Source organism: Eschscholzia californica, unplaced genomic scaffold, assembly GCF_041429995.1.
Source record: "Eschscholzia californica isolate CP2 unplaced genomic scaffold, dmEscCali1.0.p SCAF_4, whole genome shotgun sequence".
NCBI lineage: Eukaryota > Viridiplantae > Streptophyta > Magnoliopsida > Ranunculales > Papaveraceae > Eschscholzia > Eschscholzia californica.
In genome coordinates, this window is record NW_028238461.1 from 45623081 (window position 1) to 45694603 (window position 71523).

The following is a 71523-nucleotide window of genomic DNA, read 5'->3' on the forward strand; positions in this document are numbered from 1 at the left end:
GTGATTCTTGGCTCTAAATTGAAGAGCTCGACAAGACGAACGCAATGGCGCGTTCCATTTCTGAGTTTGACGAGTCGGCTCGAGCCAAAATAGGCTCCGATTCCAACAGTTATCAGTACACATGCACACTACATACACGAAATCATGGAAATAATACAACGAAAAAATGAGAATTAATTCTTGTGACGATCTTTTTGTCGTACCTAATTTAGCCCCGTGCTTTGAAACAATAACAAAACATAAATCAAAATAAAACTCAAGTGTATTCGAGGAAACGAAAGGCATTTTTTTTCCCCAAGTTTAAGCTACATCTATATTTAATAAGAATTAAAAGTAGATAAATGTCAACCAAACCATGTCCAAACATGAAAAGTAGTAACACATGGAAAGAGAGGTCAATAAGAATCTCATCTAGACTTCAGTAGTCACATGCTCAAGTGATGATTTTGTTCACCCAGACTATAAAGGCACCATTAAATATCCCACATTTGGGCTTACCCATGTTGAGGTCAGGGGGGCCATGGCCCCTCCTGGCCTCAACATAGATACGTCCCTGTCATTGTTGGAACACAACGAAAACACAGAAAAGGTTGCTGCAGTGGAAGTATGGTTTAGTTAGAATGCCAGTCCAGAGAGGATATAACAGAGAGAGAGAGAGAGAGTACCTGTAAGAACCAGTGGCAACACGTTGACCATCGCCACTTAAAAAACACTGAAACTTGTTAAAGATTGAATCATTTTCATCTAGATCACAACGCTACAAAGGCGCATCAAACAAATAATGACTGTCCACATAGGAAAGACACTAGTGGATTCAAGGGCTTAAATAAAGTGAAAATCACACCTTGGGTCTTAGATGTCCGAGGCTTGAAATGTTGCAACCGGGCTAGCTTCCATATTTAAATCCCATAGCTACATATTATATAGAACTGCACCATTAAATTTCATCCAGTAGCACTTAGGTACAAAAAGGTTGAGAGTAATACATGCATATACATATACTACATGTAACGAAATCATAATGTCTAAGAGGTCTAGTCAAATGAACATCTTCTAAGAGTTTAGTAAAAGAATGTAATCTTAGAAATATTGCTTGAATCGATTATCACTCTGTTCCAGAGTAGCTACAGCATAAGCGCATAATTCTGCATACAACCTAGTAGAATGAAAGGGAAAATATTTCTACTATTTAAGAAAAGCAACTGAAACTAATATGAAACATCTAAATAACTGAAAGTCAGAATATATTCCCAGACAAAACATTACAACATGCCTAAAAAACAATAGTAAATTCCAGACATTTAGTTCTACCACAACTTTAAACAGGCATAGTTAATATGGGGATATCATTTAGGGTCCGTGTGACACGTTCGATTTTCATAGGAAAATAAATCCATTTTCTACTGTTTGATTGCTGAAAAAAGGTGTGAAAGTCGATTTCTGTGGTGAAAATAAGTGGGAAAAAACCTCAACAATTTAACCACCCAAAACATGAGAAATTCTTTTTCCCACCCTCTTACTTTTACGCTCTCTTGTTGGAATCGGAGCCCATTTTGGCTCGACCGGACTCATCAAACTCAGAAAGGGAATGCGCCATTACGTTCGTCTCGTCGAGCTCTTCAACTTAGAGTCGAGAATCACACGAATCCGATTCCGGATGAATGAGAAATTGAAGTTTAAAATTTGGACGAAGATCGGTGAAATTAGGGACTAATGCGTCAAACCGGACAAGTCAGATTGAGGGCCATTTGAGCGGAGCAAACACATCCAGATTTGGACGGCTCGCGTTCACTCCACGGAAATTTTCCAGATCTGACGGTCGCGCTCAAGATCCTTCGAGATTTTGGTGGGATGCCTCAAGAAGCGTTGGATCCAAGAGGATCCAACAGCTGGCGTTCCACCCGCGTCGGGCAGCATGTGGGCTATGTGCGAAGCTTCATCTAACGACCGTCTTTCTAATCTGTTGGGCATGCTTTGGGCTGCTTCTAGCTTCATCTAACGATGGGCGTTTTGTCCGCGATTTGAAGCTAGATCTGACGGTCCAAATTTCAGCCGAAATTCCCAGTTATATAACTAACTCTTTTCAAGAGTCGTGTCCCAAAAATCCAATGGTTTTGTCTCAAAATACGAAGAGATGTGTCCCAAATTAAGTGCCTACTCAATTTATATATAAACAACCTAAAATACTTCCACTCTAGATCCAATTCATTTTCTTCTCTTCTAAGATCAGTATTCTGGTATGTGTCTGGAATATAAATTTGATCTTCGAAATATTCTAGTATATCTAGAACTCTGAAGAAAGAAGTCTCCGAGTGAATTCAATTCATTTTCTTTTCCTCATCCCTTCTAAAATCAGTATTCTGGTATGTGTCTAGAATATAAATACGATTTTAGAAGTATTCTGGTATGTGACTGGAATTCTGAAGAGACAGGTACCGAGTGAAATTATAACTTTCAAGTGTCTAGAAGATCCATTCGCATCAATCCAAGAGCTCATGTTATTTACGAAGGTTCGCCCGCTTCCAGAATATCGAAATACCATCTTTACTTCTGAAAGGATAGTCGTTGTATTCCGAATGCATACACCCTAATTGTTGGTACTGTTGCGGTGGTGTAAAATCTCTTAAGGAAAGAGAACCCATAAATACTTATATTGTCTATCTCGGATAATCCGAAAGAAGAATTTCTGTTAAGTCAGAATCCGATTATTGTCTATCTCTCTATAACTTACAGAAAAGAAGTTCCCTACTTAAACCCAGACTCTGTCTTAATCAAGATAGGACAGAGATAAAGTGAACTCAAACCATAACCAAAGGAACAACATCTCTCTCCTATCGTTTCTCTAACGGTCTCTCATCCCGAATTCCTCTCTCATCAGCAAAGAAAAACCTTCATTTCTCCTTTCTATCGCTCTCTACTTCCTCTTGCTCTCACTCTCTCTCTCTACATCTTTCATGGTGCTTATAATCAAACTGTTCTGTTTCTCTTTTTTATTACAGTTCATCGCTGGTGGCGTTGCCTTCGCTGAGTTTAACGAGGTTTTAACCAGACAACTTGTTGAAATTGGTTACTTGGGTGTTGAAGTTAAGGTTACTCCTATGCGTACTAAGATCATTATTAGGGCTACTCGCGTTCAAAATGTTCTTCATAAATCTCTCTATATCTATTTACAGATTTAATTATACTAATAGGTTTTTAGTTCAGATCTTTGATTAAGGTTTCATTTGATTTGGTGTCTATGTTTTCACTGGTTGATTTTGTTTAGGTGAGGAGAGTAAGATGGAATTGGAATATCGTCCAGAAATTGGGAAGAAGACATAAGACATAGATTTAGGGCCATCACCGTTTGGTGTAGTGGTAGAACATCCCTTTTAAGCCCCTGAGGTCTTGGGATCGAGTCTCAGTGGAAGCAGTTTATCAACAAAATTTCTCCCACGTAATTTAGGCAGTAAATAAGGTAGATATTGTCGGATTTTGGGCTCTTTGTTGTCAGGCTGAGGCTTTAGGCCTCTCTAATTATTGGTTTAACAGGAGGTTATCGTGCTTGTCACATCTTAATGATGTATCAATGCCTTGTAACGACTAACGTAGATCGTAGTTGATTTTTTTTTTTAAACATAGATTTAAGAATTTCCTATAGGCGCCCAGTGTTTCTGTATTAGCGCTGATCTCTTGTGCAAAAAAAGCGCGCCTGTAGCAATGTAGCCGGGTGCGTTAGAGAATTTCCTAAAGACGCCCAGTGTTTTTATATTTGAACGTTGGAGAAGAGGAAATTGGGCCGAAGACCCAATTTTATGTTTTCTTGTTTAAAAGATAAGTTAATTTTTATCCTTCTAAGCACCATAGAAAGTTTAGAAATGCACTTGAAGGACGATTTTAAAAGCACTTCTTTTTTCAATACTGAAAATACCCTTCTTTAATCCAAAATTTCAGAAAAACTAAGATTGAAATTTTGAGTTCTCTTTCTAAGGTATAATTTTACTTTTCAACAAAAAAAAAGATATAGTTTTACTAAATAATAATGGAAGCAAAATCTTATGTGGTTTCAAGATATAGTTTCACAGTTTCACTTAATTTCATTGTTTTAACAATTCTATACATACAAAAGTAATTTGAACTTCTAATTATTTTGTGGTAGTTCAACAAAATTTTGGTGGATACAGTTAATGCAAATTTGTTGCAAGCTCTTCTAAAGCTTTGCAAACCTTTTTCGAATTAGATATAAAATATTTTGAAGTCCTTGCAAAGCTCTGCAAAGTCATTGTAAAACTCTACAAACCAGTTTGCAAAGCACTGCAAACTCATTGCAAAGTCATTAAAAGCTTTGGAATCCTTTTGCAACTTGGATGGAAATTAAATTACTTTTGTACATACTTGCATAATCTTCAATGCAAAGGAACTCAATTTATGTAGACCATATGTGCTGAATTTTGATGAATTACAAACTATTTGTATTACGTATTCAATGATAACCAGTTGCATCCTTCTTTGACTTTGGATAATTAAGCGAGGATGTCAACATTTAGAATCATAGAAGTTGCATATTTTCATTGTAATCTTTCGGTCATCTTCGACATCTAGGGGTGGGAAAACGGTCCGGGAACTCGGGACCCGGCCCGATCCGCCCGGACCGTTAGAACCCGCTACCCGGATGCGGCCCGACCCAGACATACCTGGCACGATGAAGTGGGTGTTAGTGGGCGGGACTCTGACAGGGGCTCAAATCCGAGTCCCGGCCTGATAAGCCCGTCCGCTACCTATCCGAAAGAGGTCCGCCTGCTACCCGATTGTCTGCCCGCTCCAGATCAGCGTAAGAGCCTATAAATAGGTCTCTTAAACAGGCAAAAAAAAGACCCTAATCTTTGCCTCCTTTTCTCTCCGCCTCTCTCTCTCTCTCTCCACGTCTCTATCTCTCTCCGCGTCTCTACCTCTCTCTGCCTCTCTAGTCTCTCCGCGTCTCTATCTCTCTCCGCCTCTCTAGTCTCAATATTTTCTCTCTAATCTCTATTACTCTCTCCCTTCTCTAATCTCCGGTCTCTGTCAAGTTCTTGCTCTCTGAAAATGGTTAGTATAATACTACCGTCACCCTGTGACATCTTCTCTTTGGTATGATTCGCTATTGTTTGGATCTATAGTTAACGTTCGGTTGGTTGTACGCTAATGATCTACGGATCAGAGGAAGCGGTTGGAGCCTTCGAATGTTACCTTCGTTATTAGACTATTAGTTATCTTATTTTCTATTTTTTTAAATAGTACGAAGTTGTAAATTCTCCAAAATAGATCTACTTTATTGAGTCAAATCTATTCCAGAGAGGCAATATACATGTGTATTTTTTTTGGATGATGATGATGATGTAATGATATAGATTTGTTTCAGAAAGGTGAAAAAAATGTGATGTTATTTTTTGTAATGATGTTGATAGATTGGAATTTATTTATAGATCTGAATCAGAAAGGTTATGATATAAACTTTCTTGAGATTGAGATGGTTGTATTTCTTTTAATGATGATGATGATAGGTATTTATTATTTTTAAGGTTGTAATTTTGTTTATTATAGTAGTGTTGCAATCTTTTAATCTTAACTGTAATCTTTTTTATTTTATTTTTATGATTTGTTATTATGATGATTTAGGGTTTCATAAATCAGATATGTAATTGGGTTGGTGATAGATTTTTCAGAAGTGGAGTGTTTGAACTGAAAAGACAGGAGTTGTGATAATCTAGGATTTAAACTCATTACATATAAAAAAATGCTTAATCTCTTTTTGAATCTTTTAATAGTCTAGGTTTTCATAAATTTGTAATTTAGGGTTTCATTTGGACCCTATGATAATCTAGAGTTTCATTGCTAGTTGGTTAATTATTAATTTTTATTTTTATTAAAATAAGTAAATTACCCGAGCCCGTCCGGCCCGAGTCCGATGGAGCCCGCTCGGGCTGGCGGGCTCGGACGGGCTTCGGGCCCTGAATTGTTCAAATCTGCCCGACCCGATCCGCCCGGCAACTAGTAGCGCGCTAGGAAATGTAGTACCGGATCCGCCCGAGTCCGGCTATATTATGCCCGAACCCGCCCGATTCCCACCCCTATCGACATCTATTGAAAAAGATTTAAAGAAACATGTTAATATGTTGTGATTATTTTTCAAAAAAATATTTGTAACCAGACTGCAAAGCTCTGTAAACCAGATTGCAAAGCAGTGCAAACCAAATTACAAAGCTGTGCAAACTATTGCGTTTTGGTCAATAAGGTTAGTTTCGTCTTTTTCTTTTGTTAGATAATTTACAAAAATGCCACAGGGAGCTGAAGCCTGATAAATCATTTTAATCAAAGCCCAAATTTTTTAGGGAGTTTTGGCCAAATTTCCCGTTAGAGACTGACTTTTACTTGGGGTAGATAGTAATTCTTTTAGTAGGTGCATTGATGAAGTTTATCTACTGGAAAAGATAATTGCAACTATACATGTTTCTAAGTGAATATCTAACTGAGGTCTTTGTTAAATTCACGATTCTGTGACAATCGGAGAGATAAATTGAAATAGTCGACACGATAATTTAAAGTGGTAAATAAGGTTGCTTTTGTAGGTACCGGGCCAAACTGTTGTAAGCCGGCGACCATCTCATTGACTCAGGTCAATAGCGATTGACCCGAGCTCGCCATAAGCACCCGGTCAACTAACCTAGGGCGAAGTTCACCTTCATTTTCTTCTATCTTCTTCTTCCAAAACAAAATTCTTTTTTCTTCCAAAACAAAACCCTAGGTTACTTGCTCAACTATGTCCAGCTTGATTGAGTTGATTCCCGCACAAGAAGACCACCCGATTAATTCATCAAGAGGAAAAAAGAAAAAGAAATAAACTTGTGACGCCCCAAGCCTCAAGGCAGTTAACGATATTGTCCCCCCTTTTTGCACCACACACGGGTAGAGGGTTTTAATCTTGGCGAAGAATCCACGAGTCCCCCAAAAGGCCTCGCCACTTACCAAGCTTGAGCCTACACTTATAGCCCAGGCTCCGGACACTCTTGGGTTGGGAGCCGGTACGTGCGGGGTTACCCGTGGGTAGAATAGTAGACGGGTCGGGTGGATACGGGTAACTAATTTGCCTGGTGATCATTAGGGTATTCAGACGGATCAGGCGGGCAAAATTTAAATCTCAGAGCGCCATCACACGTCCGAGCCCGATAATATAGTCGGTTGAATCGGGCAGTGAACGGGTCAGTCTGGTAGTCCTATTGAAAAACTTCGAACACAAATAAGAACAAAAACATATTGAAAGATTTCAGTATTGTCATTTTCATTATGAGTTATGTTAAGATGCTACCTATGATTGTAAAACAAACATCCAATAGAAACAAGAGCACTGTACAACATCATAAACACAAACATCCACATAAAGGTTTACTTTTAAAAAAAATAACAAAAACTATTAGATCAAGGTTGAAGTGGAAAATGAAAACCAAGCTTGAAGATGAAGATTTTGTAAGTTAACAACATCAACTTAGAAGATAGATCATAGACAGAGAGGGAGGAAGGAGGTGCTACTCGCGGTTAGAGTTTTTTTTTTCGAAAGAAATAGATTAGGGCAGAGAGAAGTGAGAGGCAGTTCAACTTTGAGGCAAAAGAAAATGAGAGTTATATATTATCCTGAATGCGGTTCGAGCTCGGACGGTCAACTGGACTGAGGTTACAGCCCGAGCCCGTCCATTTACTTCTCCAGGACCGGTGCGGGTTGTGTCTGAAGCGGATAGCGGGCGCACTGTGGGTACCCGCTCCAGGTTTCGGGCCATCGGTTTTTTTTCCCAGCTCAATTTTCTATTGGTCCTAAAATTAAATTTGATGACTAGGATACTTCAGAGCCTCAAACGACATCTCAAAAATATAATCTCTGATCGAGACATCTTAAAATTGAATGCTTTCACATCATCTTAAGATCTCAATTGAGTTTTGCATTGGAGAGATTTTTTAAGAAAAAAACTCTAAGATACTCTAGACCCAGACTTTCTTTTGTTGAAAGCTAAGATTGAATCTTGCATTGGAGAATGAGAATCCCAAACTCTAAAATTTAGATATTGAGATACTAGGTTATGGTATCAAAAGATTTAAATCAAAGTTAAAATGGCATATATAAGTCTCGAACTTGAGACCCTTCGTGATAACTAACTGACATACTAGATTATGGTATCAAGAGATAATAAACATAATTAAAACGACGCTCTAATCAACTGAGCTAATCTAGTATGTCAGTTGGTTATCGCGGTTCGAGACTTGCATATTCCATTCTAACTTTGATTTAAATCTTTTGATACCATAACCTAGTATCTCAATATCACCACATGTTCTTCGTATCAATCAAATATTCGTTTGTGTTTTGTCACAAAAGGTACATGACACAATAACATAAAAAACAACTATTAATTTTTTTTTTTAAAGTTGAGCACTCTCTAATTGAGTGAGATCTAGAGAAAAAAAAGAAATATATAAAAAACATCTACTTTTTTACTTTTAAAGATTGACGGTTGATTCAGGCCTATTAACTCAGTCGGTTAGAGTATCGTGTTAATAACACGGTTCATAGGTCCTATTGGGGTTTATTTTTTGAATCAAACAATGAACACTCTAAGTTCAATCAATTGGAGACCTTCACATATTGATGATTCTCTAGTTGCCGCCGCTCGTGAAGATGGTTTTCTTAAGATTTGGATAGTCTCACCTAGTAGCGGCCACTTGTGAAGATGGTTATCTTAAGATTTGGATAGTCTCACGTAGTATCTCACTTGGTTAACGGTTGTTCTAATAACGCGAAAGTCACAGACCTGCATAGACCATTCTAATTATATTTTTTTTATATTTTGATACCATAAACTAGTACCTTACTTGGTTAGGACACCTGCTAATAACTCAAAGGTCGCAAGAGCATTCTAATTATGATCTTTCTTTTGATACTATTATCTTGTAACTCAGTTGATTATAGTGTCGTGCTAAAAACGAAGGGTCCCAAGTTCGATACCTGCATAGGCCATTTTAGAGATGATTTTTACTTTTTGATACCATAACCTATTATCTCAATGTTTATGTGCTGTCTTAACAAATTGAGTTTTTGAAAGAGACTACCAACAAAAAATGACAATTGATACTTTGGAAAAGCATTGGATGTACGGTGATGCTACTTTCCCAAGGAGATTGACAAGGGATTTGACATAATGATGAGGTGGATGCCTTTCATAAGTAAGAAAGTGGATGAAAAATTTGTTTAAATTTGATGTGGACGTATGATATATATATATATATATATATGCGCATTAGAGAATGACATTTTTGTATTGTACTACTGAAATAAAAGTTGAATATCTATCTTCTTATGCCACCTCTCATTATACCGATTCAAAAAGAAGATTCACTAATAAAAAAACAAATAATTGAAGATACATTAATTTCTCGACTAGAGACTATCCCTCTACATTTTACTTGTTTCTTCCGGTCACACCCTCGTGACTGAAACTACAGAAATTACTTGAAAGTGAACCTTAAAGTCGGCCTTTTGCCTTTCCACAAAGGAGAGCATTTGGTGGAATGTCGTATTCGTTTTTTAAGTTCTGGATATCAGCCGTTACTTGAAGATAAAATTGTTGTCCAAGGTACTGTCTTGCCCAATTTGCAGATCTTACGTTCCACATCCCTTGATTTTCCACGGACACCAATATAGAAGTCCATGATTTCGGATAAACCTACATATCAAAATACATAATGTACTTCAAGGACAATAAGAAAACATCATCGACAAAAAAAAGGACTTTGAGAATCATCTCTAATTGATATATTTCCAGTTAGTTACCTGCACAGTGTGTCTAGAGTGAGCGTCAACTAGGTTGTACTTTTCTCTTAGGGCCGGATTCCACTTCTTATTACCATAACTGTATTATAAAGAAATTATCATTAGTTATGGAAGAAAATGACTTCTACTAGATCAATAAAAGATATATGCTTATATTTGGCGTACCCGACAACCCAAAAAGCATGACCATCAATATGCCAAGATTGAATTTCCTTCTCATTGTTTTGGAAAACAATTTCGATAAACTCATGGAGGTAAACTTGTATAGCAGAAGTAGATTGGGAAGAAGCGCCATAACTAGGCTTGGTTTGAAGGGTGTTTGTAGTGTAAACTCCAGATATATTGAAATAATCGGCAAGCTTCAGAGGTGTGTCCGGGTTAACGTAGGAATTCCTGTTAACAGCATAACGTAGCTTCCCCTTTATCACAGGAGCTGAGTTTTCTAAGATTATTGTTCTCGATGTCTTTATCTTTCCGTAATGGTATGAACCTTGAGGGTTCGGCCTTGCTGCGTTTGCTGTCAAGTTCCACCTTTGATAAAAGAGCAAAATGAAAAGTCAGATTGAATAACCATGAAGCTAACTTACATGAAAATTATCAAGGATTAATTCTGTCTTAAAACAAGCCACATTGTCTCTGATTTAGGCACCGTCTAGGTTTACATAGCCCAAATCCACATGGACATGGAATAGGGTTTTTTTCCCTAGCATGGGCAACTTACGCCTCCCTAAGCTTCCCCACTTGAATCGTACAGGGGCCAAGGCCACCGGTCAAAACGGCCTAGCTGGAATGAAAGACAAGATGCTAACTTGTAACACAAGTCTAGAAGGTCTTCCTGAGTAACATTCTACTAGTATGTTATGCACCCAATGATCATCGGCTTTCGCGCCTGTGGGCATTCAGGCTCACATATGAGTAATTTCTTCAATTAGTCACAAAATTTATATATGCTTTCATATCAAAAGTCATGAGTACCTGAAGGTTCGGGCTTGTTGCATGGACCACTTAATGTGGTAAGTAGGAGCAAGTGGTAACGGTCCACTAGCTGCGATTTTAGAGTTACTGTAATGTAACACGGCAGTTCTAGTAATAATGGGACTTGTGAAGCGAGTAGAAGCGACGATGAAGTAGTCTTTTGCCGGTTGATCTAAGGTGACAAGAACAGACAGAGACTGACCAACATGTATGTCAAGAGAGGCAAAAAATGTTTGCATTGTATGAGAACCTTCACATTCAACCAGCTTCATCTTATGACCTTGAATTCTAAAATTGATCGAGCTTGACAATCCAATATTTGAGACTCTGAACAAGTAGGTTTTTCCTGAAACAAGATAGTCAATTCACATTGATCGACAATACTCCATGAGAACTAACATTCACACAAAAATTAAAAACTTCTAAACAATTTAGACTAGAGTTCTAATAGTTATGTACCTTGGTCGCCTGTGAAGGTAGAGCCAGCTCGACCGTTTATCAGAAGACCATCCGGCGAAGGAAGAGCTTTCCCTGAGTCCAAATAATCTTGTAACACCTGTGTGAAACGAAATTCAAAACGCGATGAGATTGTAACTTGAAAGAAGGGTCGGAACTAGGAATTTCTATAAAATAAAAATGACTATTGTGTCCCTGAGTGGGACAAGTCATATTCGGACGAGTCGAACTCATACAATGATACAATGAGAAAAACAAACACCAACTTGGCCTATTGAGCACCTATAGTGGATGAGAAACATCACTATCCATGAATGTCATGAGAACAATAAACAGCACCTATAGTGGATGAGAAACATCACTATCCATGAATGTCATGAGAACAATAAACAGCACCTTGAAGGCAAAAGGATGGTTTCATTTGTATACCTTATGGTTAGTCTTGTACCAATCTCCGACGAGTAAGGTGAAATCTGCAGTAGGAAGCGGATAAGGGACGGGGATCACTGATCTAGCATAAACATTAATAGCTCCAAAACCACCAGCTGCTTTATGAAATCGGGTTGATGGGAAATAGGTGAAGGTCCCAATCTGATCTTTGGTTTGCATTTTGTATGTGTAGTTTGAGTTTGGAGGAATTGGACAATTAGTACCCAACACTCCATCTTGCCATGAATTCTTCCTCTGCTTAATCCCATTCCTATTTTCAATCACCACATATCCTTATATTTATCAACACAAACTCTAAACCAAAAAATTAATAATCTTGGTATGGGTACTTATTGGATCAACCACAAAAGAGAATGAAGAAGAAAACAACAATGTTTAGGTTTTAGTTTGAAATAAATCTTGAAACTAAAGCCACATGGGAGAGGGACCTAGACATTATATTCTTGGTTGCTACATCGCCTTTCTCCCATGTGGGTCTATTCTCACACGCCCCCTCACTCTTTGAGCTTAATACGTGGTGTAGCTCTGTTTCCATGTTAAGTTTGTAGTCATCCAACTTAAAACCAATTGGAAATAAGTGGAGAGTACCTAGACATTATATTTTTTTATTGCTAGATCGCCCTTCTCCCATGTGGGAGTATTCTCACATCCTCATTTTATAAACAAGACTAACTATGTTTTAGTGAGAACATTGTACTAAACTGGATTGAGTTATTGTTGGTCTACTAGTTCAAATATCGGATTATTGATTTGTTATTTGAGCAAAATATTGATGTTGCTACAAGATTTTATATCTAACTAGATCACATTACTTTCAAAAGCAGAGAGAGGGAGAGAGAGAGAGACTAACCAAGTTAAGAGGAAAGGCTGATCAAGCTTGTTAATGACATTGATTATAATGTTGTCATTGGTGATAACATCAAATCTAGGACCAGGAAATTGGCCATTGATAAGAATACCCTTCAAAACCAGAAAATAATAGATCTTGTCAATAACATGTATATATATATATATAGAGAGAGAGAGAGAGAGAGGGGGAGAGAGAGAGAGAGGGGGAGAGAGAGAGAGTTATAAACCTGTTGAGGAATTCCAAGAGGAGAAATAGTGCCATAAGTGACAGTCCATGTGAAGAATCTATAAGGATCCTCTGCTTTCACAAGACAAATACTCAAACAAACCAAAACCCCACAAATCAATTCTACAAAATTTGTTATTTTCATCTTTCTACTCAAAAATCTATCAAATCCAAGAAACAAGAAGAAGAGACTCAAATCCAAATCAAATGACAAAATTCAAAATACCCATAAACCCTAACCTAAATCTGAGACCTAAATTTCACAAATTTGTGGTGTAGACGTGTAGTGGATCAAAGCAGTGAAACACCCTTAAATACAGAAACGCGCGGGAATGAGAAATTCTTTAACTAATCACCACTTGCTTCTACTTTCGCTACACATAATTACATCAAAAGTCTGATATAACTATTTTTTGACTAATGCCACGAGTACATGTTCATGTGGTGATTAGTTTTTGTCCATTTGATTCATTAGGTTTGGATCCATCGGGCTCGATTTTGTTCCAGTAATGTGAACGCTTTAAATGACTCGTTCTTGGGAAAATGCCTTCAGATCTTACTCCTCGGAGCATTGGGCTCGATTTTGTTCACCACGTATTGACGTGGGTAACTACACACTCATTATTCAATAGGTATAATCACTTAGAAAAGGCCACGTTGCAATTTTGCCAGCTATTAGAAGATATTTGACGATGAAAATTTCATTCACTAGACATACACTTTGGAGAGAAAATGTTTTGGGGAAGGAGAAAGATTTGGAAAAAGGGCTAAGAACACTGACAATGACAGTTTGTGGCAACCATTACAGATGTAGAGAAGAAATGATGGTGGGACGTTGAGGGAAAGAAAATCAAGACATAAATATTCTTTCTAAAATTTTGTACTCCGGAATTTTTTCTTGTTTTCAAAGTGGCGGCTTTTATTGCACTAATTTTTTCTAGATGGCCCAAAAACCTTCTCCCAACGTAGGCTTCGTCTGGGAGTGCTAATGTAGCATGTTATGGGTAGGAAATAAGCATCCACATGAGCACTCTGAGCAATATTTTGGGTCTTGTAGCACCGTTGAGTTCTCTAACTTGAAAAAAAATTTATCAACAGATGTCGGCGTACATTTCTTTTTTAAGTAGTTCAGTTGTAAAATCTATTTAATTATTAGTTTAAGTATTCTGATGGTTATGGTTTGTTGTCGACTTTTTTTTTCTTACCAGAGACTTCTACTTCGCACCCAAATCTCAAATTAAATCTCGTAACATAGAGTTTCCTTCGCTGTGTATACTTTGCGATTTTACGTTATATAACAAATAAAACAACCACATATTGCAATATTGTTGAGTAACTTAATACACTTTAAGAGAGAGTGAATATAGACTATAAATTATATCATCTTACCAAGATACTTGAGGAATAGAATTTCACCCTTAAATTGGCGGATTGACGAAAAACAATTTTTCCGGATTTAAATTTTACTCTTAAATATAGAGCTTTGTCTAAGAATCTATTTGTTTTGTGTTGTTATTTGAAAACATGTTAAACCAACAATTAAATCCTAAGGGAAGTATGACACTCGACTAAAAAAACCAAATAAGTTCATCAACCTCTATGGTAGATTCGTACTGAATTTGTTTATGTTTTCCGGTGAATATTATATGTTTGAAATCAAAGAACAATAAATTCGACCTTTTAAGATGGTTCACTTATGTTATTGTTTATTAACTAGAATGTTACCTTCCCCATATAAATGTTTCCGATTTAGCTTCATGGTCGAGTACATGTTTGTTCTGTTAAAAACACTGGGTGGTGATTAAATTTGGACATTTGAGATTAAATACGAAAAAAAAAAAACTCACTTGAACTATTATATATTATCATTATTTATATTATAAAAGAAAACTTCAAACAAAGATGTATATCGTCAATATAGAGAAGACACGATACCATTTGATACCGGGGAGTGAGCTAAGGAAAGTGGGAAATAGCAAGTGGAAATTAATTTGTAGGAATCGTCCTTAAACTCTGGTTGTTTTCCATAGTTGACTAGTCTCTCTCATTCTCACATGCTGAGTGAATCTGAATTTAGTTCAGATTTAATGGGTGCCTTATGTTCATTAAAATTAACCTAGATTTTAGGTCAAAAGTTATGAGAATCTTTAAGCTACTCCACTATTTTCACTGATAAACAATTGACAGGATCCAAAATTTTAGTTGTTGTATCATCCCGCCTACATCTGATTGGTGCTTAAATTGGTAATTGTTGTCATTAAGAATTTTAGATTTAAAAAGTTTTGTCAATTGATTGTGGTACCCCTTGCTTTACACGCTTAGACCTAGTGCACTACCACCAAACCAAGTAAGTTCCAAGTACCACCAAGTTAGTTCAAACTTCCTTGACGAGATTACTTGCCAAATATTCTTTAGTGCTCACCTCTGTAAATCGAACGAAAATTGACATTCTAAAACAAGTGACTCGAGTAATTTCAGGCCTTGAGTTAGATTACAAATCTGACTTGGAAGAAATACGGACACTACTTTCTTCTCATGGTAACGAACAAACAGTGGTAGTTGTATGATGTTCCAATCTTTCTTTTTAAATACTTAACAGAACCGAGTGGAAATAGATGTTGGAATTGGTACCTAATTCAAAAGCAACTGGACCGGTGTTTCCTTAATTTGAGGGACTTAGATTCGTCAGAATCTCGAGCAAGACGTCTCGTTGAATTCGTCTCGTCGAACTCTTTAATTTAGACCTAAATTTTGTCCAAATCCAATTCCATATGAATGAGTTATTACCAAATTAGATTGGTATGAGTACTACTAACTCTGAAGCGGGATTTTGAGTTAATACCACATCTATGATGTTGGAGAAGTATTATTTCCTTATATAGACTCTTTCATATATTTATGGTATGTTCGTTGAAATGGAAAGGTGGTTTTGCGTGGTGAAAACCGTGCGGCGTGGGCGAATGAGCGTTTAAGGGTGCATTGGGCGTTTAAGGGTGCATTGGGCGCTTTAGAGGTGCACACACTTTGTACTTACGCATCGTGGCGAGGAGCGATCAGAGCATTTCATTTTACCGTCATAGAATTGATCCGAAGGTCAGGATGTTTGGCGCCCTTAAGATAGATCCATTGAGAATCTAACGGTGGGCATTCAGTGCACGAGCTCTAGATAAATCAGTTGAGATCTGATGATCAAGAGTGCACCCGAAAGCCAACATCAAATATGACTGTTAGGAAGCATCCATTCGTCTATAAGCACATGCCTGAAGTGTTTCCAATACTCCTGTACATACCAAACAGAATTCATCAAATAAGATACGAAAATATTTTTAGCTTTTAAAAAGTTACATGAGCATTTACAGTTTTAAGAAGTCACTTTCATCTGTTGTTCTTACTTTTTTTTCGAAGTTCGCACGCTTTCAGAAAAAATGATATACTCTTAGTCGTCACGCTGAAAGGTATAACCGTTGTATCCTGGGAGACAAACATCTGACTGGTTTTAGTACTAATACCAGGGTGTTCACTGTCTTAAGGAAAGAGACGACTCGACTCGGCTTTCTCTCTCTAACCTTCTAATTAGTCTCTTTTTTAAATTATGTTAGTTTTCCTTTTATTCGGTTTCCAAAACAATAAATTTTTAGACATAAAAATCATAAGGTGGTATCTGAATTTATTCCGAAAGACACTAAAAAGTGTAACCCTGTTTTCATCAAGACAGGAAGATCTGGTTCTTGGATTTTCATAATACCAGAAGAACAACAATAGATTTATCAAATCATCATTTAATTATTGATTAATGTGTTGTTTGTTGGGTATTTCATTAATTGGGTGGTGAATCCACACTTGTATTTGCTAGTCAAGATTTTTTATTTTGCTAAGTTAGCACATGGGTTGCGTCAACCACTAGAGAAGAGATGACTCTCAAAGTCCACTTCTCTTTACAACCCAAAATTCCACATAGTAGGACTAGTAAACTAGTTAGTCTTTATAATAGGTTGTTTGACACCCTATACTGTAAACAACTAAGAGTAGAGAAGGGTTCCCACACGCGCGGACATAAACACGCGCTACGACCGGGCTTGAGGCCCGGGTTTAGAATAAAATAAACTCCTTTTGCTACCTGGAGTAATTTTATTTTGACTCAAACTCTGTGTAACAAAAATTTGTGGGATAAGCACAATCTGTTTCCGAGTTTATCTCCAACACCCCTATCTTTACTACCACGTTTTCTATTTCGGTCTAGTCTTCCTCTGTGGCTATATATAGTGGTCGAATTTAATAAAGAAGACATGCAAAAATCAGCTCATCTTCTTCAGTTTACTGAGTTCTTTTTATTATCTCCGATGTTGTCCTTTTCAGTGCGAGAAGAAAACAATAGCGACTGCAAATCCTTGGGGAGTGACCGGATTAGACAATTTGCACCGAGGTTGTTTTGAAATCACTGTCCAGGCAGTGGTCTCCATACCACGACACAAAAAATTATATTCTTATTCTTTGATTTCTCCACTGATCTTTTATTATATTTCCAACATTGTCCTCCTTAATTATAGTACAGTTTCATATCGGAGGCGCGGAGAGATTATAACTTCTAGTGGAGTCGCTTTCAAATGGGTTATTCCTGCACTCTCTGTCATATTGATGAGGTCGTTGAAAGGAGTTTCAAAATCGAACCCGTGTACTAAAGGAGCTAGCATTAGGCGCAACATTTGAGGGCGAAACCAAAGGGCATGCTCTTCTACCTGACCTAAACGGAAGAAGTTCATAATTCTTTCCTCTAACATCAAATTCCTTGTGGGTTGTGAGAAATCTCTCTGGCCTGAATTCTAATGGGTCAGACCACAGGCGGAATCAGGATTTTGACTTATACAGGGTTAAGTTTTAACTCTACGTAAATGTAAATTTTCACATTTATGTATAAGTATTATATATTGCATAAAAAAAATGTATAAGTATTATATCTTTGCCTAGGCACTTTAGGAGCTTCTGACATTTTGTCTTAAATATTAGTAATCAATATGGATCCAATTTCAACTAAACATGAATCAACACTTAACAACAATAGTTAATTTCATGAATCAACTAAACAGAATTTTCAATAATTTTAGTTTGTAAGAAAATACAAATTAAAATGATGATATTTTGATGACGCAGCGGAAAAACTGATAAAAAGCCTTAGAACTCCGTCTAAAGACTATTGAACCGAAATTGATAACAAGAATACTAAAATACTGAATTTTATTGATTGAATGAATGACTGAAACAACTTCTAAGCCCTCATTATATAGACTTAGGGTTTCCTAATCTTGGTCAAACTCCAATAGAAAGTCCTAAAAATAAAATACTAGAATAGTAGTAATCCTAAACTGAAAATAATTACCAAAAATAGAAAAAAAACTAGTAAAAGTCCGTTTTGAGGCCCTAAACGATGGAATTTGCCCCTCAAAGTGGGTCCGTTGTGGCAAAGCTACAACGAATGACCGGAACGCTATTTCGGACCATCCCTCAAAATTTCGTCCAATTCCGACACCCGTAGCTTCGATTTTGGCCGTTTTAGTCTGTAACCCTTGTATTTGGCCGCTTCGATCTCATCCATGTATTTCTCGGCCAATTCCTCTACATCATTTGACCTACACAACCATTTCTTCAAGTCTTTCATTAATTAGTGGTGGTTAATTTCATCTGTTTCCTCAATGTACAAATATTTCATAAGTCATTGCTTGTGTGATGGTGGAATTTATCCTCTTTTTCTTTTATATTCTTTCACCAATACCTAACAACAATAGTTAAATCTTCCAAATAGTTTTTGGTGTTCAAAGTTCCCCACTTTGACAACAATGGAAGCAAGCTCTAAGGAATTTGAGAGGATCAATATATGAAACTAAAGTTTGTCAATTGATGAGATGATCGGTTCCGATTTTGAAGTTTTGTCTTGTGTTGGTCACCTTAACTATATAAACGTCTTGTTGGGATAATTCCACATTGGTTGTAGAAGAAGCAGGGGGAGAGTTTATAAGTGTAGGAAAAACCTTACCTGTTGAGCTAGATTTAGAGGCGAGAGATCCCAAAATCACCCAACACGAGTATCAGAGCCCTTGTATAACAAGTCTCGGCCTAAGGGGAGATTGTTGAGATAATCGAACATTGGTTGTGGAAGGGGCAAGAGGTGAATTTATAAGTGTGGGAAAAAGCTTAGAGCTAACTTTTGGAGTGAGAGAGGCCCAAGACCACCCAACACGTCCTAGTCCAACTTAACTACTTGTGACGTCCTAGTCCTACCCATTGTGTGAGGGGGGAGATTGTTGGGATAATCCATGTATTTCATAGAGGCATCTCCAACAATGTATAATTCTAAGAACATAGAAGATCATGCTAATCTTCTTTGTAGGGCTCCAACAATTTACAACCCTACCAACTGAGGTAACTCTCTTGAACATTCATCAATCATCACCCATATTATTTAGGTTAAATATTTAGAAAAAAAAAAAGAGTTAATTCTTTTATTGTTTTACAAATCAGCAAGAAGAAGACATATCTATTGATCCATCTTCTTCAATGAATTAGTGTGGGTTCTCACAAGATCGTCTAGAAACATCTCTTACTGTCCCGTTAATGGTTATTTTCAATCTTTGGTTTTGTTTTTTCCGACCGACAAGCAGGCATATATCTATTGATCTATCTTCTTCAATGAATTACAGTAGGTTCTCACCAGAAATGTCTCGAAACATCTCTTATGTTCCGTTAAATGGTCATCTCGATCCTTGTTTTCTTCCTTGTTTTATGCATTAATAAACAGACATAAATCTATTGATCTTCAACAGACACCAGGAGGTTCTCCCCATGAAACATGAAATATATATAGATGTGACTGATCAAGAAGATGAAAGATCACAGTCATATATACGTGTCCCTCTTTTCGACTAATTAGATGTGAAGTTTTGCTATATTAATTTACATGTAGCTCCATATATGATGCAACAACTTAATAGAAGTTTCATGTTGATTGAAACAAGTGAGGAGTTAAGACAGCAGCATGTGATTATGTTGAGCCCACCATGCATGTAAAATGTTCTCCACCACCACTTCCTTTCATACCCTAACTAGCCTTTCAATCTCTCCCTCCTTTTTTCTTTGTGTGAATGTGTGTTTGTGTGTTTGTGTGTGTGTGTATATATATATATGGTTAGGTATAGTTGCACATACCATCTCATTCTAGCTAGCTACTTGTATTCAAATCAAGTTTAAAGGCATTAAACTTTTCTCCTTTTTGATCATACCAAACCCATTGCTATAGCAAGTTACATATGGGTATCCATTTGCCTGCGATAATTCACGTTAAGAAAATCCTTCAACGGTCGCTTTCTAAAGGAAAAAATGATATTCCGAAAGGTCATTTTGCCGTTTATGTTGGTGGGGATCAGTTCAAGAAGAGATTTGTGCTTCCAATATCCTACTTGAACCATCCTTCATTCCAAGATCTCTTAAGTCGAGCTGAGGAAGAATTTGGATTTGATCATCCAATGGGTGGCCTTACAATTCCATGTAATGAAGATGATTTCCTCGATCTCACTTCTCGTTTAAGTACTAGTTCCCCTTGAAGTGTCAAACAAAATATTTTGAAAATTGGGGAACCCTATTTTTACTTATTTTCGAAAATGTAAATATAAACTCAATAACTAAAAGAGCCTGTGCCACGGCCTCTCACTGATGGTCTTATGTAGCCGTTGTTGAAAAGTGCCATTGAATATAAATAGTACTATTTCTTTTCTTTATTGGTTGAATGCTCAATGGATTTGGGCTTGGAGATAGACATGCAAAAACACTCACATTTTTAAGAAAAAAAAGGTAGTATAGACTTACATGATGCATGCTAGAAAGCACCTAATGGAACACAACATCCTACATAAAAAGCATTCACCGTTACACGTTGGACATTATAGTCTTCCGATAATTCAACATTAACATTTGAAGAAAAGTTCTCGAAGTACTTAGTTGGCATTCGGCATCCCACACAGATTAATCATGGCTTTGACAGACATAATAACTCTTTCTATGGACGACTAGAAGATGCATAGAAAATTAGAAACTAGCTAGTCATTATCTTTTCCGATATGAAATTCACTTTGGTAATTTGTTTAAACAACCACAGTTTTTATTTGATTGTGGGCTTATCTATGATAAAAAAAAATGTGGCTGATCATAATTCTTGTTGGTGACTGATGTTAATTTACATGAAAGAAGTTGTTCATAGTTTAATTATTTAACACATGTTGGGCCTCATGTTACAAATAAAATGTCTATAAGCCAATCGACCTGACTGCTACTTACCTATTAGTGGAACTGTTGTCTTTTCAATGACGAAACTGTGGCGAATTACAGAAATCATCTTAACGGAATCTCATTCTGTATTATGGCTAGTTTTAATTAGTTGGATGTTCAATCCAACTGTATGAAATTAAAACTCGAATGTGTTGTGTTGATATATATATATATATATATATATATATATATATATATAGCCAGAGACAGGAGAAAAGTCTGCTAATGTTATATTACAATCTTCTTGCCACCTTCATTGATGTACAAATGACTAAATTAAGAAGAAAAATAAAATAATGTAGCTCTTGAACAGGTGTTGTCTTCGAAATTCTTCGAATATACGAAGGAAAATTTGTCAATCTATATCTACTTGTGTTTTACTCAACTCTTGAACAGGTTGTCTTGAGGTTCTTATCTAGGTTAATCAGTGTTCTTGTTCGACAAACGTATCTATTTCACAAACATTAAAATTGAGAAGTGAGGTTGATGAAGTCATCTTCGGTACAGGGAATGGTAAGACCACCCGTCGGATGATCAAATCCAAACTCTTCCTCAGCCCGACTTAACAATTCTTGGAAAGAAGAATGGTTCAAGTATGATATTGGAACCACAAATCTCTTCTTGAATTGCGTCTCCCCAACATACACACCAATATGACCTTTTGGGATGTCCATTGTATCTGGTTGTAGTTGTTGTTTACGTAAAAGAGATTTAACTCTAAGGATCTTGTTTGGTTGAACAATTCTTGGCAAATTGAAACCCATTTCTCAGATGAACAATTGAAATTTTTAGCTAGAGATCTCTCAAAGAAAAGGTAGATACTTAGAGAAATGGAGACTTCACAGTGCAGATGCTGAGTTTGTTGGATGAAAGGGTTAGATGAGTATATGGTTTTATATGATGTATTCTAATAAGTAGTAGGGCATAGTCACATGAGAGTTCACATGGTTTTGCCTTCCATGAAATGCTAAATAACTCATTTAAGTTTTTCCGCAACCAGATACTTTGACTCTGTTTCAAAGGCATTGAACACCACGACAAGTACGACTGTGAAAACAAGTCGTCCTACATTATAATTGTGAAAGACAATATGCCTATAATCAAATAGACAAGCGTCGTCTTCATTTACTATTTCTCTTCTTCGGATTTATATTTGATTGTTATATATCTGCAGACATAGTAGGGCATAATGCTGACTACCAGTGAATACAACTCTAATTACTCACAAGTTCCAACCACCCACTAATGATATGAGGATGATAACAAATCCATGTGAGCTCTTAATGAGAGAAATGGTATTCTTCTCAACAGAGAACCCCACTATTTTTCCACCAGACATTTTGAACAATCTTGTCCTTGTTATACAATCTTGATATGAACTATGTGCATGAGAGCATCCATATACCTGCTAAAATTGCAATGACCACAAACTAGCTAGAAAAGAATTAATGTTTGATATGTGAAAGGAAACAATACCATGTGATTACCACATGAGATTTGGTCCCTATAGCCTACCGAAAGACCCGCCCTAGCTAGCTGCCTAGGCAAATGTTTCTTCATCACTCTTTTCATTTCAATATTAGCCAATCACCCCAAAACTTCTATCTTCTTTTTCTCTCAACTTCCATTTCTCCTATATATACACACACATTGTAAAGTACTTAGCATCCAACACAAAGTTTTGATATCTGCAAGTCAACTGTTTTGAGAAACATTAGTCATTCATCTGCCTCTCTTTCTTCTCCTTTTATCATCTCAATTAAGTGATAATGGGTATCCTTTTACCTTCAAAGATACTTCGACGCTCTTTCTCATCTAAAAGATCATCAAATGATATACGTAAAGGACACTTTACAGTATATGTGGGAGAAACTCAATTCAAGAAGAAATTTTTTGTTCCAATCTCCTATTTGAGTGATTCGTCATTTCAAGACCTCTTAGGTCGAGCAGAGGAAGAATTTGGGTTTGATCATCCCACTAGTGGCCTATCTATTCCTTGCGACGAAAATGAGTTCATTGATATTATTTCCCGTTTAAATAGCGTATGATTAAAGATGAATGAGAGAGTGAAATCTCTCAAATTTTGTAAAGTTAGATATCTCAGAAATCTCGTGTAAATAGTTACATACTCTATTTTTGAATGAAAAATATACGTTATCCATCAAAAGGAAAAATTACGTTATCCATCAAACAATTAAAAGTTCTCCTTCTTTAATCTTAGTTTTGCTGTGTAACTTACTATGTCTTTGAAGTTTAAATTATCCAAATTAACTGAATAAACCGTCAACAAAACCCTAACTCCCTTCGAGGAAAGAGGAACTTTGGAAGCCAAAACCCAATTGCGTTCTTGACAAATAAACCTTAAAAATTTATATATGGGTTTTTTAATAAGCGTATCTCTAATGGGACACTCAAACTCTAAAACTTAGAGATTTTGTTAAAAAAGATCTTCTCCATTGAAACACTTTGTTTGACACTACACTACTACAGGATGATGTGGAGGTATTTAATATAGAGAAACTTTAAAATTAGAGTGTCTTCTTGAGACTCTCTAAGTGCCACCCTGAAATTTTAACCAATAAAAAAGTATGTTTTTTAACTAATTTTTTCTTATTGAATTCAAGAGTGACATGTGTATTAAGTTGAGCGATTTTAGAGATCTCTATTGGTGAATGTTTAGAGTGTCTCTATTTTAACACTTGGGAAACAGAATATAAATACACTTCACAACTAGGATCTTTAGTGTTTTTATTAGAGTGTCCCACTGGAGATGCTCTAAGGTAATAGAAGTCGAAGCCAAACTGAAGGAGGAAGACGAAACTGACTTCAAGTAGAGAACAGAGATCTATTAGATAAGTTTCTAATGTTAACTATATTGTTTTTAAATATCTTGAATTTCTATCTTTTATATAAGTTTCTATATAGTATGAGTTACATACATTATAAAGGAGAAAGTATAGGCGCTCCTCATTTTTACTCAGGCTCGCTTTCTCTCTTCGCGCCCCACGGACTAGGTGAGCCAACAACACTTGGCTGGAGTGGTAAGAGGTTTAGTCTTCGACCCTCTAGGTCTCGGATTCGAGGCACGTTGAGCCATACAAAAAAAAAAAGTCTGAGGGCGCTTGTAGTGGGTAATCTGTGTTGAACTTAAACCCTAATAGAAGATGTGTTGTGAATCAAATCACACCTATCCAATCCCCATAGCAATATCGACAACAAGGAGAAAAAGATTAGAATTTGTAGTAATTTGTTCTTTCCTTCAGTATCTAACGTTGATACCGATTTATTTACTTTCAAGAACAGTCTCACAGTTACACACGACTCACAATTTTAGTATTGTCATTGATCTAAACCCTTATTTTGATAATACCCACTATTGTACATTAGCAGTTAATTATGATGCAGTTGGTGATACTAGATTTTGAAAAGATGAATTAATACATTATAAAGATGAACTTCGAACGCGTGAAGTTGATATATTCTCAGAACTATATTGAGATGAGAGGAACTTTTACTAACTCAATTTGAATAAACACGAAAATGAAGCTTTTGCTATACATGTCTTGTTACAATATTTCTGCCACCTTTATTGGTGTGTGTGTATCAGGTGAAGAAACAAGAAAAATAGAAGTAATCGATTTTTAATAGTGCAATTAGTACTACAAGTAGTGTACTCAGTGTATCTACTTAAGCTTTACCCAACTCTGTAAAAGGTTGTCTTTAAGGTTGTTAACTATGTTAGTCTTCTTGATCGATGAATCTCTTTTTTCACAAACAAGTCAATTGAGAAGTGATGAAGTCGTCATGGGTACATGGAATGGTAAGACCACCCATTGGATGATCGAACCCAAACTCTTCCTCGGCTCGACTTAGCAATTCTTGGAATGAAGGATGGTTCAAGTATGATGATTGGAACCACAAATCTCTTCTTGACTTCCTGGCTCTCTCCAACATATACACCAATGTGACCTTTCTGGATATCGATTGTATCTGGATATAGTTGTTGTTTACCTACAAGAGATTTGACTCTGAGGAAATTCTTTGTTTGAACAATTCTTGGCAAATAAAAACCCATTTTGTAGAAAAAGAATTGGAGCTGTAAGAGGTCTAAAATAAAAGGTTGTTTTTTTTTATTTTTATTTTTTGTAGAGAAAAATAAAAGGTTGTTGATAGAAGAAATTGAAACTTCACAAACTGAGAATTGGAGATAAAAGGGTCACTTGAATCTCCTTTTATATCATCCTGACCTTTAGTAGGGTATAGTTAGTTGTGAGTTCACATGGGTTATCCTTTTAAATGACTGGTTCTCATGGCATCTCTTTTCATGATGATGGTTGATTTTTTTCCGCGACCAGATATAATGACGCTGTCCAAATCGTACCGAGCATACAAATAAGTGTGACCGTGACATCGAGCCCTACGTTATAATGGTGATTGGCAAGTGTTGTAGGAAGGTTCAGCCTTGAGTTTGAATCATCAACCATCTATGGGCCTACTGTTTCTTCACCAGCTATACTGATGGATTTGGGAATCAAGGACAACTCCATGTGAGCACTTAATGCAATTTGTTGAGCATAAGTGAGTAAAAGAAGGTCAAGGTCAGAATCAGGTTGGGCCATCAGCTGTAGTACAAGTGATCATGGTAGGGCACAATGTGTTTAGTACAACTATGAGAAAGGAAGCAATGTCATGTGATTACACATCATTTCCTTACCACTCATTTCATTTCAATAACATTACCCACCAAATTAACATCTATCTTCTTTCTCTCTCTCTAATCATCCTGCTCTTCTATATATACACCCAAAATCATAAGTATTTGGCATCCAACACAGTTTTCTTATCTGCAACTGAACTCATTTGACTTGAGAAACTTAAACTCATTTTCTTCTCCTTCTTTAATTTCCTATCTTAGTTTAAGTTATAATGGGTATCCGTCTACCTTCAAAGTTACTTCGACGCTCTTCTTCATCCAAAGGATCAAATGAAATCATCCCTAAAGGATACTTCACAGTTTATGTTGGAGAAACCCAATTCAAGAAGAGATTTGTACTTCCAATTTCTCACTTGAATCATTCTTCATTCCAAGACCTCTTAAGTCGAGCGGAGGAAGAATTTGGGTTTGATCATCCTACCGGTGGCCTTACAATTCCTTGTGACGAGGACACATTTGTTGATCTCATCACTCGATTAAATGCCTTATGATTTTGGTCGAAAGGGACAACCGAATATCTACAATTTTGTAACTTTAGATATGGAACTTTAGACGACGTAAATCTCTTGTAAATATTATACTTTTGTCTGAAATCTGAGAGTTAAAAGGAATGAAAGGATACATTATAAGTCAAATTATTAAAAATTCTGATGTACTTTAAATTCTTATCATGCCTCGATCTCATATTTGATGTTCAAATGCATAGTACTGAGGCAGTGTGTTATGTGAAAAAAGGACACCTACTATAGTTCAAATCATCCAAATTAACCGAATAAACGGTATGCAAAACCATAAGTCCATAACCCCCATTTTAGTCGAAAAATTCAATCTCTTACGAATAGGAGATGTCCAAGAAGACATGGTGGAGATCAGTCGAATATAGTGGATTCACCCGAAAATCATACTGTTCCAAGACCTGGTAGAATTAGGTACATTACAATAAAAGGGTAGCATCTTCTTTTTCCTTCAGTATCATGCCAATTGCAATGGCACCTTATTGAGTCCTTTCCAGAACATGTTTATATGAAATCCCTTCTGCCGCCACTTTGAGCCACGGGGTTGCCCCATTTTTGCAACGTTTTGCCGTCACTTCTGGTGACAGTTTCTCGTCAGTTTTGGTGAGTTTCTACCATCTGCTTCTGTGTTGGTTCTGCCAATTTTTGGCGACGCTCGGTTCCCAATCGAGGGTTGGTTTTGGGGCACTTGTGTAGAGGTTTTATAGCGTGCCTTCGTGGCGCTTCGGCATGCTCTTTGGACAGGTTATTGTGATGGATGGACAACAAAGACAACAGCCAAAACTCACATTTGGTTAGTGAAAATGCAGTTAGTGACAGCGGATTTTTGGTTAGTTTTCCCTTTCGATTAGATTTTTTTCAAAACAATGAAAGAATACATTGATCATAACAAAATGGCGGAACAATATTGTGTCAAGTTATAGATATAAAAGTTGGTCGTCAAATCTAAGCCTATGAACTAAAAACCAGTTGGAATAAAGAATGTATTATTATGATACATATATATTCACAAGTATTTCGGAACGGAGGAAATTTTGCTCACATTTGAAGAAACACTAAATTTCAAAATGTAATTAAGCTTTTGTTATGGTTTATTACAATCTTCTTTCAATCTAAACTCATGTCTCAATTCAAGAAAAAAGGTTATTGAATCTGTCAATCTATCTCTACTTGTCCTATAATCAACTCTTAAACAGGTTATCTTGCGGTTCTTATACGTCTAGGTTAGTCTTCTTAATATACAAATCTCTATTTTCACAAACAATTAGTTGAATTGAGAAGTGAGATTGATGAAGTCATCTTCGCCACATGGTAATACCACCCATTGGATGATTAAACTCAAACTCTTCCTCGGCTCGACTTAGTAGCTCTTGGAAAGACAGATGGTTCAAATATGATATTGGAACCACAAACCTCTTCTTTACTTTCTGGCTCTCTCCAACATATACACTTATGTGACCTTTTGGGATGTCGATTAATGTTGTCGAATCCACTTGTTGTTTACTAGCTATAAGAGATTTAACTCTAAGAAACTTGTTTGTTTGAACAATCCTTGGCAAATGAAAACCCATTTTCTAGATGAGAAAATGAAATTTTAAGAGATCTGAAAGAAAGTTACTGATTAAAGAAATGGAGTCTTAAGAATTGAGATGAGTTTGTTGGAGTGAAAAGGTTTGGATAAGTATATCCTTTTATATAAGATGCCATTGTAAGAAGTAATAGGGCTACATCTGAGTTCACATGATTTTTGCTATCCATGAAATGCTAATTGAATGACATTGGCCCTCTTGTCTCATAGATGGTTAATTGTTATAGCGACTCTGTTCCAAAGCTACCGGACAACATGACTAGTACGAATATGACTACGAACCCGACATTAGAATTGTGAAAGATAACATATATGTCTATAATCAACTAGGCGAGATTAGATCACAAGCATGTGAGGTGTTGTAAGCCAGAGCCAACGAGAGGCCGTTGCAGATGTTGGACCCATGAAATGTATATTGTTGTATATCTGCAATAATGGTAGGACATAATATGATACATCCAACCAATGATGATATAAGGAAGGTATCAAAGCCATGTGAGCTCTTAATGTGAGAAATGTCCCTCAACAGAGAGCCCCACCTTGTCCAGACAAATGTTTCTTCACCACTCTTATCATTTCAATAATATTTCTCACAACATTGAATACTTCTATTTTCTTTCTCTTTCTCATCATCCATTTCTTCTATATATATACACCCATTTGCAAGTACTTGGCATTCAACTCAAACTCTTCTTATCTGCAACTCAACTCATTTGAGAAACTTTAGTCATTCTTCCTCTTCTTTTTTGTCATCTTAATTAAGGACTAATGGGTATCCGTTTGCCTTCAAAGATACTTCGGCGGTCTTTTTCATCAAAAGGATCAAATGATATTCCAAAAGGACACTTCACAGTTTATGTAGGTGAAACTCAACTCAAGAAGAAATTTGTAATTCCAATCTCCTACTTGAATCATTCTTCATTCCAACACCTTCTAAGTCGAGCTGAGGAAGAATTTGGATTTGATCATCCGACTGGTGGCCTTTCAATTCCTTGCGATGAAGAATCATTCGTTGATCTCATTTCTCGGTTAAATGCCTCATAATTTTAGCCAAAATAGACAAAATTATCTATATACACAATTTTGTAGCACTAGACATCTTTAATCTCATGTAAATATTTAGTCTTTTTGTAAGATATTGATGGAAATGAATGGAGAACAAATTCTATCTACAACAATATTGTCCTTCAAATTTCAAAAATTCTGTTTTTTTTTTTAATATGTTTCTTTCAGTCTTTCTCGAATTTGCATGTTAACTCTCGTAAACAAATCAAAGTAATACAAAAGATTACTCTTGGAGCCAGTGATCTGTTAACCTCTCCGTGGCGGATTAGGTATTAAAACTCATGTTAGTTCATCAAATAATGGATGATTCTTTCTTGTTTGCTTAGGTAGTAATTACATGGAACACAATATGATCTTCTAAAGTTAAATTAAAATGGTCTTGTACCTTTTGTTGTTTTTTACTATTAGTGGGAATTGATTAAATTTCATCTCTTGTTTCGATGTTATATCAGTTTTTGTTGAAAGTGTCTTGAATACGGGTTGATACTTAACTCGGTTTGCGACCTGCGAAACCGCTCTTAATGAAATTTTGGCCCGACCCGTTTGACTTATCTGTGCAACCTGCCGAAGCAGGGCTGATGTCCAGAGCTTATCTTCAGGGTTGGCCGAAGCAGGGCTGATCCTCATCGCCTGTATGGCAGCACTTCTGTTTATAATGGGTATCCTAGAGATATCTTTGTAACTTGTTCTTCATTCATAGTGGAAATCATCGCGCCATTGTTCGGAGTAGGTCTAATAAATTGAACCACGTAAATCTCTTGCGTTTTGTGTGATTATTTACTTTTTTTTACTACTTTTCTTGGTAGTTTGTTCTTCGTCATAACATTTGTGATATTGCAGATACTGTAATAGGTTGAATTGCTTTTTTCATGTTACATATACGTTACTATGTTGCTTCTCTGTATAATTTATCTTGGCTGAAAACGGTTCAAAGTAAATATTGAGATATGGAAGATATATTGGATATGGTGACTACTAATATACAAGATATGGAAGATATCGGAAGATACAAAATATATGAGACGGATCGAGATGAAGAGATCCGACGATAAAAGAAGAGGCCAAGATATATGAAGATCAGAAGATATATTCATATATTCAAGATATCTCTTATATTGTATTCTTTCATAACTAAACTTAGGAAACTTAGGAAACTAGATAACCCAAATCACTCTATAAATATGAGTTGGGTTACAGAGTTTAAATCATCGAGTTATCAAGTTAAGTAACCGATCAACCCCACATACAATTGTATGTGGTGATTATTAATAATGAAAGTATTTCTCCGTGGATGTAGGTCTTGAGTATCTGACCGAACCACGTTAAACATCGTGTCTTTCATTTTATGTTCATATCTCCGATTATCATATAATCGTGATTTTAATAGTAAACTTATCTGCGCATACTGCATACATGGGAGGTCCGGATATAATTGGTACCTAATCCAGAGTATCTAAAATCTGTTAGAATTAAACAAGACAACTAACAGTTCTCATTTTGAACAAACATTGTAAATTTGTAATTCAAGATTTAATTGAGCTTTCACAATGTTGTATTACAATCTTCCTACTTTTCTCTTGTGGGTAATCTAGGGAAGAAAGAAGAAGAAAAAAAATGATTGAAAAGCACAAAAGGGTTGTCAACAACAAAAAGATGAAACCCCTCGACTGCTTTCAACTTCACTCAATGGAGAAGAAAATGTTAGTCTATCTCTACTTGTGATTTACCCAACTCTTGAACAGGTTGCCTAGAAGGTTCTTAGCTATCGTTAGTCTTCTTTGTCGACGAATCTGTATTTCACAAACGATTGAATTGAGAAGTGAGGTTGATGAAGTCCTCTTCTGTACACGGAATGGTAAGACCACCCATTGGATGTTCAAATCCAAATTCTTCTTCCGCTCGACTAAGCAATTCTTGGAAAGAAGGATAGTTCAAGTATGATATGGGAACCACAAACCTTTTCGTGACTTTCTGGGTCTCACCAACATATACACCAATGTGACCTTTGGGGATGTCGAATGTATCTGTATGTAGTTGTTGTTTACCTATAAGTGATTTAACTCTAAGGAAATTCTTTGTTTGAACAATTCTTGGCAAATAGAAACCCATTATTTCAGAAGAAAAATTGGAACTTTAAGAGATCTTAAAGAAAAGTTATTGATGGACTTCACAATTTAGATGAGTTTGGAGGTAAATGGTTACTTGAATGTCCTTTTATATCCTTCTGATCTGTAGTAGGCCATAATTAGTTATGAGTTCACATGGGTTATGCTTTTAAGTGACTGGTTCTCATGGCATCTCTTCTCATAATTATGGTTAACTTTTTCGCGACAGATATAATGACTCTGTCCCGAAGCTACCGAACACAAGGATAAGTACGAGAGTGACTACGAGCCTACATAAACGATATATGCAGATTTTGCGTTGAGCTTGAATCATCAACCAACACTCTGATGTCTTTAGGCAACTTGTTTATTTAATGCAGAGGGCTTGAGATGGATTACAAAATCAAAGACAAAGCCATGTGAGTACTACTACTTGATGAAATATGTTGTTATACATCTCAACTCATTGTAGGCCAAACCTCTGTTTATTACAGCTATATATGACCTCTCACTAGCTAACCAAGCATTAATCTTTGTGATATGAGAGAGGAAGCAATGCCATGTGATTACCATAGTGACATGAGAGATGGTCCCTTTAGAATAGAGAGTCCTACCATGCCTAGCTAGACAAATGCTTCTTCACCACTCTTTTTCTCCTAATTCTTCTTCATCTCTCATCAGCCATTTCTCCTATATATACACACATTTTGAAGTATTTGGCATACAACACAAAATTTTCATATCTACAACTTTATTCCTTTGAGAAATTCTTCTTCTTTTGTTATCCACATCAAGTGCTAATGGGAATCCGGTTACCTTCAAAGATACTTCGACGTTCTTTCTCATCAAAAGGATCAAATGATATCCCAAAAGGACACTTCACAGTTTATGTAGGCGAAACTCAATTCAAGAAGAGATTTGTAATTCCGATCTCCTACTTGAATCATTCTTCATTCCAAGACCTTTTAAGTCGAGCTGAGGAAGAATTTGGGTTTGATCATCCCACTGGTGGCCTTTCAATTCCTTGCCATGAAGACGCGTTCGTCGATCTCATATCTAGTTTAAATCACTTGTAACGAAAATCACCCCAATTTTGTAACATTAGTTTCGTGACTGACGTGTATATATTTTTCTTTTTGTAAGAAATCATAGAGTGAAATCAATCTAAACGAAAGAAAATGAAATTATCTCTACATTAATACATTGGCCTTTGAATATTTATTTCTTGTTTTGCTTTCTTTCGGATAAATCGATATGTGATCTCTTTTGGTGATGCTTTTTCTGCATTATTGCCAGCATATGTATAGCTCTTTCCATCACTCTAACCGATGCTTTTGCATCAGTGTACAAGAAGCTTTTTGCATGATTTTTCACAACACTTTTGTATCACTTTGATCACGCTTTGTTTGGCATATTTGGAAACTCTACATAGATGCACTTTCGTCTATGCTATTGCATCTGTTTCGTCCATAGTGATGATTCTGCGTTTCTGCTAAACTTTGGGACAAGTGAGTTGTTTCATTTGTTAGTTAGTTATTATTTGTTACGCCGTTCTTTTACCCGTTAGCAAAGTGATCCTGCTTTTCATATGCTCATGCTTTTAGCTAGTCTCAAATTCATCCCCTCCCAGACTGCTCTTGTACTTAACTTTTGTGTGACTGGATATATAAGTTTTTTTGTACTTCGGGCCACAAAGAGGTGTTTTCGATCTTTTGGGCCTGTGAGAATGTGAAAAATAAAATACGCGCATAAGAATTAAGGATCAAAAGGTGTTTTAATTCACGTCAATAGAGACGGTGTATGGAAGAGAGACGATATAAAGAATCACACATGACACCAGTAGTAAATTAACTTCTCCCATCTATCTCAAATATATAAGAACTAAAAGAAAAGTAACATATTATTCGAACAAACGCTATAATTCAAAATTAATTGATTTTCCGTAAGTAACATTACAATTTTCTTACTCCGTTTATGTATCAGGCGAAGAAAGAAAAACGAAAAAGAATAGCAACTGAGGAACAAAACTGTTGTTAAAAGAAAAGATGGAACCCCTCAGCTACTTTGGAAAGTCTTTGGATGGATAAGAATTTGTTAGTCTATTTACTTTTGCTTTACTCAACTCTTAACAGGTTGCCTTGTAGTTAGTCTCCTTGGTCGATGAATCTCTATTTTCACAAACAATTAATTGAATTGAGAAGTGAGGTTGATGAAGTCGTCTTCCGTACATGGAATGGTAAGACCACCCATCGGATGATCAAATCCAAACTCTTCCTCTGCTCGACTTAGTAGCTCTTGGAAAGAAGAATGGTTCAAATATGATATTGGAACCACAAACCTCTTCTTGACTTCCTGACTCTCTCCAACATACACACCGATATGACCTTTTGGGATGTCGATTAGTGTTGTCGAATCCACTTGTTGTTTACTGGCTATAAGAGATTTAACTCTAAGAAACTTGTTTGTTTGAACAATCCTTGGCAAATGAAAACCCATTTTTTAGAATGAACGAAATTGGAGCTCAAAGAGATATGAAAGAAAAGGATGATAACTAGTAGAAATGGAGACTTAAGAATTGAGATAAGTATGGAGTACAAGGGTTGGTTGAGTGTCCTTTTATATGTACATTCTAATCAATATATAGTATAGTAGGTTAGATGAGTTCACATGGGTTTTGCTTTCAAATGACTGGTTCTCATGGCATCTCTTATCATAATAATGGATAACTTTTTCCTGCAACAATCTTGGCCCTAGTGTTTCTTCACCTACAACTAGAGAACTAAAATGCAATTAATCTCTAAGGGGTTGAGATAGATTGATTTGGAAATCAAATACAAACCCATGTGAGTGAGAGCTACTTAATGCAATATGTTGTTATATATCTCAAGTATAATTGTAGGGCACAAGATGATGAGTACAAAGAAGTTGAAGCTTATTGTTATTAGGTTGGGCCATATGTTGTTATATATCCCAATCAACTCATGGTAGGCCGAGATCTGTTTATTACAACTATGCAATGACCACTCACTAGCTTGCCAAGAATTAATGGTTGATAGGAGAAAGGAAGCAATGCCATGTGATTACCACATAAATTACTGTCCTTGTAGAATATAGAGTCCATTTCTTCTATATATACAAACACAATGTGAAGCATTCAGCATCCAACACAAAGTTTTCATATCTGCAACTTAGTTCTTTTGAGAAATTTTAGTCATTATTTTTCTTCTGTTATCCTACTTTTAAGTGCTAATGGGTATCCGTTTACCTTCAAAGATATTTCGACGCTCTTTCTCCTCAAAAGGATCAAATGATACCATCCCTAAAGGATACTTCACAGTTTATGTTGGAGAAACCCAATTCAAGAAGAGATTTGTAGTTCCAATTTCTCACTTGAATCATTCTTCATTCCAAGACCTCCTAAGTCAAGCAGAGGAAGAATTTGGGTTTGATCATCCAACTGGTGGCCTTACAATTCCTTGCAACGAAGACACATTCATTGATCTCATCTCTCGTTTAAATGGCCTATGATTAGAGATGAAAGGAACTCTAAGAAAACCACAATTTTGTAACTTAAGATGTAGTAAAGCTCGTGTAAATATTTAACATTTTTGTATAAAATCAAAGGGTGTGAATGGATGAAAATGAAAGAATAATTAATGAAATTTTTATTTCATATCATCAAATTATTGAAAATTCTGCTCTTCTTTTAATTTGTATTTTGTTTCTTTCTCTTACGTTCACGTTCGAATGTATAGTGTTCAAGTAGTGTGTTACTTTGAAAGCCAAAATTACGATTCAATCCCGTATGATTTTGTATGAAATTGGTCATAAAATATCATTTCAGATTTGCAATTTATTGAAGACCCTAATTCTCTTTTTATATTACTTTGGTAGTGTGTTACTCTATACCTGCTTACTTCATTCATCTTTTTCTACTTGTAAAAATCTAAATCCTGCTAAGGGTTCTGAATCCGTGTGTCTAACCCTAGACTTAGAGGGTAGAAACCAACTTGGTAACCGCTTCAGCCTATAGCCAAGGGCTATTGACTACTTCATACGACAGTTTTCTTTTACTTTTAGGGACGGTTTTCAACACTGCCAGCGACGCTTTACCAACGAAGTTGTATCAGGAAGAAGAACCTAGTGGCCCCAATAGTAAAGTCAGTTATGAAATCTTAGGATGAGTTAAGAAGCATTTTTTTTGGTTGTGTGCAAAATCATCAAATTGATGGCACGCTATTTTTGGTGGTTTATAGTTGGGGTTTTCTTTCTTTCGAAACAATGAATGAATATATTAATAGATCTTGGAGTAAGGTTGGAATGCTTTCCTTTGAGCTTGTTGATAATATAATCCGAACTTTCGTTGAAACTTCCTTGCCTTGTTGGTAGTAGGGGCGGGTCGCCACAATTCCTATCACTTTCACTATTTTTGTGGTGAAATTTCCTTTTGAAAAGGTAAAGCAACAAATGATACTTCTCGGCGAGTTCGTTTTCCATTATCATCATTTCTAAGAGTAAACAACAACCATACCAATAGGCAAAAACTTCCCATATGCATTCCCCCTACTACCACAAATGCTTGATAGTGAGATATCTTTTTTTTCTCAGTTGCCATTTTACCTACGTTATCGTCAAAACATCAACCCTTTTCTGTTCTTACAAGTTACGAGTTAAATAAAGCCACAAATAATAAAAAAAATCTTTTCGATATCAAACACAAACAAACTTTCGTAAAAGAGTGATTTTAAGATATTCCGGGGATGTTTATTTCCCTGACTGCATGTTTTTATCAATACTTTTTGATAGTCGAGAATACACCTCCCAAATATTTATCTCTTTTTTTTTTGTTGAAAGTTCCGAAATATTTATCTCAAAGGGTTGATATTATGTCTCACAAACTTATCTCTAATGGCTAAGATTACTTTTCTCAAATATATCTCTAACGTCGAGATTATAGAACTGTTTTTGCCTAACGAACACGAGTTATTCCCTCCTCCTAGTATAGTTGTATATGTAAATATCATACCCTTAATGTGCTTAAACAAGAAGAAAAAAAGAAAAAGGGATTCCTCTATAATCGGCAAGAAAAGGGTAACCCCACAAATGAGAAAATGTCCTTTGATCTGTATATGCTTTAGCCTTTATGGTTGGTTGGTGAACCCATTAACCTACATGTCCTCTGTTTTTTCTCCTCCATTCTCTTCATCCATTAATTCTCATTTCACTGAACATGGGGAGAGCAATTTGTAAGTGAAATTTTGACTCTGACCATCTTTGAATTCAATCTTTTTCTCAATTTTAGTAATATATTACCATCTTTAACCAAACCTATTCAAAAGGTAAACTTGCTATAAATATGAATTTGATTTATTTCAGTCTTCTCAATCCTCCTCATTAACCTCAATAACCTGTACCGTTGGTTTTTAGAGAGAGAGATTTTAGAGAGAGAGAGAGAGGACATAAGGGACATACAACCGTACAAACTGTTAGGTACTGTTGATACTTTTTGGGTGGGCCAATAAAGGAAGAACATAAGGAAATAAATAATCAACCTTTGCTATTGAATATCCTTAAGAAGTCTTCATAACAACCTAATTGTAACATCCTAAAAACCTAACCTTCTTCTTTCATTACCTCATTTGGAGAAATGTGTCCTGATTTTATGTATGTAAAAAAGAATTGATCTTTCTTAAGATTAAAAAAAGTGTGGAAACTATATATTAGATTAATCTATATAAAAATTCTTATCTCTACAAAAATTTCGATTCTACCAATGAAAATTACACAAGATTCAAAAGATAAATTTACTATCTATATTTTTGAAAAATTCTTACTTATAGCTTCACTTAATCTTTAAAATCAGATACTAAATAGGAATTTGAGAACTGTTACAAAAAAAAAAATATACATCAAAAATATCACGAAAGTGCATACTAACTCGTGACCAACTCCTAATCCATAAACAAAACTACAGACTCCTTTTAAAAGATTTTGCATGATTTTTAGTACCAAAACCCTTATAAACTCATTATGTTAGCTTTCTAAAAGATAAAATATCGAGCACGACAAAAAATGGGGCGCCAAATAGAACCTAGTCCAAATATGATTCTCCCATAAATAAATATAGGTTTTTTTTTTAGGGTTATTTCCCTAATGGCCCCCTACTTTGTGACCAGCTTCCCGCGTGGCCCCCTACTTTACAAGAAATACCCATATGGCCCCCTAAAACCGTTAACTTTAACTTTCCGTCACTCTCTCTCCTCCATCTCTTTTTCTCTCTCTGCCATGTCACGCCACCTCATCTGTTAGGCCACCTCATCACCATCTCCGGAAGAGGTCGCCGGCCGGCCAACTTTCCGGCCGGCGACCTTCAAACTAAAAAAAAAAAAAAAATTTTTTTTTTTTTTTTCTCTCTTCCTCTCTCTCTCTCTAAAATTACTCCGGCGAAGGGAGACCTTCGCCGGAGTGGTCTGTTCTTCAATGAACAGACCGAGGTCTGTTCTTGAAGAACAGATCTCGGTCTGTTCTTCAATGAACAGACCGAGGTCTGTTCTTGAAGAACAGATCTCGGTCTGTTCATTGAAGAACAGACCGAGGTCTGTTCTTGAAGAACAGATCTCGGTCTGTTCATTGAAGAACAGACCGAGATCTGTTCTTTAAGAACAGACCTCGGTCTGTTCATTGAAGAACAGACCACTCCGGCGAAGGTCTCCCTTCGCCGGAGTAATTTTAGAGAGAGAGAGGAAGAGAGAGAAAAAAAAAAAAAAATTTTTTTTTTTTTAGTTTGATGGTCGCCGGCCGGAAATTTGGCCGGCCGGCGACTTCTGCCGGAGATGGTGATGAGGTGGCCTAACAGATGAGGTGGCGTGACATGACAGAGAGAGAAAAAGAGATGGAGGAGAGAGAGTGACGGAAAGTTAAAGTTAACGGTTTTAGGGGGCCATATGGGTATTTCTTGTAAAGTAGGGGGCCACGCGGGAAGCTGGTCACAAAGTAGGGGGCCATTAGGGAAATAACCCTTTTTTTTATGAGGAAAAAGTGTTGAGGTCAAGGTCTAACTAACCCAGTAAAATAAAATTGGAGAGGTGGTCAGATAGGTGTGAGAATTTAGGCAGTGTGACTATTACAGACAAACATATATCTTGGAAGACTGAACTAAAAGCAAATCTTATGGGATCAAAAAGTCAAGACATGCACTGAGTGTTCATGAGATTTTTAAAATATATCAAAACATCACCATGAATATTTGAATCTGATAGAGTAATGGCCTCACAGTAGAGTGAAATGGGCTTTCTAGGGTGAGGGACTCAGTGATCATAGCTCTATTCACATGGCACAATATGACCCATTTGAATCTTGTGTCTTAAACAATAGATTAATGCATAAGGGTAGTTCTCAATGTTGCACCTTTTTTTTTTTTTTTTTTTTTGCTGAAATTGTCATCTTTATAAATGCATCTCGGCAAAATTTAACAGATTAACGATAGGGGACACCTACAGCAAAAATCGGGAGAGCCTTTTATAACTTGTTCGATGTGAACCGATCTACACATAAAAATGTTATTGCTCCATCACGTTTTCTTCGAATATGGTATGGTTGTTGTTCTTATTGTAATAATTCAAAGAAAAAAATCACATAACAAACAAAAAAGTGAAGGTAGACCCACAAAGGGTCTGTACTGTGAGTCGTATATCGCTTGTGTATTTACTTCAGGGAGAAATAATAAGACAGTTGGTCAACGATTGTTTGGTCCGTTAATTACACATCTACTTAATAAAACTCGGAGATCATAGGTTCGTCAAATGGAGATGAAATCTATTATTTATTGACTTATATTAAGGGGTGTAAACAAAAATACCTCTAAAATGACCTTAGGAGGCTTTTAAGATTCAAATGACAATGGTACTTAGCGGGTTATTCAATTCACGTGTTTATTCTAAGATATAGAAAAGAGAGAGAGAGAGAGAGAGAGATTGGTGTGCCAACAACCCTTAATTGGAGTGGCAAGAGGTATAATCCTCCACTTTAGAAGTCAAGCGTTCGAGACACGGTGAACAATTAAAAAAATAAAAAAGAAATGAGAGGGAGAGACCGGAAATTGAAAATGAAGAACCATACCTAGAGATAGGGGGCATGTTGTCCTTGAGAGATGGGGCAACAAGTGATTCAACCCAATTGGGTTTGGTATCAGCAAGTTACTGAACCCACACATACCCCCAAAAACCCGTGGTCTGTCCTTTTGCCCCCACTCTCCCCCATCACTTTTTATATCTCACTCTCCTCCTCTCTACTCCCTTCTCTCTCTCTCTCTCTCTAACTTTACCTCTATTTTCTCTTTCTCTCTCTAATATTCTCCCAGCTTATATAATCCCAACCCAACTCCTCATTCACACTCTACTATCTCAATCTTCATTTTCTTTAGCATCAACAAACCTCATCACTTTCTCTCTCTACTTTTCTTCTTCAAAAAAAAAAAAGAAAAAGAAAAGATGGCTCTTGGAAAATCAAACAAATTCTCCCAAACAACAGTTTTGAAACAAATCCTCAAGAGATGCTCAAGCTTAGGGAAGAAACAAACAGAAAATAATGAAGAAGGTCTACCAGTTGATGTACCTAAAGGTCATTTTGCTGTTTATGTTGGTGAAAAAAGAAGTAGATACATTGTTCCTATTTCATTCTTAACTCACCCTAAGTTTCAAATCTTACTTCAAAGAGCTGAAGAAGAATTTGGGTTTGATCATGATATGGGTCTTACTATTCCTTGTGAAGAAATTGTCTTTCTCTCTCTAACTTCAATGCTTGCTTGAAAACAACAAAGATCCCTCTTTTTTCTTGGAGAGAAGATGTTAAAGATGAAGCTGCTGTACTGCTTCTCTCTCTTCTTTCTCTCTCTCTAAGTACTTACTCTAGAACAACTAATTTTAATGATTTTTTTTTTTTTTTTTGTGTGAGGGTTTTGAGTTCTTGACCTATTTTACAGAGATGGTTAATTACCCAAAACCCATAAATCATTTTGGTGGTTTAAATCATTATGTAAAGGTTAAATTTAGGGTTAGATATCTAGGTATTCTTCTCATTACAGTGGTGGTGATTCCTTGTACCCTGTATGAGACTAATTTGTGCTTTATTGCACACCCTTGTATGAGACTAATCTTATTAAGTTAAGCCATGTGCTACTTACCTAACTTGTTTTGAGTTCATACCATTTCTCTCTCTAAAACTACTCTCCCCTCTCTCTCTCTCTCTATCTATAATTTACTCCTTTTTGTGATTGCTTAAAAAACATGGCATACACTTTTCTACATAAAAAAAAAAAAAAAAGATAGTGTGCCTTAGAAAGTGGTATAACCCCTTGATTTTGCCTCTATTGCTGTGAAATCTAAGCATTTAAATGGACTTTAGCCAGATTTCACGCCACTTTTTTTGTTACATTATTATACAAACAAAATAACTAAACCAAACCTATGGTTTTGATTTCCAAGTCAATTGTTACTCTTACTGTCTTATTCAGTAAGTTCTATTTAGATCTGCAGTAGGTCTACTTTTGTAACATTTTCGATCTTTTTCAAATAACAATGTGCTAGACCAACTGCTTGCTAAACCACATCTTAGAATGTTGTAAGTTTTAACAATTTCATCCTCTATTGTTCCTGAGATGCATGTTTCCAAATCTCAATATTTTCGAAACTTAACATTAAGTTAGATGTTGAAAATGCGGTCACTGTTAATCCCCATAGCTTTTGTTCTACTATAGTCTCATAGAGGAACCATGTTATTGCTCCAGGTGCCCTTGCCACACCCAAATTATGTTGGGCATTGATTGCCATAGCTAAGAGGGGCTCCTAAACTAGTAGATGTGTATTTAGAATTTCCGTAAGGGTGGTTCTATAAACGGCCCTTATATTGTTATACGAGCTTCCTCCTAGCTCAATTTTACAACCCGTTTATGTGTAAACGGGGCGCCTGAATTAATCGAAGCAGCCTATAGAACTAGCCTTTCCCTTGTCTAGCTCCAAAATAAACAGATTTGCCCCTTCCCTCTTCTAATATATTTTGACTGTTAAGTCTGAAACATTTGAAAACAAGAATCAAACTGAGACCCAACAACCGTTTGTTAATGTCAGATAAGGAAATGCAGCGAAACGATAATGGTTCTGAAATCATCACCTAATTCCAGTACACAAGGCAAGTGGGATCTTATTAGTCATCGATTATTGTGTTTATAATTTTTATCTTTATTCTACGATTGAGATATATGATTAAAGTTATGATCCATATCAAAAACTGGCCCACTTGGGATCTTGCCCGGACCCACAGTGCATGTGAACCACAAATCAGATGGGAATAGCACAGCCAGATGATTGTCGGGGGTACGGTATAAGGATGGACCCGACATATGCAACCATAGAGTCGTCGGTGTACTGATAGCCTACATACTGTAGCAGTTTAATAAGTAACATGTCCTTGCCATGTGAACATGTCAGGTTGTATCCCCACCCTTCATTTTATGTCTAGATTGTAGACACATGAACAAATGATCTACTATATAATGGGGTCAGCCAAACATTGTCTCTTGAGGTAGTGTTTAGGGTCTAGGCCAGGTGGGAATAGGGTAGGTATGGTCGTATGGACCTTCATGGGCACTTGAAGCATGGGGTTCGGTCGAGTCAGACTTTAAATTTCAATGGCTATTAGGATAAGTGGGTTAATTGGAAGAGAAATTTACCTTGCCCATTGTTCGCCCAACCCCATTAAGAAAATCGAGTAATTCGGGTTATGGACGAGTGGGTAGCGAGTAGGTTCATAGCTTGGAAAAGTTCACTCCTTCCGCTCCTTTTATAAGGTCCCCAAACACCTTTCCTAACTCCAAAGAGGCAATGTGAGACTAAATTACAAGAAGTTATTTGTGTTCCTCCTTTTCAGAATTTGATCTCACATTGAAAACTAATGAAGAATTCTCTTTGGATTATGGTAATATAAATTTATCTCACTCCTTGCTCCCTTCAAGCAAAACACACGACTTCACTAATCCACTAAGAATTCTTTTAGGTCATTGCAAAGCACTGCATTGGGTTTGTCTGATTGCCCTTAAACAAATTGTTTACCACGTCAACTAGACTAGGGAGCATAGATTGTTGGGCTTCATCAATTCAAAAAGTTGATGTAATTTGGTCGGATATCATCAGGTGACGCTATTGGGTGCGGACATGGGCGGGTGTTCCGACAAAGGTTTTAACTCGAGCACGACCTCCAAAACTTGGCGGGTCGGGCGAGTTGTGCCCGAGACGAGCAGGGCCGTCCATAATCCTCGTTGTGCTCGGGTGCCCACCGCTAGTACTGTCTATATAAGACAGTCTCATTACAATTGGAACATATTTTAGCTTTTTGATGTATCTAAGCTAATTGATATGGATTATACTTACGTCAGAATTATATAACTGTTGCAATGAACTTTCATACAATTGTGCATAGAAGGTGATCAATCTGTACATAAAACCCTACTAGGCGAGAAAATTGCAGGTGGTTCAAACATATATGTGAGCCTAATTTGTGAATACACTAGTATGGTCTTTTTCCCAAACGAAATATGTCAACCGCCAAGAAAGTAGTAAGAAAAATGAAAACTATTCTAAGTTTTAAATCATAGAAAATTTGATCAAAGACCTAATTTTAAACCTTTTTTTTAGTTAAAAATACAAGTTATATATTTTTTTTTTGTTAAAAATCCAAAATTTAGATTTTTTTATTCAAAACCAAAGAATTTGTATTTTACTTGGTTTTTTTTTGTTGAAATTTTTACTCGGTTAAAAACCCAATACTTTTTGCAAAACATGTTGCAAGGTATTACGAAATATTGTAAAGTTGTTGCAAAAATGTCGCAAGATGTTGCAAAGCTATCGCAAAGTGTTGCAAAATAAAAAATTACATAGGGAGTTGAAGACTAAACAAGATTGACTTTTCCTTTCACCCAAACAAAAAATTTATAGAAAGTTTTTTCTTAATAAATACGAAATTTAAAAAGGTGAGTTGTAGTCTTATTCTAATACTTTGATATACATTTCTATAACGATTGAGTTATCCATGTCTCGAATTTAGAAATTTGTTGACATTGTGATAAAATTGCAACTCACATGTCCACGGATCTATTTACAAATGAAATTGTATCTTTAAATTTAACCCCACATACATGTTTTAGAATGGGCTCATATATCATTAGTGTGGTATAACCTAATTTGATTATTACCCTAAGAGATACATCTACTATCATATCTTCACATTATATTAGAGGAAGAGCATGAATTTTTTTTTGCTTCTCCAATCTAACTGTAAGAGGGTAGTTTCCAAAAGTGAAGAGGCGGTTTAAGAGGCAGCAATAGGCAGTTTCCAAAAATTGGGATGGTTTCCAATTTTTTGGCTCAATAGGCAGTTTCCAATTTTTTGGCTTATAATATATATAAATAGGGGTTGAGTGCTTTGTAATCAACAAACACCAACACAAGCAACAACTCTTCTTTAGAGAGCTAGAGAGAGAGCAAGAGTGAGAGAAATTTTTCATAGTTTTTTGAGCGGTGTTAAATTTCTCGGTCGTCGAAGATCTAGTATAGAAGGTTAATTTCTATACGGTACCATCTTGGGACGAATTTGCGGGTTGTGTTAGTCATCTTCATCTATCCTTCAATAAAGATTTCTTGTTCGCCCGAGGACGTAGGCTTTAAAGCCGAACCTCGTTAAATTCTGTTCGCATATTTGATTTTGACTTAGCTTTTCGATTAATCTTCATAATCGGATCAATTTCTAGGATAGGTTCGATAGCTTCCGCGACTTTCAGTTATAACAATTGGTACCAGAGCCTTGTTGAGATTGAACGAAGAGAAGATGGAATCGAGAAGTGGTACGGTCAAATCAGGGAAATATGAGATAGAGAAGTTTAATGGGAAAAACGATTTTTCTTATTGGCGGATGCAGATGAAGAATCTGTTAATCTCGCAGAAATTACACAAGACGTTGACGGGAAAGAAACCAGGAGATATGTCAGATGAGGATTGGGAAGAGTTAGATCTCGAAGCACGGGCTACCATTATGTTGTGTCTTGAGAGGGACGTGGCGTTCCTAGTAGACGGAGAAACAACGGCGGCGGGTGTGTGGTTAAAGCTAGAAAGCAGTTTCATGACGAAAACTTTAACGAATCGGGTCTACTTAAAATCCAAATTATTCACATGTAGAATGGAAGAGGGTTCTTCTATTCAGGAGTATGTGAATAGGTTTGACAGGATTATCTCAGATTTGAAGGATATTGATGTTGAGGTTGAGGATGAGGACCAAGCCCTCATATTGTTACTTTCATTGCCTAAATCCTATGAGAACCTTGTTCAAACTTTGATGCTTGTTGGTGATAGTCTAAGCATGGAAGAGACGAGAAATTCGCTATTAGCGGATGACCTTCGTAAGGTTGCTACTAGCAGTATGGCGTCGGGTGGAGTAGACAAAGAACAAGCACAAGGGTTGTTTGTAACGAGGGGGAGGAGTAATGAAAGGGGAAAGGGAAAGGGCGGGAAATCTAGATCCAAATCTAGAGGCTCTTTCAAGAAAACGTGCTTTAGTTGTGGTGAGCTTGGCCACTTTAAAGCGGCTTGTCCAAAGAGAAAGTTGAAGCAAAAGAACGAAGGCTACAAGGAGAAACAAGAGATGCAAGAGGCGGGATATGTGTCAGAAGAGGCGGATGAATGTTTCTCGGTGACAGAGGTGTCTGAGAAAATCTTCGATAAGTGGATGCTTGATTCAGGGGCGTCACACCATATGTGTCCAAATAGGGAGTTGTTTACTACCTATAGGAGTATAGATGGTGGTACAGTTATACTGGGTGATGATAGTATATGTAAAACTGTGGGACTCGGAACAATACGTATCAAGATGCACGATGGAGTGGTGAGAACATTGACGGACGTAAGACACATACCCGATTTGCGGAAAAATCTAATTTCCCTTGGTGTGTTGGAGCGGAACGGCTGTAAGATAATTATAGAGAATGGCTCCATAAAAGTCGTTAAGGGTTCTTTGGTGGTAATGAGAGGTACTCGTTACGGTAATTTATACAAACTTTTGGGGACAACAATTACTGGAGATGTAGCAGTAGGAATCAGTGGAAGGGATCCAACGGCTAGTACGAGGCTTTGGCATATGCGCCTTGGGCATATGTCAGAAAAGGGTCTATCTCTGATGTGCGGGAAAGGCTTGTTGAAGGACATGAAGAAGCCTTGCATGGAGTTTTGTGAGCATTGTGTGTTCGGGAAGGCACACAGGGTGACGTTCTCTACAAGTAAGCACAGGAGCAAAGAGGTATTAGACTACGTACATACCGATGTCTGGGGACCGGCAAAGTTACCTTCCAAGGGTGGTTCCAGGTATTTTGTTACATTCGTTGATGATCATTCGAGATTTGTCTGGCTTTATTTTCTGAAGCATAAGAATGAGGTATTCAACACATTCCTGGTGTGGAAAGCAATGGTTGAGAACAAAACTGGTCGAAAGCTGAAGACGTTAAGGTCGGATAATGGGACCGAGTACACGGATGGGGCATTCAAGGAGTTTTGTAATCAGGAAGGCATTGTGAGGCACTGGACAGTAGTAAACACACCTCAGCAGAATAGAGTCGCAGAGAGATTGAACCGTACACTACTTGAGAAGGCTAGATGTATGCGCTCCAATTCGGGATTAGGCGTAGAATGGTGGGCAGAATCTGTTGCTACAGCTTGTTATATTGTGAACAGGTCTCCACATTTTTTTTTAGATGGCGACATACCTTACGAGGTGTGGTCAGGTGAACATGCAGATTACGGGAGACTTAAGGTTTTCGGTTGTACGGCCTATTACCATGTTAAAGGTAACAAACTTGACAATAGAGCAAAGAAGTCAATTTTCTTAGGATATGCTACAGGAGTCAAGGGTTATCGGCTATGGTGTACGGAAGACAAGAAGTTTGTAATCAGCAGAGATGTGGTGTTTGATGAGTCATCTATTGTAGCTATGGCGAAAGCTACGGTGCCTAATTGTGGTGATGTTGGGTCTACTAAAGCTCAAGTAGTGGAAGTAGAAGCCGAAGACCAACGGGTTTCTAGGAATCATGATCAGGTGGAGCATCAGGATAATACTCAGGATGAGGAAATTGATGAACCCGATCATGAGGAGGTTCAAGGGGAAGGTACACAAGTTTTACAACAACAACAGCAGGATGTTTCGGTACACACTAGGCCGAAACGGTTATATAAGCCGGTACAGAGGTTAGGGTCAGACAAACCTCTTAGGCATTACGGGCAGGCAAATCTGGTTGAATATGCACTCTCGGTGGAAGACGACGAGCCGGTCACCTTCAAACAAGCTATTACCGTGGCGGAAAGAGAGAGTTGGTTAGTTGCTATGCAAGAAGAGATGGAGTCTCTTCACAAGAACAAGACATGGGAGGTTGTCCCATTGCCCGAAGGTAAGTCTGTTATTGGTTGTAAATGGGTGTACAAGAAGAAAGAGGATTCTTCCGAAATCAAGGGTACAAGGTATAAGGCAAGACTAGTGGCCAAGGGTTATGCACAGAAAGAAGGGGTCGACTACAATGAGATCTTCTCACCGGTCGTGAAACATACTTCTATTCGGGTGTTATTGAGTATTGTTGCTCATAGTGATCTTGAGCTGGAACAACTCGATGTTAAAACAGCCTTCTTGCACGGAGATTTGGAAGAAGAAATTTATATGGCTCAACCTGAGGGATACAAGGTTGAGGGTAAAGAAAATCAAGTATGTCGTTTGATGAAATCTCTTTACGGATTAAAACAATCCCCTCGCCAATGGTACAAACGATTTGATTTTTTCATGCTAAAGCATGGTTTTCGCAGAAGTGACTATGATTGTTGTGTATACATCAAGAAGCTTCGCAAAGGTGACTTTATTTATCTCCTTTTGTATGTGGATGACATGCTTATTGCTTCTAGAAGCATGGTGGAGATAGATAAGTTGAAATCTCAACTCAGTCAAGAGTTTGAGATGAAAGACATGGGCGCTGCAAAGAAAATACTGGGAATGGAGATTAAGAGAGAGCGGTCAAGTAAGAAACTGTACTTGAATCAGAAAGGTTACATCGAACGAGTAGTTTCTCGATTTGGGATGCAGAATGCGAAGGCGGTGTCAACACCTTTGGCACCACACTTCAGGCTCTCGGGAAAACAATTTCCCACTACTACGATGGAGAAGGATCATATGGATCGTGTACCGTATGCTAGTGCAGTTGGCAGTTTGATGTACGCTATGGTGTGTACTCGTCCGGATATTTCACAGGCGGTCAGTGTGGTTAGTAGGTTTATGGCAAACCCAGGGAAGACACATTGGGAAGCTGTGAAGTGGATCTTGAGGTACTTAAAGGGTACCGTTGATACAGGTTTGTGCTTTGGTGGAGACACATGTCAAGTAAGCGGTTATGTTGACTCAGATTATGCTGGCGATCTAGATAGAAGACGATCTACTTCTGGTTATGTATTTAGGGTACATGGTGCTCCAGTTAGTTGGCGATCGATGTTACAATCTACAGTTGCATTATCTACTACGGAGGCCGAGTATATGGCTATGGCCGAGGGTGTGAAGGAAGCATTGTGGTTGTGGGGTCTTCTGGATGATCTAGGGATTAAGCAGGAGTGCGTGGATGTATGGTGTGATAGTCAAAGTGCAATCCACTTGGCGAAGACTCAGGTTCATCATGCTCGTACTAAGCATATCGATGTCAGGTATCACTTTGTACGAGATGTCATAGAGGAAGATGATGTTTCTCTCATGAAGGTACACACAGATGAGAATCCCGCGGACATGTTGACTAAAGTGGTGACGTGTAGCAAGTTTCAGCATTGCCTGGAATTGCTACAAATCGGCTCGTGTTAAGTTGCCCGAAAGGGCGTAATGGCGACAAGGTAATCTTTATGTGAAGGGTTGGTAGAACTACGGTAGGCTTGATCCTGTAAAAGGGTACGTAGGCAGCCATGGTCATATGGCGCAGTCGGATGAAGTTACAAGAAGCAGATATATCTTACAAGGAGTATCCTGGTGTTCGTCCAAAATTTGAATGTATCAAATTGTGTACGAGGTGGAGAATTGTAAGAGGGTAGTTTCCAAAAGTGGAGAGGCGGTTTAAGAGGCAGCAATAGGCAGTTTCCAAAAATTGGGATGGTTTCCAATTTTTTGGCTCAATAGGCAGTTTCCAATTTTTTGGCTTATAATATATATAAATAGGGGTTGAGTGCTTTGTAATCAACAAACACCAACACAAGCAACAACTCTTCTTTAGAGAGCTAGAGAGAGAGCAAGAGTGAGAGAAATTTTTCATAGTTTTTTGAGCGGTGTTAAATTTCTCGGTCGTCGAAGATCTAGTATAGAAGGTTAATTTCTATACGGTACCATCTTGGGACGAACTTGCGGGTTGTGTTAGTCGTCTTCATCTATCCTTCAATAAAGATTTCTTGTTCGCCCGAGGACGTAGGCTTTAAAGCCGAACCTCGTTAAATTCTGTTCGCATATTTGATTTTGACTTAGCTTTTCGATTAATCTTCATAATCGGATCAATTTCTAGGATAGGTTCGATAGCTTCCGCGACTTTTAGGGGGGGTAGTGGTTGGGGATTTGGAGGGACATTGCCATGTCCCTCCAAATCCTATGTTATTGGTTGGGGACATTTTAAATGTCCCCAAATGTCTGTGTTATTGGTTGGGGACATTTAAAATGTCTCAAAATGTCTCTAAATGTCCGTGTTATTCGTTTGAGACATTTCAAATGTCCTGAAATGTCTATGGTATTCGTTATAGACACGAAATTAAGGACATTTCAAGACAAATTGGTTTTGGAGACATGTGAGGACATTTTAGTGTAAATTTGGAGAGCTTTTGGAGAGAAAATGTCTCTCAAAATATGGAAGACACTTGTGGACATTTCATTAAGAAATATAAAAATAATTATTATTATCAAATTAGATTAAATAATTTATAATAAATAATATATAAAAATATTAATTATTATAATACTTTATTATAGTAATAATGATATTAGCCATTAGTATATTATACTATTATTATATTATTATAATATTATCTTATTATTATATTATTATACTATATTATTATTATCTTATTATATGTTACTATATTATTGTATTATTATTATATTATATTATTACTATATTATATTATTATTATTGTATTATAGTAATAATGATATTATTACCATATTACTATATTATATTATTATTATTATCTTATTATTATTACATTATTTTCTTATATTACTATATTATTGTATTATTATTATTATTATATTATTGTATTATTATTATTATATTTTATAATATTATCTTATTATATTACTATGTTATATTATTATTATTATCTTATTATATGTTACTATATTATTGTATTATTATATTATTATATTATTATATTATTATATTATATTATAGTAATAATGATATTATTATCATATACTATATAAAATAATACATATTTTATAATATTATCTTATTTTATTACTATGTTATATTATTATCTTATTATATGTTACTATATTATTGTATTATTATATTATTATATTATTATATTATATTATAGTAATAATGATATTATTATCATATTACTATATTAAATTATTATTATATTATATATATATATATATTAGTATACTATATAAAATAATACATATTTACCAATTGTCCATAAATGTCCTCAGATATCCACAGACGTCCACAAAACTCGAAAAATATATTTTTAAAATAGGAGTACAAATATATTATTTTGTATGGTTAGACAATAATGATAATACTAAAATAATAAATGCCTACCAATTGTCATCCATGATGAGATAATAATAATAATAATAATAATATTAATAATAATAATAATAATAATATTAATAATAATAATAATAATAATAATAATAATAATAATAATAATAATAATAATATAATAATAATATTCACTACACATTTTGTCCATGGATTCAATATGATGAAATGTCTCCAAAACATTTTGTCTATAAACCAAATGTCTTGAAATGTCCATAAAGAATTTTTGTCCATGAATCAAATGTCTTAAAATGTCTATAAAGACATTTTGTCTACAGACAAATGTCTCGAAATGTCTCGAAATGTCTACGAGACATTTTGTCCACGAATGTCCTCCTAAATCCCTATCCGTGTTATTCGTTTGAGACATTTCAAATGTCCTGAAATGTCTATGGTATTCGTTATAGACACGAAATTAAGGACATTTCAAGACAAATTGGTTTTGGAGACATGTGAGGACATTTTAGTGTAAATTTGGAGAGCTTTTGGAGAGAAAATGTCTCTCAAAATATGGAAGACACTTGTGGACATTTCATTAAGAAATATAAAAATAATTATTATTATCAAATTAGATTAAATAATTTATAATAAATAATATATAAAAATATTAATTATTATAATACTTTATTATAGTAATAATGATATTAGCCATTAGTATATTATACTATTATTATATTATTATAATATTATCTTATTATTATATTATTATACTATATTATTATTATCTTATTATATGTTACTATATTATTGTATTATTATTATATTATATTATTACTATATTATATTATTATTATTGTATTATAGTAATAATGATATTATTACCATATTACTATATTATATTATTATTATTATCTTATTATTATTACATTATTTTCTTATATTACTATATTATTGTATTATTATTATTATTATATTATTGTATTATTATTATTATATTTTATAATATTATCTTATTATATTACTATGTTATATTATTATTATTATCTTATTATATGTTACTATATTATTGTATTATTATATTATTATATTATTATATTATTATATTATATTATAGTAATAATGATATTATTATCATATACTATATAAAATAATACATATTTTATAATATTATCTTATTTTATTACTATGTTATATTATTATCTTATTATATGTTACTATATTATTGTATTATTATATTATTATATTATTATATTATATTATAGTAATAATGATATTATTATCATATTACTATATTAAATTATTATTATATTATATATATATATATATATATTAGTATACTATATAAAATAATACATATTTACCAATTGTCCATAAATGTCCTCAGATATCCACAGACGTCCACAAAACTCGAAAAATATATTTTTAAAATATGAGTACAAATATATTATTTTGTATGGTTAGACAATAATGATAATACTAAAATAATAAATGCCTACCAATTGTCATCCATGATGAGATAATAATAATAATAATAATATTAATAATAATAATAATAATATTAATAATAATAATAATAATAATAATAATAATAATAATAATAATAATAATATAATAATAATAATATTCACTACACATTTTGTCCATGGATTCAATATGATGAAATGTCTCCAAAACATTTTGTCTATAAACCAAATGTCTTGAAATGTCCATAAAGAATTTTTGTCCATGAATCAAATGTCTTAAAATGTCTATAAAGACATTTTGTCTACAGACAAATGTCTCGAAATGTCTACGAGACATTTTGTCCACGAATGTCCTCCTAAATCCCTATCCACTACACCCCCCCCCCCCCCCCCCCCCCCCCCCCCCCCCCCCCCTTAGTTCTAACACTAACAAAATCTGCCATATTGCCCATAGAAAAACAAAAGTATAAGAGAAAGAGAAAATATCCATCTTCTTGGGTATATTCTTGTCTTATTAATAATCTGCCAAAATCCAATCCAGAATCACATCTTCAAGTCAGAGTATCTATCTAATCTCTCTTTATATATACATTTTTTAAAATATTCTAGGCAGACAACTTAGTACTACATTTTGATTTTTATTTATTTATTTATTTATTTATTTGTATATTTTTCTGTCTTTCTTAAACCTCACAACAACTTCTTTGACTCTCTTCCTGTAAAATTTCCATTGGTATTTATGGATTATGAGACAGAACATTAATGTCTAGAGTTTGAGGACTTCTTACTCCAAATTCACCATTATTTCCTCCTAAATTTATGCCACCAAACCCTTGTTATTTTGTGAGATTGTGTCACTTTGTGGGTGCAGTATAATCTTTTTTTGTTGTTGTAGAAAGGCAATGCTAATTAGTGACATGTGAATAAACAGTTCTAGAAATGATCTCATTTTGTTTTACTAAGTACAATATTGGGTTTAAAGTCAAAATGTTAACTAGGTTTTTCGATCCTCTTTAGTTAGGTGCCGTTGCACTTGGTTAATATTATCCTTTTTCTTAAAAATAAATTAGAAAGGATCATCTGACCATAATTATAACATACACCGGTCATAACAACCACCAAATTTATTTCAGTTTGAACTCTCTAGTTTCATTCTACCCATTTAGAATAATATTGAAGTAATTCTCGAAAATGCCCACATTCTGTATCTCTAGATATCATTTTCTGCATATACTTTCTCAATCGTGGCGGTTGATCAGATTGGAGAACATGTCGTTCTCGAGATGGGTTGATCAATTTTAATGGCCATGTTTTGATTTCGAAGAGAAGAACCTGCTGAAACCACGAGACGTTTTATCTGGTGTCTGACTGGAAGAAAATGATGATTTTGTAGTACCGTCTTTTGGATCTTTTGAGTTTATTGGAGATCTTAATAACAAATTTGCTTCAGTACTAGATGGACTTGAGGAGGAATCAAACACATTTGAAGGCGCCTCAGAGTCTTCTTTAGGCACCATATTCACATTCATTTCGTGCTTCTCAATATATTCAGATCCAGCTTGATCTACTGATGGATTCAAATCTTTCAATTGCTTGCCAAGAAGAAATATCGTCTCTTGACACTCCGCTAGCTTTTCGGTTGCCGCTGCTATCTTTATTTCCTGCATTTGAAAAAAAACGAAGAACTCGAAGTTGTTAGTCCTTCTTCCAGAAATTACTTCTTTACTTTCATACCAGAAGTTATCCCACATCAGTTGTGGGAAGGGGTGGTGGTCAGTTTATAAATTTGAGGGAAAGCACTACCTCTTAAGCTAACCCAGTGGTCCAAGACCACTTGAAGTAGAAAAGGCGCTCAAAGACAGCCAAAATGGTACTAGATCTCAGGTTTATCGAAGTCTTTCATGTCTCATTGTGGAAGCCTGAAAGGTGTGTGTGGGGAAGATAGATGGAATGACCCCCCACTTCTGTCATGGGAGGGGTGTGGTGGCCAGTTAATAAGTGAGAAAAAAAAATGTCATCTCTTGAGCTAGCTTTTGGGGTGAGAGAGGCTCGAGCCCCACTGACTTGGGGTGAGAGAGGCGCTAGCCCACTTGGGTGAGAGAGGCGCTAGCCCACTTGGGTGAGAGAGGCCCAACACCATCCAACATTTTTGAAACATGATTTTAGTGAAATAGAAGTATCAGTAAAGCATATTACGATTTCGAAAAATGAAAATAGTATATAGTCAGCACCTGTTTGGACTTTATATCAGTATCCTCAGCCGATGATAATCCACAGATTGAGCAGCTCTCACTTCTATACAAAAATTCAAACATGCCGAGATATATCAAAAATATAAGAAGAACTTGAGAAACCAAAGCAGAGGAAAACTGTGAATTCGTTAAAGCTAAAGACACGAGACACATTAGTCGTGACGATTTTATATAGTATCTGAACAGAACATGATCGATATTATAACCAAGTAGATATATTGGACACCACATGATCGATATAATTGGTGATTTTGATCGACCAAATCACACCAAGTTGACTCGAGGCAAAAGTAATTCGTGAACATTTATTAAAATTGAAGAGTTGCTAAAAAGTTTGAGTTCGAAGTTCATAGTAACCTTTGTAGTTTTTCTTGAAGATCCTTGCAATTGACCAAAGCATTCTCATGATCCTGCTTTTCTTCTTGAAGCTCTTTATTTACAGTATCAAGTTTTGTACGAAGAAGGTCCACTTCCGTTTGTAACACATCCGAACGAGTTTCAAGTGACTTGTAGGATTCTACCATACATTTGAGTTGTGTCTCCGTCAAACTATTCGAATTTTGAGAAGATACTAATTGAGATTTAAGTTCTACCATAAGTTGCTCGGTTTCTTGTAGTTTAGACGTCGTCTTTTCCAGGTTTTCAGTACATTTAGCTAACTCCATCACCATCTTCTCTTTCTCTGATTTCAATTCTTCCAACTCCAAGAAGCATTTGCATGGTATCCTTTTCGAGTCCGAGCCGGGAGCTAAGCTCCCTTCTTGAAGATCCTCGGTATCAGATGAAGAGCGACAAACTTGGGAACAACCACGGGAAGTTATTTCTCTAGATAGGTCATTCTGGACTACTTCATTCTCCAATAAAGTCACCTTATCGATGCAATCAGAACTGTCAATTCCTCCTTCACTTCCTTTATAACCCAGCACCGTGATGCTTAGTTCACCAGATTTAGCCAGTACATGAGAAAGAACAAGAAGAAAGTCCGATATACTTGTTTTCTTGCACAAAACTTCGGTTACAACTTCAGAGAACTCCTCGATTATTTTCTTCAAGGTATGTCCTCTGGGAGACCTTGGAGAATTATCCAGAACTGCCATGGCTTCTTTGCTCAGTGACATAACAAAATCGTGAATCGTAGAAACAGCAGTAGAATATTCTTGCTCTATAAGAAGATTGGTATCATGACCCAATTTACTGTCTCCTATTAAAGAACTCTTTAGATTTTCGTCAGTTTCGTGGAGGCACTGGTCACTAGCTACAGTAGGCAGAACATCTTGAAATTCCTGCACGGCACATTTGATATCGTTTAAGAACTTCCATATATCGGCATCCTTATCTTTGGAATCAAATATTGTGGAAATTCTTGACCGGAGCTCTGATAGTGAGACATCACTAGTTTCTGATTTAGCCTTATCCTCTGAAATCTCATTGGCAGAAGTGGGATTTGATGCTTCCAAAGCAGGTTTACGTTCCAATCGAGGAGTCCCAGCGGGGGAGACATCAATACTTTTTGTTCCCTTAGCAACTAAACTATCTGGAGTAGAGATCGAACCATAGGATTCGGTTGGTGAGCATGCCAATCTCTCCATCTCCAGAAAGTCATCCATAAGTTTGACGTGATTTTCATGGTCAACTTTGCTGGTTCTGACATCTTGTTTCTTCTTATTGAAGTGAGAAAGCTCGGACTCGTTACTTTCATCTATATACATAGATGCCAAGCTTGGTGGCATGCTTTCGTCTTGACCTGAGGAACCCTCGGTAGACATTTCGAAATCTAATTTTCGAGAGGTTTTGTGCTGATTCAGAACTTGTAGCTGTGCTTCAAACTCTCGGAGCTTGGTAGCTGTTTGAGTAAACATATTTCTTGATTCCTGTAACTCGATGTTACGTTGTACTAAGGCTTCTTGTAGCATCTTTGTTTCTTCCTCCATTGCCGATAAACGAGCAGTAAGAAACTCAGTTTCTCTGTGGTATTGCTGAATATTGTCAAGAGAAAGCTCATGCACTGGACCCAGATGAGTATTATTCCTGCCAGGTGACTGTCGAAATCTGGTTTCTCCATGATCCCGTCCTAAATGCTCGACTTCTAACCTCATTTGAGCCAATGCAGCAGGCCCTGGCAACTTCTTCCGAACAAGGCCTCTTAACCTCTGGCACTCCGTCTCGAGCTTTGTTATTTTCTTGGCGCTCTCTAAATGCTGCTTGTTTGCTACTTCTGCCGATCTTAAACTCATTTTATTTTCTTCGTTTCGAATTTCAAGCTCCTTGGTAACTAAATGAACCTCATAGTTGAGTGAACTTATTTCTCTTTCACATGATTCAATATCAATCTTTAAACGTTCAATTTCAGCCTCAGCCTGAGCTTTTTCTTCCGTGATGTCCATTAGCATGGAAGAACGATCTTGCAATGATCTAGAAAGTGCAGCATTCTCAGCTGAAGATCGAACGAGTTCCCGATCTAATTCTGCCATTTTCGCTTCGAGCTCAAGCTTAATTTTTTCCCATTGCTTAGTTTTGGTAAGGACAGTTTCATGAAGTTTGCGTTCATGATCTTCCTTCAGATTCCTTATCTGCTTCACGCATTCTTTGACTGCACCATCTAGTTGTGATGCTCGTTCTTCAGCAGTAAGTTTCAAAAGTGTGACGGACTCAAGTTGATCTTTTAATGCCAAAGCTTCTGCTTCCGCCTTTTCCCAACCTGGAATGCAAAAAGGGGTGAACGCCAAGACGAACCGTCGGAGGTCAATAATAGGTACATCAACATACAACTAAAAACCAACTAGCAATGAGTGGTAAGCCCTAGATCTAGTACACTTAGCATTGGGACCTCCCTATGTCCATGCGGGACTATGGGTAGCTTAAAGCATGTAAGACTATTGGCCCTATCACGTGTAAGCCTATAGTTATGATGCCATAATAAATTTGTGGCCATCCAACTTTACTAATTGGCAATGAGTTGAGAGGCCCTAGATCTTGGGCCTTCCTTGCCCCCAAGTGATCCTGGACCTCGCTCACCTCAAAAGCTAGTTCAAGAGGTGAGGCTCTCCCTCACACATTTAAAGCGACCATCATGCCTTTCGAGAACCAAAATGGGAGTAACTCCAGCACGATGCTTTAGAAATGAGCATCAATGAATAAAATACGAGATGAGTAGATAGACTCAAGTAGCTCTATCCACATAGTATTTTTACCTGAGACAGCTTCTTCGGCAACTTTCGTGTGTTGTTTTACTAGACCTTCCTTTGTGGTAATCTCAGAATTAGCTACCGACAACTTCTCATTCAGTTCATTAACTTGCTCATTCAGTGTTATAACTTGATTCTCTAACTCCATAAGATGCGTATATGAATCCAAAGAAATTTGAACATAATTTGCCTTCTTCTTGTTATCCTGCCCACAAGAATTAAACTCCTTTAAGAAGAAAAATTAATGCAATTAGACAATTGAAATCTAGAAGGGGAGTCGCTCGAATGAAGTATCGACTTAAAACAGAAAATCATATCATAGGTTCAAAAAAGAGACCAGATCTAAAGAGGCAGCAGAAGCCAAATGAGTAGCAGGAGAATCTGGTCCAGGCACTGTTTTTTCAGAGGATTTCTTTTTCCACGGCCAACTACGACGATCCATCTCAACTAAGTAGCCTGAAAATACGAATTACCCATTAAGCATTGAACTCAAAAGATAACAGAAAATCGTCAAGAAGATAGAGAAGAATGTCAAGATCAATGAACATATCAACAGCCAAAATGTAGCTGTGCAAAGCTTCAAATATTATCAACTGATAGATCTTATTCTTCTCTGGTTAGTCCTATATAATTTGCCCAAGAACCAAAACCGGAGATTTTGATACACCAAATTTCACCAGATTCGCCGACATACTCAAAAATGGGACGGGTAATTCGATACACAATATGCAACTGAGTATAGTGTTTCTAGTACCACTGGCCTGCACAACTAAGATACAGGTACTACATACCCTACAAATTTAAATAGGCATTAAATATAATCATTCAAGACTAACCGAAAAATGCTCCCACAAAACTAGCCCTTTATACGAAAACTCGAAACCTAATATAATATCAAAATATTGTCAATTAGCACCCAAACTCAACTACACAATATGAACCAGCACACCAAGTGGGTTATAGACTCAAACCTAGATTTTATGTACATAGTGCAAAAAGACCCATTGAAACAAAAAATGCAAGGTTTAGGTATTTGATGCCCTTACATGAACACAAGAATCTGAAGAAAATCACAAAATGAAATTGGGTTATAAGATTAATAGAAAATTCAAAAAACTAAGTGAGAAGAAACTCAATTTTTTCCCACATTTATATTATCTTTGAACAACTTACTAGAACAACAAATCTTTGATCAAATAGCTCAAAAAAGTTTAAGAGATAGTAGAAATTATGAACTAGAATTAGAAAGAACAGAAATTCTCAAAGTAAAACGCTTACATTTCCACTTTTTTATTTGAGACAAAAAAAATGAAATTTAATGCAATGAGATAAGTGTCATGAAAATACATTGATTAATCAGACAAAAACAAACAGAGTTGAATTCAAAAATGAAAAAGAAATAAGAACAAGAATGGGTACCTGAAATAAATTACTAACACCTCAATTTTTTTCCTGGGAACAGATCTATAACAAGTAATTGCTTAAAAAAATGATGAATTTTGAGTCAAATTGGAGTTGAGAAATTAAGGGGATTTTATTTTATTTATAAGTTGTTTCATATTCTTCTTCTTCTACTTCTTGAGAGTAGAAGAGTAATTTTGGAGAGAGAGAAAGAAGAGTGGGAAGAAGGAGAGGTGTTGGTTGGACTAAAATATATTGGCATTGCAGGTGTCACCTATTAAAGCAAAGGTTACAAACTAATTTTCCAATTTTACAAACTAGTCTTCCAATTTTAAACTGAAACTATGAAGAATTTCAACCAACCTTTTCTAATCTTGTATTTTTGTAGAGACCATAATACCCCTGGTATGCACCAACTTTTTTTTTGATGAAATAGTATGCACCAACTTGAAAGGTTAGTTTATATTGTGGTCTTTTGAGTGGACTCGTGGTGTTTTTCGTCAAAAACAAAATCTTATAGATATAAGCTGAAAATTGGGTGTCAAAAGCGGGAAAAATTTCAAGCTTAATATGTGTCACAATGTGGTATCCGAACAGAATGCAACTCGTTTATGAGTTTATGGAGTTTGATAGTCCTCTACCATTTAAGAGGGACTAAAATATGGATTGTAAGTGGGGTCTCAAATTTGGTAAATGTCAAAGTTTTTGAGTAAGATAGCAGAGCTAAAACCAAAAATAAAACTCTGTACAAATCGGACTTAAGTCTGAGTATCAAAACGAGAATAATATCAATATATGATGGGGCTTAGATCGTCGCTTTCATAAATGTAAATGGTAAACACAAGAAAACACTAAAGATCACATTATTATCTTTTGAAGTATAAAAGTGGTACATCAACCAAATACTAATGAAAGACGGAAAAAAAGATAAACATCCACTGAATTCTACAACGAGGTACATCTCCAGAATCATATTTTCGCAAAAGTTCAACAAAAAAAAAGATCGAAAAAGAATTCCAAAAAGATATTTTGGGGATTCTCGAACAGTAAATTAACATAATATTACAACCCAACCTCCGTAGACAATGAGAGGCGATCATACAATTGAAACTACAAGGGTACAAGCCCATCTCCACCCCATCAAGTCCAGATTGACTGATAGGGGACTGTTTGGACGCGAGTAGGTCCGACAGCCAAACGCGTTTTCATATAAAGATGCTTCCGGAACAAGGCAACTCGCAGCACCAAGTGAAAATGAACATTTGGTCCCACATTCTCTATATCTTACATCTGGCCCCACGTTCTTCACATATTACATTTACGCCCCCACACTTGAAATTTCAGTCTACTGGTGGAGGAAATTAGGTAAAGTATCTTTAAATACAAAAAGATTCTGAAGTTAATATACCAAATAAAACACCAAAAATTAGCGAAGAACATAATAAGTAACTAGAGTTACTACAAAACAACGAAGAGAAATCAATAAAATTAGGCTTTTGGTATAGGAAGAACAATATTTAGTAAAGGCAGTGCGTTAGTAATGTCAATTTATGCGTTAATAATAAATCTAATACTCTAGTCACTTGTAGTTTTCTCTCACATAAACAACCCAACCCAACCCTAACATCGTCACTACCATCAACATCACCATTACCATCACTACAGTTTTAGTTTCAAGTTTTTAATGATGCCTCAAGATCTCATTGATGAGGAACCACCATTAATGAAGGAGGCAACCTACATCAAGAAAGAAGAGACCTTTGACTTAAACGAAGACATCGACTTAAACGAGGACATCGACTTAAACGAAGATATCGACTTAAACAAAGACATATATAATGAAGATAATATGTCTCAGGTAAAGAAAAATCATTTTGTTGTCTTCCTGTATGGTCGAACGTTTTAGGGTTTTAGGTCGTTTTTGTTTTGTAAAGGATTTTCGGTTAGGCCGACTGAAAAAGACAACAAGTTTCAATCGGGATGACTGAAAAAGACAACAAATTTCGGTCGGGTCCGCTGAAAAAAATAATAAATTTCGGCCGAACCGACTGAAATTGTTTTGTTTTTCATCCGCTCTGAACGAAATTTGTTTAAATTTTCAGTTGTTCTGGATGAAAGTTTCACTATTTTCATTCATAAATCTTCAAAAGTTACTTTAATCAGTGTTAAAGTCACAAAAATCTATGGAGAAATCAAACAATAACAAGAAGTACAAACCCCTCTATGGAGATGAGTGTAGAGTGAGTCATCTAGGGTTTAGGCTTCCATCTTTATCTCTCTCTTTCTCTGATCGAAGCGAACAGATTTAGTGTTTTTTCTCTATTTTGGTTGAACAGTTTTAAGCGTGTGTATCTCTCTTCTCTCATTTTGATCAACAATCAGATTTTTGGTCGAACATGATTTTTGTTTTCTTCTCTATCTTTTGGTCGAAAATAATTTGAGGGGAGGGACCAAAGTTTAAAGTTAGGATACTTTAGAAAATAGTGTTTATTTCTCCCTATTCTAAAATGAATGATCTCCCTATCTAATGCACTGCCTTTGCTAAAAACTGTTCTTCCTATACCAAAGGCCATATAACTCAATTACAAGAAATATACAAAATTTATTTTTTGCGACACGGTTGATCTAATTCATCTATTCCGATATAATTTCAAAATTTGTTGAAAAAATATTAACCACAAAAATAAAATCAATTGTATATGTGTAGCATATTTTTTTTTGTTGAAATCTTGAGTGTCATTAATAACGAAGCGTACGATTACAATACATACTCGAGATACAAGATGGGACATATATAATTCCATATAGTGTTCTGCTTTTGCGATCTTGCCATTTTAGCTAGCACATCTGCCTGTCGATTTCTTGATCGAGAGATGTATGCGAATCGAATGCAGTTGAATTGCGTTCTTAGCTACTGGATTTTCTTCATATGGGAAATGGTTTGCCACTGAATGGTCGTCTTCTTGTCGTTTAAGAAGTGAATGATATTCTGATTGTTGCTTTCGATGTAAATGAACTTATAGTTCTGTTCTAGAGCCCATTTGATCCCTTCTAATATGGCTTTCGCTTCACTTTCTTCGCTTGTGCGAGCTCTGAGATTGACTATTTTTGTTTCAATGAAGTTAACATTATGATCATGAATTATTATTTCTATTTCAATATTTTCTTTATTGTCTGTGAAAGATGCATCAATGTTAACTTTAACGAATGGATAAATTGGGGGTGACCATTTATATTGTTTTCGAGTAATTTTGGTTGAAATTTGACAAGTCGTCAATTTTGGGAATATCAGAGTTTGTTCGATGACTTGTTTGGGTGAGTAAATTGAACATTGATTACATCGATCGTATCATGCTTTCCAAATGAATCGTAAGATTGTAACATAATGAGAGATCAGTTTGTGATTGTTTTGTTTTATCTGATCTTTTCATGAGATAATCCACCCTATAAGAGATGAAATATTAGTTGGCATGATATTAAAGTAAAACCAAATATTTTTGCCCTAGCTGTGACCTAATTATAACTAACCATTTTAGTAATTACATATAGTATATAACTTGCAAACTGTGACCTAGCTACTTATAATTTCTCTCCTTTCCGCGTCCGCCAGGAGAGTCAAATAATTACAGTTTTCGTACTTCAAGTTCAGTCATTCAACTTCATTGTCTCAAAAGAGCCCCAAAGAACCCCGCTAAACCTTATGCTAGAGATATCTAGTAAATTTACCACTATACTGTGCTTAATGTGGAAATATGGGTATCAAGAATTGTCAAACTTGTGATCGAACTTTTTTTCTTTATAACTTTGCTTTCTTTGTACGAAAGCATATAAAGCAATTCTGAGTTGAATTACTAATATTTTGAGGGACCCAAACCAAACAGCTTTTGCTTACCCACTTATTTTTTTTCCACGATTCTCTATCTAAGTTTAAGCCTTTTTTATTTCTTGTCGATATTTCTCAAAAGCCTCAACTTTAATGTGGGGAATTTTTCTATCCCTCTTAAATATTTCCTCATAAAATTAGGTTCATTTTGTATTACTATTTTAGTCTCTTAGGATACTTTCATATCATTATCAGGGAGATACAATAGAAAGGACGATTTGTAAATAAATTCATACTTTCTACTACCGGGCTACCGGCAATGCTTTATGACATTTGTAACGACGCTTCCGATGGCACTTTCAGTGACATGTTATAAGCAAGTTTGATGCATTCCAAGTGAGGTTTTCGTGGGTATTCTTGCTTGCAACAGACTTTTATGCACTATAAGCTAAGTTTTTTAGACCTCTTTGCCAATGCTTTTGTGGGTAGTCTTGGCACAATTTGGCCGACTGTTGCTCACCCCTATTTGGCAATGCTTTTGTGGGCAAGTTCTAAACGTTTTCAAGTGACTTTTGAATTCTTTTGGTCACTTAAAAGACGAAAAATTTTTGATACATACAAAAACATTTGCGCTTTTAGTTTTGATAATTTGCTCTAGGTATGACATTTTACATTTTTTAGATATTATTTCAGTGTTTTCATTGACACTCTCAGAAGACGCTCCAAACACCTAATAATTCGCTCTTACGTGAATTCTTTTCTGGTTGGACATAAGTTAGTTTGGTTCTCTTATCCTAACAAAAGAAGCATAGCATCAAGAAAGTGTCGATGGGGCATGCACTTACTAAATTAATCTTAATTTTGTCTTATTAATTATTGAATAACTATAGCTAGAAATGATAATGACCTAATCTAATCTTAGACAAAATTATGTCTTATGTCAATTAGCAAATAGAATAATTGTTTTTGGATGTTAATTGTATGTGGTCACAACTTTCTCGTATCAATTATACCCTCCACAACCTAAACTTTTGATCTATTTTAGTATCAATCACCAAATTACCAATTTAAATAATTTTTCAAAAAGACAAAAAAAATCAACATATACTATTAAAGAAGTTAAAATAGAGTTGGAATAGTTTATCGGGTGTATCACTAGTTATTTTGGAGAACCTTATAGGAAGAGACTGTAGAGAGAAATAAAAAAAGTTCCATCATTTGAACTAGTTCACTTAAAGTTTGACTCTGGTCTAATCAAAGCACGAAAAATATTCAATTGCTGAATAGAGACCGTAACACAGTAAGAAACTATTGTGGTAAATTTTTTTTTTTTGTCGAACTCTTATTATCTGTCACGAATTGAACTGGAAACCTATAAAAGAAACAATGGGAGATTCTGAACCATACACACTCATAAAAATTAATAGTGTAGTAAGAGAAACCCTAGATCACCTTCTTCAATCTATTGTTCAACAAAAAAAAAAAAACCTTCTTCAATCTATTTACGGCATGAGAGCATGGGTTTATAATAGAGCATAGGTGGAGTAGTATTGATGCTTTGTCCTAGTAGTGGTAGTAGCATTCATGAAAGTGTCCTAGCAATAATTCAAAAGGCACTACTGTGAAAGGAATTACTCAAATTGAATAGCAATGAATGGTCATTAATCTGACAGATTTTTGGTGTCTCAATATCAATTGAGATGGGGAAGAAGTAATGAAATTTGGGTCCCAAAAACCTAATTGGATTAGGTTTGTTTACTTAACTATGGACACCTAGGGGAAACATTAATCATCAATATTTCATTAGTTATGTCATATTCTATCTTTAAGTGGTAGATATTTGAGATGAAACAAAATTTTAGAATCTCAATAGGGTGGAGGAACCTTTTTGAGTATTTGATCTCAAATCCAATTGGTCGTCCGAGTGAACAAAATTTGATCTTCAAACCATGTGCTTTTTGTTTGGGTAGCTAAATTCAATTGGCCATATTTGTTTTCGTGTATGTCAATTCTCTCAAACATGAATTTAGAGCGACCCAATTTAGTTAGATGAGTGAGATATAAATGAAGTGTGAAGTAGAAATCAAACAAAAAAACTAAATGTATATCAGTATATACGGTCTTAGGAATTTTTGTGGTTATCCGGTGGTCCTTCAGACAATCTCCATCGACTGTCCCAAAAGTGTCTCTCAACATATAATTAAGTTTTAGAATTGGCTGGTTTTTGGCCTAGAGGAAGGAATATAGTGTGTTATTTTATCAAGAAACAATGTAAATTTGGTGTTTGATTATTCATGTGAAGGATGGTTTGTTGGGCTTTGAGAAAAGGTTGTGCCCCTAAATATCTTAAGAATTACTTGGAGTCAGTAATTAGTCAAACCCACTTTAATCCAGATAGTCATCTAGGCAGGTCATTGTACACAGCCTAAGGCCCATTAAGGGATTGTATAAAGGGGTGAAAAACTATACAGGCGCCACTAGGTTTGCCTGTGGGCAGGCCTAAATAGACGAGCATTACCAATTTTGAAACAAAGAGTGATACAATCAATTGTCTTTCACTTAGAGCATCTCCAAGACTCCAATGCAAGACTCAAACTAAAAAACTGTAACCGCCACCTATTATTTTTTGATTTTTTTTTAATAAAAACACTCTCCAATGCAAAACTAAATTTTGGTCTTAAGATGATGTGACAACACTTAATATTGTTGTCTCAAGAAGAAACTCAATACTTGAGATTTTTTTTTTAAGGATCTCAATTGTCCACCCAATATTTAAAGAAAAACTACCCATCTATGAAATGACATCTAAGTAACTTCTAAGTTTATAAAGTGTTGGGATGTCTTTTGAATTGAGGATCTCATCAGTGTCATCCAGGGGAAGAGAATCTCAACTGAGACTTGACATATTGGACAATTTCAAAAAAAAAAATTGAGTTTTGCATTGGAACTACTCTTGACAAACAAGAATGCTACTCGGGGCGAAGGTTTTAGACCTGTGACAATGCAACCGAATGGGAAAAGGAGGAGTGGCATATCACATTCAAACTTTTCAATTTTTCAGAAGTTCCAATTTCGATCCGTCAAGGTCACGGGTTCACTGATAGGTCCCCCGAAAACCTCACCTCGACAGAAATCACATTTTGAGGAGAATTCCTTGGTCGATTTACAAGAAAATTTCTGAAATAAATCATATATTTGATTCCCAGGGAAGTGTTTTGACAAAAGAGGAGAGGGTAGGGTTTATTATGACGATGGTAACGCGAAATCTATAAAGAAAATTTCTCTACATGCTTCAATAACGAGTGAACTTATTGCACTGAGGTTGTGGCTGAGAAGGATTCTAGTGGTGGAAAAATTGAAATTATTAATGTGGGTGGTGGAAATGGTCGAAAAGGAACCAGAATTACCAGAAGCCTAAAACTTCGCTCGAAAACGGGCGGAGATAATGATAGAAGACTCATCTACTTACAAATTCAGTGTAGGTGATGTGGTATAATACGAGTATCCCCCAATGCAAGGATTTGAGTGGTATAATACGAGTATCCCCTGTTGGAGATTAGAAGGTATAGATACACCAATACACTCAAATAAACTTAAAAGCTTCTCATCAACATACTTTCTCTAGATTGTTCTTGAACTAGTCAAAACAAAAGAACTCTCTACACCCTTTTAATTAATTGGGTTATTTCCCTAAGGGCCTCCAACTCTGTGACCAGCTTCCCGCCTGGCCCCCTACTTTACGAGAAATACCCATATGGCCCCCTATTTCCGTTAACTTTAACTTTCCGTCACTCTATCTCCTCCATCTCTTTTTCTCTCTCTGCCATGTCACGCCACATCATCTGTTACGCCACTTCATCACCTTCTCCGGCAAGGTCGCCGGCCGGCGACCTTCAAACTAAAAAAAAAAAATTTACCTCTGTTCGTGAGAACAGACGAACTCCGGCGAAGGGTTCCTTCGCCGGAGTTCTTAGAGAGAGAGAGGAGAGAAAAAAAGAAAATTTAGTTTGAAGGTCGCCGGCCGGAAATTTGCCCGGCCGGCGACCTTGCCGGAGAAGGTGATGAAGTGGCGTAACAGATGATGTGGCGTGACATGGCAGAGAGAGAAAAAGAGATGGAGGAGAGAGAGTGACGGAAAGTTAAAGTTAACGGAAATAGGGGGCCATATGGGTATTTCTCGTAAAGTAGGGGGCCAGGCGGGAAGCTGGTCACAAAGTTGGGGGCCATTAGAGAAATAACCCTAATTAATTTAATGAAGTTTTTTCCTTCTTTACCCCTTTTAGTTTGATCAAACCATTTACTCAAGCCCACATTTCATAGTAGGTCTAAACCCAAATTTAGTTTAAAATCCCACTTTCAACATCCTCCAATGCAAGGATTTGAGTCATTCAGAACTCTTCTTCCTCAAAAGACTAAGGTTAAGAAAATGACAGCGCATGAGTATGGTTATTTGAGTCTCCTATGCAGTGTCGAGGCTACTGTGTCCAGATCAATTGTAAAACATTAACCCTGGTCCTATGCTAGACTTAAGTGGGACTAATTCTCCTGAAAAATCTCTTGCAAGATCAAGACTTATCTACTTTACAAATTCTCATACTTAAACGATATCATATGATGCAAATACCTCTCCCTCATGTCAGAGTTCGATTTTCTCCCTTCTCACCGAAATAATGTTATAAGGTTTTGAACACACCGCAAATAGTAGCTCTACGCCATTAAGCCTAACTCTCTTTCGAAATTTGCTTAAATAGAATTGAATTGGCCAAAATTATCAACTACACAAATTCTATTGCCTTGGACATGTTAGATAATGCCAATAAAACAAAAAAAAAAATTGAACAAAAAAGAGTATTGTTTAATCATCAAATGAGCTTACAGCATGTTACATTTTTATAATTTCTCTCTAAATTTAATAAAATATTTTAATTAAACAAATATTTGTATAAAAATAATAGAGAGAAGGTCAAATCTTTCTAGTTTCTGTTTCCACTGTTGGGTATCTTTTTGGTTCTTCCTCCAATTCAAACTCGGGACGACTCGGGCTAAAATCCCCATTTGCCATCTCCAGTGAGAAAATTATGGGAACCAAAAACAGAGTAAGATAGGCTTACCCATCTGTGAAAATCATAAGATAATAAGATATGTTAAGTTTGTAGTCATCCCATGTGGGACTATTCTCAACAGAATATATCCATCGACTCAGTTAAACAAGCTCCCGAGTCTCAACTTCCTTGCTCCACATTTAACCAATCGATAGAGTTATTGAATCGTTATACTGAGTCATATAACGATTCAACTAGTTACCAGACTGATTTGTCAACTGGTCCACTAAGAAGCGGCCTTGATTCGGACTGGAAATCAAGATTATTCCTCAACCCAGAGTTACAATGTCGATCAAGACTGAAAAATCTCGAATCGGATCGAGATAAGAATCGGAGTATATCTTCAAAGACTGACTCGTCACAAGGAATCGTCAATGGACCGATTTGGTTCATGAAACCGTATTCTTCTTCGGCTTGGACGAGTAATTTCTCGAAAAGTGGATTATTAAGGTACGTCGCGCGTATAATGTATCTCTTACTAGTATTGATACCTACATTGACTGCCACGTATCCAGCTGGTACATCAGTTGGAATCTTTCCGCCGGAGTTGCGAGCTGCCAATGCCGCTTTCTGGCGCCACCTCCGGAGTTGTTGCCTGAGTCTAACAATGCATCTAATCTTACCGCACTTTCCGACACCAGCCGTCATTTTCCGTTGAAAGAATTTGTTTAGAGAGAGAAAGACAGAGACAAGCTGTAGAGGAAGAAAGAGTTTTTTGTGGACTTGTAGTTGTAGAGATACTCAGATACTGTGGGAAAGGAGGAAGGAGGGGATGATTTTATAGGCTTCGGTTTAGTCAAATACCCTTCCTTAAGAAGTTAATTACGGGAGTAGGTAGGTTATCCTATTTTGCTAAACGCCTACCACCATGTGAGGGCAAAATGGGGAAAACAGTCAATTGCTAGGATTTTATTTGTGCCCGTTGAATTTCTATTATACTCATCTCGAGGACACAAAATTTATAATCCAAGGGCTGTTAAAGTTGGTGATTATTGTAAGAAGTTGACCATATTTTTGTTGAGTTAAACAACTAATTCTTTTTATTCAAAGATCCAATAACAAATTGAATAATCAAAATAGAAGAAGATAAAGAAGAGCATGGGAAGTCATTGGAATTGGAATTTGGCAGGTGATGGAACCTCCGTGATAGTTCGTCACAACATGATTGACCTTAAGTGGTTCTGCATGTATCAAAAGATATGACAATCAATTTCGCTCTCAAAACTTTTGATCATGGTTGCGATATGAATGCCAATCTTATTGTAAACATCAATTAATGTGGAAGGACAATTTATCTGTATCCTTACCTTCAATAGTTCATCTTTTTTTTTTGTTGAAAGTTTACTGGTATTATTGAATAAGAGTACGGTTACAATACATATTGCAACACACTCTTATTATTTTGTCTATAAGACAAATTAATTTAGATGAACCTTTTAAATTTATTAAATATATTGGTTTTTAATCATAATTAAGATATTTGGATCAAAATTAACCACTATTTTATTCAATTTTACAACAAACTAGTTGAGTAAGGCATTTGGGTCAACATAATGTATCCACGTGAATTCTCGAATTTCTAGTGTACACATTAATGCGGGTAAATTATTTACAAATGTTGATGCTTTTCCCTGCTGACATTAGTATCTGTTTATGTTACTTAAATTACAGTTAAGCGGACTGCAAAGGTTAGCTTGTGGGTTGTTAATGAGACGACATTATTAAAATGAAACAATTAATAGAAAAGTCCCAATTATTAATTCAAATGCTTGGTATAATTAAAAGATTAATGGCTCTCTTATAACTGTACCTTCTAATATTACAAAAATCATTAAACCGTCACCAACCATGTGCATCCTTTTATCATACATCCACCCACATACCATTATTTAAAATTTCAAAACTAAACAGTCTCAAATATTCTTAGCAGCTAAATCTGAAAATTTAATTGAAATTTTGATATTATGTTGGAAAACCAAGAACCAATACAATAAAAACAAAAACAAAAATAAAAAAAAGTGAAAGTTCAAACAAAAAAAAAAAAAAAAGAAAAAGCAAAAACAAAATAAGATAATCATGTTAATTTGACCATATGGTCGTGTGAGCTACTGACAATGCTTTGATGATAGTTCTAAGTGGATGACGAGAAAAGTAGCTTAATTACATTTCCTAAAACATTGCAAATTTAATCTATTTACCGATCTAAGACAAAATTTACGTGGCAAACGACTTTTTTTCGATGGAAAGTTATTGTGATTTTCTGTGTTTTGTTTTGTTCCCCCACTTTTAGAGTTGGACATCTCATCAAAATCTTTCTAGTTCACAATTATCCAACAAATAAAGAAGCTAATCAAGATACCCAAATCTTTCACCAGATAAAAGGACATCTAAATTAGTGTTGGATTTAATTAGCAGTTAAAAGTGGTAAACCGTCACTAATATTTATAAACTCAGGGATTTACTTGTTGAACTGAAGAGAGTGTTTTTTTCAGAGACCGAATTTATTTTTGCTAAATCAGCTAGTATATGTATAAGAGCATCTCCTATGCTACACTCAAACTCTAAATCTTAGAGTGTCACATCGATTTTTTTTTTTAAATCCATCTCCCATGCAATGAATATCTAAAAGATGTGTCAAGATTTATTTTACATTAATGATGCTATGCCCGACCAATATCCCGGCCGAATCTCGGCCAGGGTACTTGGACGGGCATGATCTGGTGAGAGAAAGTCAAACACTTTCTCTCACTAGATCTGAACCGGCCAAGTACCCAAGTCGGGATTCGATCAGAATATTGGCGGGGAATAGCATCATGGGTCTTTATTTTAGAGGTCCTTAAGGTCACTTTAAATTTAGAGTGTCCTCTTGAACATCTCTAAGTGCCACATAAACAATCGATTAATTTTATACCAAAATATTGATTTTTAGAGTTTTTCTTAAGTGTTGCATTGGAGAAGGCTTTCTAATAGAGTATCTCTAAATTGCCAAATAAAAAGAGACAATTTAGAATCTATTTTTTCACACTTGACACAAAAGATTTTTAGAATTTTTCTTGGTCTTGCATTGGAGATGCTCTAACAAAATAAGAGAGTGCATTTTCTTTGAATACACTCTCCTCTTAGAACATCTCCAATGGGACCCTCTAAAAAAAAACTCTACGGTCTAGTTTTCATGTGTCAAACAAAGACTCTATTTTTCAAGTGTCAATATAGATTTGGTCTCCAATAGAGATCTCTAGAAGAGTTAATAACTAATTAGGTCAAAAATATATGCAAAATAGTTGGAAACACACATAACATTTGGAAATTATCAAAGAGGTCAAAAAAATCCCGAGAGTGTCCCGAAAATCTGAATCGTCGTAATTGCCCTTAACAAATTTCGAAATGACGCGCCTGTCCAACATATATAAAGTGATTTTCAGAAATAAAAAAAAATCAAATCTCTCTTCTTTCCCTCGCGATTCAGCGACTTTTCATTTTCCCATTCGAAAGTCTTCGTTCTTCTTCATCTTCTTCCTCGAATTTTAGGGTTTCTAAAGGTTATAATCTCTCTACAATCGACTAAATCAACACTAAAGTAAGTATATCTTCACTAAATGTTTCGATTTCTTTTGGTTCAATCCAACTTTCTGTTCCGATTTCTTTAGATTTGTAAACCCTATTTATTTGATTTTGTGTTTATGAATTTTGTTTACAAACAACTTTTAAAGTAGCAGATTTACCTAATGTCTTTAAAACCTAATCTATCTTTGACTAGCAAACCCTATTTGCAGTTGTAGATTTGCAAATATGGTTTATAAACCGAAAATATTTGATCGTGGTTTTTGAATGGTTTTTGAGATCATGATTTGCAAAAATAGATCTGCAACTAGAGTTTACAAACCCTTTGCTAACACTATTTGCATTAATGAATAATGAAGTGTCTGAACATTGTTGGTTAGAACTGTGTTAAAGGAGTTATACAAACATTGTTTGCATTATTGAATAATAAAGTGTCTGAACATTGTTGGTTAGAACTGTGTTAAAGGAGTTATACAAACATTATTTGCATTATTGAATAATGAAGTGTCTGAACATTGTTGGTTAGAACTGTTTTAAAGGAGTTATACAAACATTGTTTGCATTATTGAATAATGAAGTGTCTGAACATTGTTGGTTAGAACTGTGTTAAAGGAGTTATGCAAACATTATTTGCATTAATAAATAATGAAGTGTTTGAACATTGTTGGTTAGAACTGTTTTAAAGGAGTTATGCAAACATTATTTGCATTAATGAATAATGAAGTGTTTGAACATTGTTGGTTAGAACTGTTTTAAAGGAGTTATGCAAACACTATTTGCATCAATGAATAATGAAGTATCTAAACATTGTTGCTTAGAACTGTTATAAAGGAGTTATGCAAACAT

General features: G+C 35.8%; 7 protein-coding genes, 1 long non-coding RNA gene and 3 pseudogenes across 14 annotated transcripts; 5 read left to right on the forward strand and 6 right to left on the reverse strand.

The window, feature by feature from the left end:
- Positions 1–9312: 9312 nt before the first annotated feature.
- Positions 9313–13116, reverse strand: LOC147545141 (protein SKU5 SIMILAR 14-like). Its single transcript, XM_086634752.1, has 8 exons — positions 12790–13116; positions 12564–12673; positions 11693–11963; positions 11267–11363; positions 10808–11153; positions 9998–10363; positions 9833–9911; positions 9313–9725 (listed from the first exon to the last, which is right to left on the reverse strand). Exons 1-8 carry the CDS (start codon positions 12931–12933, stop codon positions 9525–9527), a joined length of 1614 nt encoding a protein of 537 aa, XP_086490878.1. The 5' UTR covers positions 12934–13116; the 3' UTR covers positions 9313–9524.
- A 6856-nt stretch (positions 13117–19972) lies between these two features.
- Positions 19973–20552, forward strand: LOC147545142 (auxin-responsive protein SAUR24-like). Its single transcript, XM_086634753.1, has one exon. The coding sequence runs from the start codon at positions 20087–20089 to the stop codon at positions 20378–20380; it is 294 nt and encodes a 97-aa protein (XP_086490879.1). The 5' UTR covers positions 19973–20086; the 3' UTR covers positions 20381–20552.
- Positions 20553–21332: 780 nt separating this feature from the next.
- LOC147545143 (auxin-responsive protein SAUR20-like) lies at positions 21333–22133 on the reverse strand. The gene has a single exon (XM_086634754.1). The coding sequence runs from the start codon at positions 21863–21865 to the stop codon at positions 21566–21568; it is 300 nt and encodes a 99-aa protein (XP_086490880.1). The 5' UTR covers positions 21866–22133; the 3' UTR covers positions 21333–21565.
- Positions 22134–23840: 1707 nt separating this feature from the next.
- LOC147545144 (uncharacterized) lies at positions 23841–26460 on the forward strand. The gene is made up of 2 exons (XR_015239704.1): positions 23841–25220; positions 25264–26460. It is a non-coding gene; the product is annotated as an uncharacterized LOC147545144 (long non-coding RNA).
- Positions 26461–30044: 3584 nt separating this feature from the next.
- On the reverse strand, positions 30045–58607 carry LOC147545145 (filament-like plant protein 4). 5 transcript variants are annotated; one of them, XM_086673113.1, is made up of 8 exons: positions 57964–58052; positions 57762–57850; positions 57627–57673; positions 57128–57246; positions 56797–56995; positions 53963–56303; positions 53585–53648; positions 52463–53014 (listed from the first exon to the last, which is right to left on the reverse strand). In XM_086673113.1, exons 4-8 carry the CDS (start codon positions 57230–57232, stop codon positions 52652–52654), a joined length of 3072 nt encoding a protein of 1023 aa, XP_086529239.1. In that variant the 5' UTR covers positions 57233–57246; positions 57627–57673; positions 57762–57850; positions 57964–58052; the 3' UTR covers positions 52463–52651. The 5 variants fall into 5 exon arrangements, 4 of the variants coding, with proteins under 4 accessions (XP_086529239.1, XP_086529240.1, XP_086529237.1 ...); XM_086673114.1 differs by having other exon boundaries at positions 57762–57993; XR_015239701.1 differs by lacking the exons at positions 52463–53014; positions 57627–57673; positions 57762–57850; positions 57964–58052 and adding exons at positions 30045–30379; positions 58210–58607 and having other exon boundaries at positions 53154–53648.
- Positions 30781–31092, reverse strand: LOC147545146 (auxin-responsive protein SAUR20 pseudogene; annotated as a pseudogene).
- Positions 31753–32305, forward strand: LOC147545147 (auxin-induced protein 15A-like). Its single transcript, XM_086673115.1, has one exon. The coding sequence runs from the start codon at positions 31889–31891 to the stop codon at positions 32162–32164; it is 276 nt and encodes a 91-aa protein (XP_086529241.1). The 5' UTR covers positions 31753–31888; the 3' UTR covers positions 32165–32305.
- LOC147545148 (auxin-responsive protein SAUR21 pseudogene) lies at positions 32971–33696 on the reverse strand (annotated as a pseudogene). The gene has a single exon (XR_015239702.1). The product of XR_015239702.1 is annotated as an auxin-responsive protein SAUR21 pseudogene (transcript).
- On the forward strand, positions 34338–34616 carry LOC147545149 (auxin-induced protein 15A-like). Its single transcript, XM_086635804.1, has one exon. The coding sequence runs from the start codon at positions 34338–34340 to the stop codon at positions 34614–34616; it is 279 nt and encodes a 92-aa protein (XP_086491930.1).
- On the forward strand, positions 39225–40273 carry LOC147545150 (protein SMALL AUXIN UP-REGULATED RNA 12 pseudogene; annotated as a pseudogene). The gene has a single exon (XR_015223910.1). The product of XR_015223910.1 is annotated as a protein SMALL AUXIN UP-REGULATED RNA 12 pseudogene (transcript).
- An 8707-nt stretch (positions 58608–67314) lies between the features above and the next one.
- On the reverse strand, positions 67315–67764 carry LOC147545151 (indole-3-acetic acid-induced protein ARG7-like). The gene has a single exon (XM_086637236.1). The coding sequence runs from the start codon at positions 67762–67764 to the stop codon at positions 67315–67317; it is 450 nt and encodes a 149-aa protein (XP_086493362.1).
- Between the last annotated feature and the right edge of the window lie 3759 nt (positions 67765–71523).

Excerpts from the sequence above, each read along its gene's own strand:
- LOC147545141 (XM_086634752.1), bottom strand. The coding sequence starts at position 12,933 with ATGAAAATAACAAATTTTGTAGAATTGATTTGTGGGGTTTTGGTTTGT. Across the intron at positions 12,674-12,789 it reads CTCTTGGAATTCCTCAACAG|GGTATTCTTATCAATGGCCA; the intron begins GTTTATAACTCT and ends CTGGTTTTGAAG. Across the intron at positions 11,364-11,692 it reads GGTACAAGACTAACCATAAG|GTGTTACAAGATTATTTGGA; the intron begins GTATACAAATGA and ends CGTTTCACACAG.
- LOC147545142 (XM_086634753.1), top strand. The coding sequence starts at position 20,087 with ATGGGTATCCATTTGCCTGCGATAATTCACGTTAAGAAAATCCTTCAA.
- LOC147545143 (XM_086634754.1), bottom strand. The coding sequence starts at position 21,865 with ATGGGTTTCAATTTGCCAAGAATTGTTCAACCAAACAAGATCCTTAGA.
- LOC147545147 (XM_086673115.1), top strand. The coding sequence starts at position 31,889 with ATGGGAATCCGGTTACCTTCAAAGATACTTCGACGTTCTTTCTCATCA.
- LOC147545149 (XM_086635804.1), top strand. The coding sequence starts at position 34,338 with ATGGGTATCCGTTTACCTTCAAAGATATTTCGACGCTCTTTCTCCTCA.
- LOC147545145 (XM_086673111.1), bottom strand. The coding sequence starts at position 57,232 with ATGGATCGTCGTAGTTGGCCGTGGAAAAAGAAATCCTCTGAAAAAACA. Across the intron at positions 53,649-53,962 it reads CTTCAAGAAAAACTACAAAG|AAGTGAGAGCTGCTCAATCT; the intron begins GTTACTATGAAC and ends ATTTTTGTATAG. Across the intron at positions 53,015-53,584 it reads CTGATATAAAGTCCAAACAG|GAAATAAAGATAGCAGCGGC; the intron begins GTGCTGACTATA and ends TTTCAAATGCAG.
- LOC147545151 (XM_086637236.1), bottom strand. The coding sequence starts at position 67,764 with ATGACGGCTGGTGTCGGAAAGTGCGGTAAGATTAGATGCATTGTTAGA.